Here is a 72,089-nt window from a genome sequence, read left to right on the forward strand (position 1 = left end):
TTTTGACTGCTTGCTGCAGTGGAAGAGGGACTTATGTTTCCCAAGATAAGTGTGAAGAGAGGGATATATCTTTGGATGCAAAGGAAGCAAGTCAGAGCTTCTTAGAAAAGCCACTCCTGGGTGTGCGCGTGGAAGCAAGTCCCACCCCCGGCAGGGCTTGGCTGTTGGATGTCCTGCAGCCTCTTTCCTCCCTGGGAGGGCTTGTTCTGGCGCGTTGGGATCTGCTGAGTTAGGAGCTGAGCTGTGCTGCTGCTGCTGCACAGTGTGATTAAGAGCTTTATTGATTTTTCGAGCCCATGACCACATTGGTGGGGACAGAGTACGACAGAGGAGAATGGCAGGAAGCCAAGTGGAAAGAGGGTTTATGAAATGAGCTCTCAATGAAGAAAACTGTGGGAAAGAATGCGATGGAAGCAGATTTGGGGCCAGTAGATGTGGGAAAGCAGAGCAACTCAAAAACGCTCTTCAGACTCGCGCTGAAACAAAGCACTTTGCCAAAACACAGGAAGAGGATCCCGTCTGTGAGAAAGACTCAGCTCTGTTTATATAAAACAGAACATTCCTCTCTGCAAAAGCATCCTTGACAACGATTACCCTTCATTCGGTACCAGGCACTGTGTTGGGTCCTGGGGCAAGAAATAAGAATCAGTCTAGAGAGGCGGACTGAAAAATACGCACAATCATTTGTAAAAATGTAAATATATCTGAAGGGAGCCATAAAAACATTTTGCCTAAACTTTGGGCCCAGAGCCAGACGGAATCAATAGAGGCGGAAGGGGGACAGGACTGTGTCCCAGCTGCTGCCTGCCTCATGTGCAAATCTGATGGACGTTCTCTGGAGCTTTCCTTCCCATCACTGTCCATTCTGGCAGGAAGACCCTGGTCACTTCCCATCCCACCCATTACGGGTCCAGAGGAGGCCTGCTTCAGTGATGGCAGCTGCGTGCAGGGATCCAGGTGTTCTCACAGTAGCAGGTGGAAAAGGGGCACTTGACGGTTTCGGTGTGCAGCGCAGGCTGGGAAAACCTCAGAGCACCAAGGGGATGGTTGGACATTCTCCTCTGATCCTAAAGTTAGGGGCAGGACACTTGTGACATGACTCCTCCTCCTGCCCCCACATACCCACTCACCATGAATTTATGTCTCTGTGGTTCCAACTGTGTGTTTTGAGGGGAGAATTCTTCCAACCTACCTTCTCCCTGCCTCAGCTCCCTTTGAATAAAGGAATAAATTCTTTTTTCTTCCTTTAGCTTTCAGCATCTTTTTTCCCCCTGAAAATAAACTGGAAACTGAGGAAGAAGGTGGGTATCTGGTGTGTTTTGGGCATCAGTGTAATATGTAAAGGAAGAGATGATATGTTAAAAAAGGAGCAAATAAGAATATCATGTAACTCAAAACCAGCGAGTGATCAAGCTCAGTACATGACGGCACATTTTGTTTTAATCAGAAATAAAATCCTGTTTCTGTGGTGCACGTTTGAAAATGATGCAACCTGAAGCGGCTCCTTCACCTTCCACTGTGGGAACACCTTGTCCGTGTAGCTTTGAGGACTGCACCTGGAGGATTTTAAGGAGGTTAAACTTAAGCCAGAAGGCTTCAGAGGGGTGTAGACTAAGCTGGGCGGGGGGGGGCTCAGAGTGGTCTCGCCTAAGCTGGAGGGACCTTATCCCAGTATAGCCTAAGCCTCTTATCTCCGGGAGGAGGAATTCAGGCTGGCAGGTGAGCAGTAGGAGAACGCAAGTCTTCTAACTCCTGGTCCAGGGCCCTTCTCTGTCTTTCCAAAACAGTCAGAAGGGGTTGAAATTCCCGGCAGGATATGGCACAAATGTCTGTAACATTGTTCTCTTTTTCACAGACGAAAACTGAATTTAAGAAGAAACTCATAATACTCGATAAAAAATACCTGGCATTTGAGCGCAGAGCCAAAAGCAGGGCGTGGTCTCTGGGGGGCTAGAAGTACTTTGAAATCCCCAAAGTCCCATTTCAGTTCAGTTCAGAAAACAAAATGGAACAACTTTCTTTTTCTCCCTCCCGTCCCCTCCCCCGTGCAGTAGCTGTTCTTGGCAGATGCCCAGAGCAGCACCGGGTAATTCCACGGTACATTGTGTACACTTGCATCCATTTAACCGGCTATTTACAGTCGCCCTTTACCGCCACCTGTAAGAGGCAACGCCATAATGACACTAAGTGGCTAGGCTGGGAACGGGGCGCCTCGTGATTTTCTCCACTTGAAGAGCCCGATTCCGTGGAGTGGTTGGCACTTGGAGAAACAGGGAGACAGCTGGGGACATCACACGTACAGGGCGGGAGGCGCGAGGAGGCGCGCCAGACGGAGGGTCCTTCCTCGTTAGCTCCACTCGGTGGCTCCTTTTCCATTACCACCACCGCGAGGAGGAACCTGCCGGGCCTTCCGCGCGGCTTGTTTCCTGCCTGAGAAAGAGCCCGCTGCCATTTGGATTTGCTGAATTTCTGAATCACCCGAGACGCCCGGCGGTCCCGAGGAGGGTGGGACGCGGCGCGCTGGGGTGGGAGCCGCACGCCGGCGGAATCGGGGCTGGAGGACACCCCCTTGAGTCTGGGATACCTGCTCGCGGATGTGATGCGGCGACGCGGGGACACCTGCGCTCCGGTGCGTGCCGCACTCGTGCAGCTCCGGGTGGCAAACGGGGTGAAGTGGAGGCGAGGGCAAGAGGAAGTTGAGGCGCCGGGGCGTCGGAGACGCTTCCTTACATTCCCTTTGCTCTTTGGAGGCTGTCCCGAGCGGGGCCGGCGGGCACTGCACGGCGGGCTTCCAAGTCGCCCCTGGCACAGTTGGAGGTCGGGAGTCCTAAGACCCCGGAGGACGGGTACCCCTTTGTCCCAAGTGCCCGCGGGAAGCCCGCGGCGCCCAGAACCGCGTGGCGCGCTCGGAGCGCACCGAGCGGCGAAGAAGCAAAAGATAAAGCCTGATGGGCCGGGGGCTGGTTGGCTGGCGCGCAGAGTCAGCGCGGGCCGGGAGCGCCTTTCGTTTTAAGGAGCCTTACTTCTGGGAAGGGACAGGGAACTGTCAATCAGCGAGGGAGGGAGCGCACCGGCGCTGGGTGATGTCAGCGGATCAGCTGCTCGATAACAAAGAGGGGGTATTACAGGAGAAAGTTGCAGCGGCGGCGGCGGCCACGGCGGCACCCCGGAGCCTCGGCGGCGAGGGGCAAGTGGGCGAAAGGAGGGGGGACGCTGCTGCCGCAGCAGCTGAAGGCCAAGGAATTGAAAGGGCTGTAGGGGGAGGCAGTGCGAGCCAGCCCCGACTGCTCCTCCTCTTCCTCCTCCTCCTCCAAACTCGCAGGGTTCAGCCCCAGCGCTCGCTCAGCCGCCGGGAGCACCCAGAGGGACGGGAGGCAGCGGCGCGGCCCCGAGCTGGGCAGGGACCCCAGCCGCCATGGATAGCGACGACGAAATGGTGGAGGAGGCGGTGGAAGGTACAAGCATTTCTCTGGGGCTGGGGAGGAGGCGCCGAGGGCTTGGAAGGCGGAAGGAGTGGCGGGCTGCGACCCGCGCGGCGCCGGGCCCCGCGGCCGCCACTGTCCCCTACGCGGGTGGCCCGTTGCCCGGCTCCGGCAGGGGCCAGTCCGCCGCGGCCACGCCGCCGGGAGCGCGCACTGCGCGGCGAGGCGCAGGCCGGGAACTGGGCTTCTCCGGGCTGGGGGGCCCCGGGAGGGCACGGCTGCTCCATCCCGCCTGGCCACCGCCTCCATCTGCTCTCGGAGTTGCGAAACCTGCCCCGCACTCTGGCCTTCCCCCTTTTGGGGATGGAAGGAGGGGGCTGCGCAGGAGGACATCCTCCTGAGACCCGCGGTCTCCGCGGAGCACCCCCCCCCACCCGCTTTTGGCAACCCCGAGCCCCTGTCCGGCAGCCAGCCCTTTCCTTCCGCTCACCGCTGCGACCTGCGGTGACCGCGGCCGCGTCCGGCTCGGTCCCCCGGCGCAGAGCACGGGGCCGAACCTGGCACGTGGCAGCAGCGGCCCGGGTGGCCGCTCCTCCGAAAAGATGAAATCATTGCAAGGCAATGGACGACGCTCCCGACCCGGGGCTTGAACGCGCGCCAACCGAGAGACGGGTGGCCCTCTCCTCTGCTGCCCCCGAGCGAACTCAGTCACACCGCCCCCTCCCCCTTCCTGCTTCCGAGCCGCCACGCGGTGCAGGCGCGCCGCAAGCCCGGGCCGAAATTGCTGGGTGACACTTAACTTTCTGAATTCCATGCAGTTGGCTGCGGGTGATATCACCGCCTTGGTGTCGTGTTTCTCCGCCCCTTCTCTTCTAGCGCCCCTCCCCCGACTTTTCTCGCCACTTTGTTTTGCTGAGTTTCTCCACCTCTTTTTTTTTTTTTTGCTAGTTCTAAAAAGCGAGGTGGAGACGTTATACAATCTCGTTGTTTGTATCATGGGATGTTATGATTTTGTAACAGTGAATCCTGGAAGATACTCTTTAGCGTGTTTATTTATTTGATTCTACCTCAGACAGTACGTCGTGATGTTTTGCAATGTTGTGTGGTATTGTTCCAGAATATTTTAAACTAAGCATCTAAGTAAATAATATTTAGCTTTTGGTTGAATCTGGTTTCCGTTTAATTTGTAGAAACAAATTCTCATGAATGGTAAAGAAAAACAAAGTGGCAACACTGTGCAAATGCATAAAGATACATAGTTATTGCTACTGTGGGAGAAGAAATCAATTTTTATATTTTCATAAAACATAATTGACTCCTTTTGTGGTACTCCTGGGGTCTTAGGATGAGATTAAGTGGAGGAATATTTCTGAATTCTCCAAAAGGTATCCTAATGTAAAGGTATATCTAATGTAACTATTAAAACATTTCTTTATCCAGCTTCAAAAAGGGTTTATTGTTCTTCTAATTTCACAGTGTTGTGAACTCATGGAACTATTTATTTATATTTAATAAGTATTTACTATTTACTTACTATTTAACAAGTAAAGCCAGTGTTGGGGTTTACTGAGACCCAAGACCATTATTTGAGTTGATCCATTGGAAGCCTTCTTAGTATTTAAGTTATTGACTTCTTGTGTCTTCATGTTATGAAAGATAAATGAAAAATGCTCTTCTCAAACTGTCAGGGCTTGCTTTCATTCTTCAAAGGTTACTTTTGCTTGTGAAAGTGTAATGCAAACCCTTGATCCTGGTCAGCGCTCCCCAGGTTAAACCATCTTCCCCTTTGAAGCTATCTAGAAACACAAGGCCGAATTGTCCTTGGTCCCCAGGCTCGTTGCAGAATGTGAACAAGCAACTTTAGAAAAATATCAATGTTGTTTTTGAGCTTGTTCAATGGATAGAAACAGAGACACCTTTTATGTAAACAAGGAAGGTTCTGTTGTATAGGGTGACCATATGCATTATTGCCCCAAATCAGAACATGCCAGAGAGTGAGAGGAGTCCCTATTAATACTTATGCTGGGACAACTGGCTTAAGCCTGAATGTTTGGGGCAGTCCGGGACACATGGTCCCTCAGTTGTACCTAACAGTCAACAGTTATAGTAACACAGAATCTTTAAGTCCTCAGAGGCAGCTAAGGCTCAGACTTGCACAGTGTCTGGAGTATGCATGAGTGCTCGTAATCAACTGCACCAGTGGGCTTTTCTCCCGCCTTTCTTGGCCTTTTTAGTGCCATCTGTAATAGTCTTTAGTTAACATCCAACACGTGCATGGGGACTGGTTTAAAACTAGCCTGAATATCTTGGTGTTTCAGTATCCACTAACCTACCTCTCTCCATAAACAAAGCCTCTGTTCTCAGTGGTTTCGTTGTCTTAGCTATTATTATCATTGCTGTAATTGTTTAGTTCTTATTTTGTACCGACTCTGTGCTAAATGTTTCACACATTCATTAGCCATTCAGTCTTATGAGGTGAGTACTAATATTATCCTGATTTTACAGAGGAAGGAACTGAGGCATAGAGAAGTTAAGAACTAATTTAAGGATACTCAGTGGGGTGGGAGATAGGCTTGGACCTCCAGAACTCCACTCCACCGAACCCAACTGTCTTCCTACATTTTTCTTATTTTTTATTTTTAATGAGTCAGTCAAATATATGAAATACTTGGTACCGGAATTTGAAAGCAACAGTTAAATATTATGTCAGTATCACTCTTTTTCAGTGGCAATTCTTTAGAGAGTTGGTTCTGATAGAGTTCAGTGACTTTCAGAAAAATGTATCTGGGGAAAGAATTTCACTCACAGCCTCTGCCACAGACATTCTTTTTCTTCCTCCTTAGAAATTTACTCTGGGGAAGAAATTGGTCTCTTTAGGACCTGGGTTTAAATGTCTTTTGTCACATCTTGTACGTTTTGGTTCTCTGTCAGGGTGGAACTGTAGCTTGAGTGAAGTTGGAAACTCAGAGTAGATGAATCCCCGAGGGGAGCTGGTGGTGGAGGGAGCGCTGTGTACGTGTGTTGGCTGCGCTCCTTTGGGAAGGCAGCAAGCCCTGGGCCTCAGAGGGCCTGGAAATTCCACCTGAGCTCCTGCTGCAGATTTTTAAAAGCTCTTTGAGGCTCATTGGTTCAGTGGGGAGTGGAGTTGAATTTCGGAACAGAAATATTTATTACTATATCTATTTCTTTGTCTACCCATAGGTACAAAATGAATACAATGTGGTTCCTCATATAATTTCAAATAAATATAGCCTATCTAAACAGATGAATTATGGTGGTTGAGAGGAAGTGAAAATTACTTCCAGCTTGGGGCAGGAGACAGGGAAAGATTTCCCAGAAGAGGTGGTTTGGAGCTGAGTTGGGAGGGGAGCTTCGTAAGTAATGAGGTAGAGATATGGAATTATGCCGGCACATTCAGAGACGAATCACTCGGTTCTCCTGTAACAGAGGGCCAGAAGGAAAAAAGGGGAGCGTCAGACAGGGAAAGGAGTGTGTGTCACAGGCCAAGAGTGTGGACTTCGTGCTGGGAGCCACGGGAGGCCATGGGGCTCTTTAGAGCTGGGAATGGCAGCATTCGAGCTCTGCTCTGGGAAGATGAAGGTGGAAGTGAGCAGGTGAGGCCATCACCTAGGAGGCTCTTTGCAATAGTTCAAATGTGTGGTTATGAGAACAGAAAAATCTGGAAAAGCCTGGGAACATACAGGAGACACTCAGGAAGAATACTCAAAAGGGGAAATATCAGAATCCCCAGAACTAAGGAGCCAGGATAAAAACAAGAATTTCAGTGTTTCACTGCCTCAACCCTCTCAGAATATCAAGGATATTTTTAATAGTCCCCCTGACATCTTATCCTGCCCGTCTCTAATAAGACCGCTCATGCTCTGTGCTTAGGAAAAACGCATGCTAAGTGTCCTGGTAGCACCCTCGCTGTGTGAGCCACACGTGAAAATTATGACCCTCACAAGTAATAATTGAGCTCTTGCAAAGAATTACTCTCAAAAGTCAAACTATGTTTTTAACAACCAGTGTAAACGCATCATCATGAGGACATGTTCTTTGCACTAAACAAAATAAGCTTCCCTTTTATTATTATTTTTTTAAGCAGTTCTGTTCTGCAAAAGCAAGAATGCATGTAAGGATCTCTTGTTCTGAGGGAAACACACACAGACACACACACACACACACCCCACTCACCCCACTCACCCCATTCTCAGATCTCCTGTGAGTAAGCCTGAGGCAGTAAGCAGCCGGGTGTCTGATCCAGAGGGAATTTCCTTTCCAAGATGGGCCGTCACTGCCCAGAATACAGGCCTGGCTCTCATCAGGTTAAGGAAAAAGCTCAGAGGTAACTCGAGGGGAAAAATATAACTTTCTATCTATTCAGTAGGTAATGATTTTTAGAACAAAGTGAAAAAGTAGACTTGTGAGACCGTTACATTTTTTTTCCTTTCTCTGACTTCTATAAATACTTGAAATCATGCTGCAGACAGATAAACGGCACATGAGCTGGGACAGCATTATCAACACAGAGCAGTCATTCAAGTGACTTGTCCTTTGGGCCTGGTGTCCAACCTCTGTTTAGTGGGAACTGGCCTGGAAGGCTGTTGGCTGACTTGGCACATTTTGCAGATTGGCCCCAGTCAGAGCAAGGAGGACTAGCGTTTCTCTTTGAGTTAGGTAACACTTGGAAAGCATAGGAATTTGCAACCAGGATATGCTGTTGAAAGTCCTGGTGGTTCTATGAGAATTATTTTAACTACGAAGTTTCTTCCACTTCTCTCCCTGGGAGCTGGGCACACCTACCTCCTTAGGGGCACCTTCTTCCACCATCAGCAGGGAACAATGGGAGTCCTGCCAGTTCACCCTTATCTAGAGAGAAATGGAATTGGAAGATTTGAGGAAGGAGCTTTCACCATTTGTTAGCACATTCAGAGTGGTTAATGTGTTTCTTGGAGAAGTTGCAAAGTATTGGCTTCCTCTTCTGTAAGATTGCAACTTGGGAGATTGTTGTGATGTTTAATTTAGACAACAGGAGAGCACAGAACCCAGCGCCAGATGCATAGTAGGTGTGCAAAGTTTTTTCTTCTCTGTATACCAGTATCAACCTCCATCGAATTGACTGTTACTGACAAGACAAATATTACATAATCTTATTGTCCAAATGGCATTTGATCAAGAGTTGTACCAGAAGCTCTTCCAGCACTAATGTTGAAAAGAGATGTGAGAGCATGGCAACTCAATCTCTTCTCTTCCCTATAGTTCTTTCTTTGGGAAGTCTCTTTGTTATTGTTATTGTTTTGGTTGTGGCTACTATTTTAGATATCAAGTTCTACTGCTGGGACAGCCTCTCCAGGCTGTTAAATATTCAGGGTGGAAATCTTGAATGATCACACCCTTAATATCTAGCTCCAGTTAATTGAGCCTGTTAATCGATCCCATCCTGTTAATTGATCACCTAGTCCTCCTTTTGGAAGAAAAGAAAACAAACAAGCCAACCAGGGGGTCCTGCTGCGGTCTGAGAGAAGGAGATTTTAGTGTTTTCTCACCACAAGCAACCTAACACCTTTGAAATGGCTGGGAAATGTCATATGTCAAAGCAGCTCCTGCACACACGATGTCACCAGAGAAACAGCCGTCATTCAGCAGCTCCTCTGTTCCTCTGTCGCCCTACAGACTAAGAAAGTGATGGGACCGCTCTTCACCGGCCTGTTGAGAGAGGCATTGAAACAAGAATCCTTCATGGGGTGGGGTTCATATTTTTGCTTTCATCTCAGTTGGGATCAGCACTGTCCCTCAAGTGCTTTTAGTGTGTTAGAGGACACTTCCCACTTTCTCTAATATCTAAATTCCATTGCTGAGGGTGTACTTGCAGTGTTTTATTCAGAAAAAGGAGAGGACTATTGTGACTTAGGGAAGGTGGAAATGAATTGGCATTGGGTTTTTTTCCCTTAGTGTTCATGTTAGTCATAATATTTCTCTTGATCTAAAATAGAATAACAAGTTTTATCAAACACTAACTTTTTAAAGTCTGAAATATGTGAACTCATTCCTGAGGGAAAGCATTTTCAACACATTAGTAAATACTTCAATATAAGGCTAAAAGGATTATTCTGATATTTATACCTAAATCAAAAGTAGAATGCTAAGTTCATAGGAATGTTAATAGCTAAATGTAATTTGATCCCAACGATATTTCCTAAAAGCTTTTAGCTATACACTGAGTGGTTTTTTTTTTTTTTTTATGAAGAGAAAAAAAGTAGGTTTAACTTATTTCATTGAGAGAAATGTCATCCGTAGATATTTGGAAAATAATTGTCCAAATTATTTCATTTGACTCAAGTGTCATTGAATTGTGTCAGGTACAGTTGATTTTTGAGCGAGAAGAAAGCAATTATGGCCTAGTTCTCTCCTAACCATTAATTTCCTGGCCCTTGGTAGAAAAAATTTGTATTAAGAGGAAAGGAATTTTACTGATTGTGATTTATTTAAGTAGCCACAATTTATTGTAATATTTTCTAGGTAACTCATTCTACACAGAGTCAGATGTAGCAATGAAACAGTGTTTTTGTTCATTGTTGTTTTATGTTCATGTAATCAATAATACAAATAGAGAGCTTTTTTGTTCTTTATAGGAGTGCTTACTTGCCATCTCTTCCAGGGAATGGTATTTTATCACTTTAAAAGAAATCATTTTAGGAGACTAAAGCATTCATTGTGGTGATATGGTCTGTGTTTTCTTTTATGTCTGTGAGCCATCTGGAAGCCACATTGAAGTGTTTAATGTCCCTGCACTGCACACAGTGTTTAATGCTTTTATACCTTTTCATCCATGACCCAGGTCGTTAACCCAGGAAAAAGCCAGTAGATTATCTACTGCCTTCCTTTTCACCCACCTGTGCAGAATCAGCTCACCAGATTGATCAGGGAGACACCAGTGAGGTGATTTCTGGGTTTTGTGAAATATGCAGACAGTAATAAAAAGCCTAAACATTGACTGTAAACATAAATATTAGAAGATACCAGTCTGTGACCCAGGAAGAGCCAGCAATTTAAAGATCACAGAATAATACCTGCTGCTGGTGTTCAAAGTCGCTGCTTAAATGGCCATGTGGATACTTCCAGCTACATTTAAAACACCAGCCCTCTGAACACGGTGGTAGAGGGTATATGACAAGGTTATCACTAAACATTCAAAGCTGAAAGATTTTGTAAGATAAAGTTCAAGGCTAAGCTCAAGTTCAAGCTTAGAAGGACTCTGAGTCCATATATTAGTACGATGAGGCATATGAATATTAGGGCAGTTTTAGAGACCTGACTACGTCCCTTATTGTTTGAGTGTAACAGATAGCAGTGGGGTTTTCAGAAGTTACCTTGCTAGCAGTCCTCCACATCACACTACAGAGTGATATTGTATCATATTATCTTGTATACTTAGTTCTAGAATTAGGTAAGTTATTAAAAAAACAATGTATCTGGCAATAGACTATAAAACGGTGCTATCTCCACCAGATTTCTGTTAAGCATGAGAGTTTGGGGGCCTTAATTCCAAATATGAGAGGTACCATTTGGGAAAGTACTTGGTAAATTGAAATATGCACTGCAGATGTTATTACTGATAATAACTCTCAGTGCCCAGTTAAATGCAAGCTTATTTTTGGTTCATATTCTGAAATGTCTCTAAGTGCCTCTGTTGTGGACCTGTCCATTCACAAAGTGTGAGTAACAGTGAGGTTGATACTGCTGATGCAGGCAAGGCGAGGTGAGAAACCTTTGCATTCACTCTCCGCTCTGGCAGGGAAGGGTGCGTTGGCTGCTCAGGGGAATTACTGGCAGCATCTGAGCGCTGACGCATCAGTGGGGGAGCGTTGAAGATGTTAAAATTTGCCTTGGGTTCCCTTTCTCCAGGGCACCTGGATGATGATGGATTACCTCACGGGTTCTGCACAGTCACCTACTCCTCCACGGACAGATTCGAGGGGAACTTTGTTCACGGAGAAAAGAACGGACGGGGGAAGTTCTTCTTCTTTGATGGCAGGTAGCACTCACAGTTTTGTTTTGTTTTATTTGGGGGTTGGGGGCAGATTACCAAATTACTTTATTTGAAGAAATGATACAAATGAAAGAATATAAGTGGATGTTTTAGTACAACTTATAGAAAAGGTCAAAGTAACCCCAAAGTGCATGCACTGCTTTGGGGACAAGGGAAGTCACCCCTGTGGTTATGGGGAAGCCAGCCGAAGGCTTAGCTCCATCATGATTGCCTCTTAAGGTGGGCTTGTCAAAGAGCACTCTGTCATGCCACATTCGGGGCCCCTCGTCTTGTACAATTTGGTTAGGTGGTCGCCCAGCCCTTTGATGGAGTTCACCTGCTCATTCAGGTAATGCATCTCATTGCATTGCAATGTGAATCACACAAGGGGAATTTTTTTTTATCAGGGGCCAGTTTGTGCAGTTCCAGGAGTAACTGATTAACGCTTTTTTTCCACTGTAACGCACACTCCATTGCATCTAGCCCGTTCGCCCAGTCGTCACGGTCTGTCTTCTTGATATCCTGAAGGAAGATTCGGCCACCTCGTTGGTTCTGCAGCTTCATAATTTTCTCAGCATGTTGTTCTTTCCTCATGAGATTGGTTAAGAAAATATTTAGCAAAGTTGTTCAAAGTCACATTATCACAGTCCAAGCGCTAAGACATGGACTGGTAGACGGAAGAGGTGTACAGCTCCAGACTCACGGCGTTCTAAATGCTTGTCTTTGGGATAACTGGTCTGTGTGTGAGATACCTTAATGCTGATGTCAAAACTAGTGTTTTCTATCTTCTATCTCTAGTTAAAATATTTTTCACAGCAGGGTTCTTTTTACTTTGCTTTCACCTCCTGTGTGAGGAGGCTATACAGCAGAAGCTCCTTACTCTCTTGAGATAGCTGGAAATGACTATAGGACCTTTCTCTTTCAAGAAGAGATGGGGTTGCATGGGCCCGGCTTTTCCACAATGACTTTACACCATGTCCACTTCAGGAATGAGAGTGGCCATGTGAATTTTTCAACCATCTACAGGAATTCAGAGCCGTGGAAGGGTCAGCTCTTTTCAGACCACTTCACTGGGTAATACAGAAGTGGATTTAGCTAAAGCAGGTTATAGGATTCTATGGAATGTAGCACCACTTACGAAGCTCGCGACATTGGTAGCAAGCTGAAGCTTCCTAAACCTTGGAATTCCTTTGGGAAGGAAAATGTCTAAGCTGGCAGTTGAATGGTGATCACAGGGATTGGCTTGTGACACAGAATCCCTTTTCTGTAGGTGGAGTGAGTTGTTTTTAAAGATATTAACTGTTCCCCAGGCCCTCAATGATCTGACATAATGAGGGGCGAGGAAAGCAATAAAAACACATCACAGAACTTTTGTAAAGTTTCCTTCTAGTTATGGATTCCAACCTTCTCTTTCCCATTGCCCCCAGCCCCATACCCCACCTTTTTCAGCAGAGATTTGCTTGCAAAATGTACATTTTAAGTGGTCAGATATTTTACTTCCTTTCTTTTGCTCTGCTGGGAATACCCGGTGAATGCCTGAGTCCCGTGGTGGCCTCTTTCAAGATTTGGTGTCAGTGCTTTCTTCTCTCCTGAACCTTTTAACCTGTCCAGAGGGACACTTCCTGCCTCATTCCCAATGCAGTTCACTCAGAGCTCTTTTCTGGAAGGTGTTACTTTTTACCTTATACTGCAATTATTCTTTTATTCATTCAACAAATATATATTATGTAAATGTCTTGTTTCCCCTACAGGACAGAGGTTTCCTTGAGGGCACAGTCTATGCCTATTTCATCTTCTATGCTTCATAGCACTTTCTCTTAATTTGGTACTAAAAAAAGAAAAAGGAAAAAAAACTCTTGCTGAATGAATATGGGAGCTGAAAGAGAGAGTAGAATTCACCCAGAATACCCGCGCACCCACACCCCCCACACACTCATGCTTTAAATCTGGTAGTTTGATGATCACACCCAGTAAGTGATTGACTATGGGAAAACAGTCCAACAGGTTTGATTGAACTTAGTGTTGGTTACTTGCTTGCTTCACAGACCTGATACCCAGAGCTTCTGAACCAGTGTGCCAAGAATGAGCTGCATGTTAACTCTGAGACACTGACACCCTCAGCCCTAGGGTGCTGAGTGGGGCCTGACACTTGCTGAGCACCTCCCTCCTTCTGTCAAACTGGTCAATCCTGGCTCCAAGCAGCTTCATCCAGTTACCCCAGTGTGTCATACAAATGCAGTAATTTGCACGTGTTCGTGACATGAGAAAGCCGAAGCTCTAGGTCAGGCTGAAGCACTAAGCCAATAGCTATCTATGGGATAGAAATAAATTGATAGACTTTTTAAAAAGTCTTTTCGAGGCTCCAATTCACTAGGATTTATACCTACCTTTCAAACACCTATAGAGTCTTGGTTCAAATAGTAGACCCAAAAAATGATGGTATTAGTGAGGACCTTGAGAGGTTACCTTTGTTCAACTTCTTCAGATGACCTTGAGGGTAGAAGGTCAGTATCACAGCTTTTATGACATGTGATGAAGCCATGTGGCGACAAGTTCTTGTCACCATCTATCTTAACCCTAATACTGATCATGTTATGAGACATCTGCTAAAAGAATTTGCTGTAAAAATTAGTGAGATAGTCTTAGGACTGAAAAAAAGGCCATGGAATCTCTTAGCTCTTTCTAAGGGGGATGCAAGATTTGGTCATGAAGAAGTCAGTTGTTTCCACATGAAGAATACACCTTAATTTGCATTTAAATTAGTTTAAATTACATTTAAATTAATTTGCATTTAAATTAAGAATGCCTTAATTTGCATTTACCTATTAATTTTTCTCTCTATTACCACTCCCAATTTTTAGGGTCTCATGTGTTAGGTAAAATAAAGTGGGAACTCTATGCCTTTACTGACAGTCAGGAGGCTTCAGTCTGGAAAAATTTCCCCAAAAAAGGGTGAAATCAAGGTTTTGAAATAACAGGTGAGGAAACAAAAAGTTTCTGTTCGAGTTTAAGAAAGTTGTTCAAACCTGTAGTGCTGGCTTGTGCTCCCATCAGAGGGTTTGTTTGCAATTGTGGGAACCTGTGTTTGGAAAATCATAAAGTGTATTGACAGAAAATTTGGCCTGATACCTTCTAATCTTATGTAAAACCTGAACCCAAGTGTGTGTGTTTTTTTTAAAACTACTTTATTGAGGTATGATTCACACACAAACACCTGAAGTATTTAGTGTATACAATCTGGTGAGTTTGGAATTAAGGATATGTCCATCACCATAATCTATGCCATTAACTGGGTGTGTGATTTATGGTAAGGTTTCAAACAAATATGAATTTATATCAAGAAAATTCTAGGGGCTGGCCCCGTGGCATAGTGGTTAAGTTCAGCACATTCGCCTTTGGTGGCCCAGGTTTGCAGGTTTGGATCCCAAGCATGGACCTACACCACTTGTCAGCCATGCTGTGGTGGTGACCCACATGCAAAGTGGAGGAAGATTGGCATGGATGTTATTAGCTCAGGGCTAATATTCCTCAACAACAACAAAAAGAAGATAATACAAATGGCCAATAAGCATGAGAAAAGATGCTCGACATCACTGATCATTAGGGAAACTCAAATCAAAACTACAATGAGATACCACCTCACACTCATTAGGAAGGCTACTGTAAAAAAAGAAAAATCTAGAATCAATTTTTCCCTTATCACAGAGCATGATAAACCTGAATACAAATTTTAAATGTTCAGATCACCAGGAAAAATGGCCCTGTTAAATTTTTTAACCAAGTTCCTGGATAAAAGCAGAATATTTTATTTTATTTTTAAATTTCATATGTGGCAAATGCTTGGTAGAATAAAAAACTTCAAGAAATACAGAAATGTGAAAAGTGAATGTGCTCTATTTTTTTTTACTGTTACCGCCATGTCACGGAGGTAACCACTGTTGACAGAGAATTTAAGCATCTTAATTAAGTATATTCAAGGTAAAATAAGGAAATTGCTATCTATTTCTAAATCTCTGGATTCAGTTTCAACAGCCAATATGTACATTGTTCACCTTTTTACTAGTGTCTCAACTTCAGAATATTTGCTAGTTTTTAGACCTTAACAGTTAGTCTTTCCTTCTTTATACGACAAAATGTAGAATAGAAGAGCTAAGCTACTACAACCAGCTTGTTAAGTCGGAAACCTAAAGTCAGACCACTCACTCTTTACCAGATAGTTTTATCTCACAAATGAAGAATGAATGCAGAAATTGACCTTATTTTGAAAATTGTTGTTTCAAGCAGCTGTTTTCCATTTTCCTCCCTTTTTTAAAGGAAAGAAGAAAATTGTCTTAAGATTAGAGAATTGGGACTTCTTAACACCTGCTCTAGTCCTGAGATAAAGGCATTTGTGTATTAAGGAAAAAGGCATCTTGATGCTTTGTTGGTGTGGCTCTGCAGTCGATCGGCATCAGTGGATTCACTGGAATACTGTGGGGTATTATGAAAACTTTTAGCATGCAAAAATACTTTGATACACACGACTCTAATTTTTATACTAATCCCCAATTATGGATATTTATTTTAATGTATCTTTTCCTTAATTGTTCTCATTTCAACCAAGATTTATGGATGTAAGGACAATTTAGCAGGACTTCTTGAAATCCTAGAATGGTAGCAAGAAAGAGGTGTTTCAATGCAGATTTTCTTTGGGCTCTGTAATATTAGGGAATCACGTGGTTTTTAGCCTGATTATGAGATAGAGATGAGTTACTTCATTCAGTTTTCTTTTTTTATACTATTGTTCCTTCTCCTTGACATGCCAATTAGATTGCAAAGTGTTATTTACTACTACGTGACTTCATTCTCCTGTGCCCAAGTCGTTTTCTGAGGTTGATTTGCTATATTAATATGTCCGGCTTAGAGAGCTCCTTGTAAGTTCTCACTGGCCAAATAACCTAAGTGAGGCTGCCCGTGGAGGAGCTCCTGAGAAAGGCTGACATTTCCCAGGTGACGGGTCCATGCAGAATCTCTTGTGTTTGGGTTTTTTTTTCTTTTTTGAGGAAGATTAGCCCTGAGCTAACTGCTGCGAATCCTCCTCTTTTCGCTGAGGAAGCCTGGCCCTGAGCTAACATCCGTGCCCATCTTCCTCTACTTTACATGTGGGATGCCTACCATAGCATGGCTTTTGCCAAGTGGTGCCATGTCTGCACCCAGGATCCAAACTGGCTAACCCTGGGATCCGAACTGCCAAACCCAGGGCCGCCAAGAAGCAGAACGTGCAAGCCTAACTGCTGCACCACAAGGCTGGCCCCTTGTGTTTGGTTTTTAGAAAGTGCTTGGTCACATTTCAGAGAAATTGGAGTTGGAATGGACTTCTGAAGTCATATATTCCAACCTCCCACACAACGCAAAAGTCCCTTCTATGTTCCTGACAGTCATCCAGCTTTCATTGGAACCAGGCTCAACAAATATATTCATCTGTATTCTAATGAACGGTTCTGATTAAAGCAAAAATTTTTGTGGCATACAAGAACAAAGGGAGTGGAAAAGAAATGGATAACTTTGGGTACTTATCATTTGTTCAACACTGGACACGTTGCCTTCATAGCAATCTGTGAAGTAGCTTTTATCTTTTTCTTCTTCTTCTCTCTCTCTCTTTTTTTTTTTTTTTTTTTTAAAGCAGAAGCCTGATCAGGTAGGGCCAGAAGGATAAAGTTTTTTGCTTTGTTTTTTTGCTAGGAAAGCCCTGAGCCAGTCTGTTGCCAGTCTTCTTTTTTTTTTTTCCCCTCCCTAAAGCCCCAGTACATAGTTGTATATTCTAGTTGTAGGTCCTTCTAGTTCTTCTATGTGAGCCACCACCACAGCATGGCTACTGACAGATGAGTGGTGTGGTTCTGTGCCCGAGAACCAAACCCTGGCTGCTGAAACAGAGTGCACCAAACTTTAACCACTAAGCCATCAGGGCGGGCTCTGAAGTAGGTTTTATAATTCTATTTTACATAGGAAGAAACTAAGGCAAAGAGTGGTTAAATAACTTGCCCAAGGTCACCTACTTAGTAAGGGTTGGAGCTGACAGTCAAGCCAAGGTGAGTTCAATTAGAGCCACCTCTCTTTTTACCACATCTACTACCCTCCTCTAACTAGAAACAAAGAAATACCTGTGGTCTTGACTGCCTTTCTTCCATGCTTTAATTTTACTTGAAGTCACTCATTGGCTGTAATTGTGAAAAGTTCAAAGAGGTCTTGGGGTGAGTTCAGTTACTTTCTTGTAGGAGCTTGAACAACTTGGTAGGAGCTTGGCAGATTGATGGGAGTTTTTGCTAAGGAATCAACTCAGAGGACCCTGTTCTAGACAGTTGCCCTCTTCCTCTTTTGTAAAATGGAGATAATTATACCTGCTTCTCTGAGTTGTGAAGACTGAATGAGAAAACCTGTAAAGACCTTGTAGAGTGGAGGGTACCAAGTAGGCGCTCATGGGGAAGCATGGATTTTTTTTCTATTGCTCTGTATATGCAGTTTTTTCCCAGCTTTATTGAGATATTATTGACATAGAACATATGTAAGTTTAAGGTGTACAATGCAATGATTTGATATATGTATATATTGAGAAATGATTACCACAATAAAGTTAGTTAACACCTCCATCCCCTCACATAATTACAATCTTTGTGTATGTGCTGATAACATCTAAGATCTCCTCTCTTAATAATTTTCAAGTATAGAATACAGTATTATCAATTGTAGTCACCATACTGTACATTAGATGCCCAGAACTTACTCATCTTACAGCTGGAAGTTTGTACCCTTTGACTAGTATCTCTCCATTTCCCCCACACCCTAGCCCCTGGAAACCACTCTACCTTCTATTCTACTCTTTCTTTCTCTGAGTTGGACTTTTTTAGATTCCACATATAAGTGAAGACATACAGTACTTGTCTTCCTCGGTCTGACTTATTTCACTTAGCATAATGCCCTCAGTATCAAGGATGGGTGATGATGATGATGATCTTTTATCATTATTATTTTTACTGTTATTATTAAATGGCTAGCAGAGTTTTCTTAGGTTTCTTTTTAGAGAGCAAAACTAAATTTCATTAATTGCTCCTCAAATATTTTACTGTCTTGAGCCTTTATAATAATCAGATCCTACAGACTTATAGACCTTCTATCAAAGGGTAAAAACTTTGAAGATACACAGCACAATATCTTACATGGAAGCATTATAGTGCTCCATCCAGCTTGCCTATCACACCTTGGAAGAAGTAGAAGCTTCTGGTTGGAAATAAATAGCCCTAGCAGACGGTTTGGATTTGTTGTTAATGTTCTTCTTCTTCTTTTCTTAGTTTTTAATATTTTAAGAGATAATATATATTGTCATATAAAATAATTTCTGAAACAATGTTTTAATGCTGAGTCACAATTTAATTTGGTTAGAAATGGGAATTTAAAGTAGAATTACGAATTATTTTAAATATCCCTCTTGGTTCTTGTTTTACTATACCTGGCGAAAGGAAGGGAACAGAGTTTATGCCTCATGAGGTGGAAAGCTCCAAAGCTTGTAGACCCCAAGGAAAAGCCAAAGCTGGCAATCTCCTAAGAACACGCTTGTGTGTTCAGATATTAAAGAGATTTTTTTTAATGAAAATACACTACTATTTGAATAGAATGCAGATGTATCAGTCTTGGTAAACAATTATAAAAATTCTCTCTTTCTTTGTAAGTTAGATTTCCTCATTTAATTTATTACTGGAAGTTAAAGTATAAGAGCTTTGATAAAACAGATAAAAATGGTCCATGTGTATATGCAGAGAAAGAAATTTAATTAAAATTGATGTTTTAGTTTCCTCTACATTTTCCAGTTATTTGATTCAGATACTGTTGCCAGAAAAATCAAACAATTGAAATACCTTTTTTTATTTTTCATTTCTTAACATACTAAAGAATCTGCCAAGATGTTGAAAAGGACTTTAAAAAAGTATGAGTCCAGAACATTGTGTATAGTGTGATCCTATTTTTGTTAAAACAACAACAAAAGGTGAGAAAATGCATAATATAAATGGAAAAAAGTCTTAAATGATGTGTGCCAAATTGGATAGGAGTACTAGGAATTTCCACTTTCTACATCTTCATAGTGCTTGATTTGGTTTTTGTTTGTTTGTTTGTTTTACAATGAATGCATATTACTTTTTTCATTTAAAGAGGCATTTATTCTATCCTCCCCTCATTCAATAGATCACTTATAAATTATTCCAGACAGAGAGGAATCTTTCTTGCTTGTTTTTTCCAGTAGATTTACAGCAGTTTTGTAAATTTCTTTAACTGTGTATTGCAGTGTCTCATAGCTGTTTCTCTGATGCTGCTGTTTTAAACCCAGTTTCTCAGTAGAAAGCTCACCATCATATGCGTCAATACACATGCTTAATAATAATGGCAATTATTTATTCAAGCCATCACTATATGCCAGACCATCTTCTAAACATTTGATGTATATTAACCTGTTTAATCCTTGCAGAAACCCTATTGGGAGTCCACTTTACAAATGAAGAAAGAAGGTAGGGAGAGTTTCAGAAACTTTGCTAACGTGCAGACTGTATGCACATTTACCTCAGGGGCAGAGCACTCCCTGCGCTGGAGCAACGTTGTTAACACTATTTCCCTCTCCATCTTCTCTTCTCAAAGCAAAATTATCCCAGTTCCCATTTCCATTCTTTCATTTAGGAAATGCCACTTGAAGATATCCTACGTTTGTATGTCAGAGGAGGGATACATTGATGGGTAATGCCTAATTTGTTCCCATAAAGGGCTTATAATCCCATTAGAGAAACAGGACACATAGGTTGACCATCGATAAAGACCTGGAAAGTCCAATAATAGCCCATGACTAGGCTCCTATGAGGGTAGATTTTGTGGGAAGTAGGGCTCCACATGCGGAGGATGCGTAGGCTCTGGTTAGGCCAGTGATGAGCAGATTTGCTCCATGGCACAACTCTCAGTCCAGTTTCAGCAAGAAAGATTGGGCAGCCGCTTCTATGTAGCTACTTCCCAAATATGACCAGATATTAACCCTTTAGTGGCTACAAAATAGTGCCATCTTCTCATAATTTATTTCTTTTTTGAATAGAAAAATGCCAGAGGTTTGAGAATATTCATTACTATCGCAAGGTTATTTTTGTTTTGAATGAAAAAGAAAGAAAATGTGACACACAACTTTTTCCCCTGAATTTGTCCTCAGGGATTTAAAAAGTTTGATTACATATGCTTTAAGGGAAAAAGCAAGGAAAATGTAGCACGAAAGCTAAGATAGATGGAGGTGTGCTTGGGGCCAGTGAATAAACTAATGTGAGCAGAGGATTCTAGAGTAGGAGTCAGCGAACTTTTTCTGTATAGAGTGAGATAGTAAATATTTTAGGCTTTTGGGGCCGCATACGGTCTCTGTCGCAAGTATGCCACTCTGCTGTTGTAATTTGAAAGCAGCCATAGAGGATACGGAAAGGAATGTGCGTGGCTATGTTCCAGTAAAACTGTATTTACAGAAACAGGCAGGAGGCCACAGTTTACCAACCTCCCCTAGAGGAGGAAAAAGAAAGAAGGGTAACACCTTTAACACCAGACCGGAAAGCTTTTATCTTCTTTCCTCAGTGCCAGAGGTTTTCAAAGTCTGTCATTTTTATTGCCCTGGAAAACCCAGTTCGTGTGATAACATGCCCCTTTTGTCAGCAGATTCCAGCGAAGCTACCATAAAAATTTGCCGAGAGAGCTAAGCTGTTTCGTCAGGCAGGTGCTGAAAAATAATGCAGCACGTTTTGCTCTCCAGTGCCTTAAGAATTTGCTTTGATGTATCTTAGATCAGTTGGGCTAAGGGGAAATAGTTTGTTCTTAGTATTATGATACTAACAAGGATGGGCTCTATTGTAAGGGAGAGTGGAACAAGCTACTGGATATGCTTAGCAGGGAATATGTACAATTCTATATTATTGTTTAACTGGTTCACAAGTCCCGTGTCTTGTAAATTTGATCATAAACCTGAGAAATATTGGCAAATTCAACTGTCAGGGGATAATTCTACCCAAACACACACAGTCACCCTTTGCAAACTCTCGAGAATCCAAAGTCATTATGTTGCCAGGTTCAGCAAATAAAAATTCGGGGCACCCAGTTAAAATGGCATTTCAGATGAACAACGAAAAAATATTTTAGTATAACTGTGTCCCATTCAATATTTGGGACACAGTTATACTAAAAATTTGTTGTTTATCTGAAATTCAAAGTTAACCAAGCATCCTGTATTTTATCTGGCAATCCTAAAAATGAAGATCGAAGATTAAATAGTTTTTTGCACTATATTGCATCATGATCTCAGTTGATTAGTTATCCTTCATCAAGGTTGTTCTTTTTTTTTTTTATTGTGCATCTAATGTGAGTCTAATGACAGTTGAATCTCATTAATTCCAACCTCGCAGATTTAGAATTTTGATTATTTATGCAAGGGCTATGCTAAAGTGCACTTTATTCTCTTCATGAATTTACTAAACCTATTTGTCACTGAGAGTACAAACAAAACTGAAAGAGAACTATTTATCTCCTTGGGAGACTACAAATAGTGTAATTACAATGTAATCAAAGGCTATCGTTATTTAGACTGTACTTTTCATTTAATAATTGCAGATCATTCTGTCATTCATTAAAGAAAGACAAGACTTGACCAGGCAGCGTCAGGTGCAGCCGTCTCAGTCCCCATGGTGCCATTTGTGTTCCACCTGTCCCCAGTATGCAGTGTGAGCTTCCAGTCTCTCCCATTTGATTGTGTTTGTTTTCTTCGTCTTGCTTTCTCAAACCTCGCACAATGCCTGCTCCTTCGAAGGCACCCCATAAATGTTTGTTAGTTAAATTAATGAATGAATGCCATCTGCACACCTTAAAGGAATCAAACTGTCTTTGTTGCTAAACATTTTACCTTTTAAACTTAAAAAATTGAACTGGTCTTCCCCTTATGCCAAATTTCAGTACATAAAGGGAGTTTCTGGTAAATTTAGTTTGATTGCACAATGGCCTTTGTGAGGCTAACACTGAAAACATGTTATGGAAATTCCAAAAGTGTTTTATGAGGAGAGAGAGATAGAGAGGTACTTGTAAAGTCAGCATGAGCACCGCTGTGAGCTTCCTTCTGTTCTAGGACTGTGGCTCACAAACTTTATCAGGCTGCTAATGATATTAGCAAGGTGTCGCCTGCACTCTTCCTTATTTGCCCCTATTTGCCATAATCATGTACACACACACACACACACACACGCGCGCACACACTTAAATAAATCCCCACATATCTTCCAAAGAGATGGAAGGGGATTCTTTTGATATGATACCAATTATGGCTGTCACCAATAAATGATACATTAATAACTTAAAACCAATCTGTAGACATTTACCCATTCTATACCACATTTGTATTATTAGAAACCACTACACACAAGCCATCTGAAAGACCCTTGAGAACTATCAGTGAATTCTGGACCACTCTTGAGGGAAATGAAGCATAAGTGGTTTATATATGGAAAGGGTAACACGAGCGTTTCTATTGCCCAGTATTGGTCAACATCTAGCCTTGGAAACATATTCCGATGAGGCTTGTTCTCAGTTTCTGCTGTGGCTTCTTCCTTCTCTCTTTCCTCCAGCAGAGAAAAAGGATTAATAGGTACCAAGAGATGAGGAATTCAGTCTCCATCCTTGTTCCTAATCCTACCCGTGTCTTGGGAGTATTTTTCCTGGCGATCTAGGAGCATTCAGAAGGATGCACGGATGCAGGTCAGCGTTGCAGCAGAGCTGGGCATGCAGTTCCTTGATGGTCATTTTCTTCAGGAGACTTGAGTCGTGATCTGACTCTGCCCTTTTGTCCCCCTTCTCTCACAGCACTCTGGAGGGATATTACGTGGACGATGCCCTGCAGGGCCAGGGAGTTTACACGTATGAGGACGGGGGCGTTCTCCAGGGCACGTATGTAGACGGAGAGCTGAATGGACCAGCCCAGGAATACGACACAGATGGGAGACTGATCTTCAAGGGGCAATATAAAGACAACATTCGGCATGGCGTGTGCTGGATATATTACCCAGTAAGCCTTGTGACTTCATGGTGCTGGAAAGTAACATGTTTTAAGAAGATGCTTTGACTTTTCACAATAAAGAGTAAAATGTATTCCCTGTGTTAGAAAATGTGAAGCTATGAAACTTGAGGGTCACGGTAGCTAAAGGCAGCAGTTTATGAGGTGTGCTATCTCGCTGCTGTTCCTCATTGACTTAGATTGTTGGTCCTTCCATCTACTACGAATTCCTTTTCAGTGTTGTTTTGAAAAGGAATGATTAATCGTGAATAAAACAAAGTGGGACAAATTGATTTTATTGTACCACTCATAAAGACAAAAATATATTGCTTTTTAAAAATATTCCTTTGGTATATAGAAAGACACGGTGGAATATTTTGTTGTTGCAATTAATCCTATTCTGCTTCTCATACATAAGAACAAATCCAGCAATTTCCCATCTTTTTGGACTTACTACACCATTGTTACTTCATTTTACAGTACCACTCCCTACGTTATAATGTGCTTCGTGGTTTATATCCCTTAAATTAGGGTGATTAAAATTAACTTGCCTTTGAGTATTTGATAGCATTTTATGATATTTCTGTAGTTTATTAGAGCAAAAAGATGTGGCGAAATCCATGGTTGGGAGTTAATGCTCTAATTTTTGTTTGCATTTCAAATATCCCATCTGTTGTTAGTGAATTTCCAGAAAATGTTTCAGAAAATAGACCTGAGAAAATATTTTATCTGATATTTTATGTTGTCCAGAGCTTAAGTCAAAATACATTTTTTCTTGCTCTGAATCTTGTGTTATGATTAAAAAGTATTAACAAAAACAAAGAATCTATTACATGTATAATGAGAAAAGTAGTCCCAGCTAAATCTACTTACATATTATTATTCTTCAAAAATTAGTTAATCTCTAGGAACAGGGCATAAGGAAAAAACATTGTAAAACATTTTTTTAATCATTACTAAAGCATATGTACATCCTCTTGGTAGGCTCTGCAATAGATCAGAAGTCCTTTCGGTTACTGCCCACAAGGCAAGCAGGAAGAGGGGAGTGGTGGAGGTCCCTACCAGTTAGGAAGACAGAAGCTTTCATTGCTTCATGAGTGGGCATGTTGAGCATCTTGCTGCCCAGTGCTGGGGACCCGCCGATATGACAGTGAATGTTTTTTTTTTTTTTAAAGATTGGCACTTGAGCTAACACCTGTTGCCAATCTTTTTTTTTTTTCCTTCTTATTCCCAAAACCCCCAGTACATAGTTGTATATTCTAGTTGTGAGTGCCTCTGGTTGTGCCACAGTGAATCTTGAAGTCAGGGAAAGTGGAACTCTCTGCGTGAGGGTGAGTGTAGGAAAGAGGCAAAATATGGATTACCAGATTCTCCCGCTACCTATCATTTTACTTTTGACTATAAGCAAAGTCCCTAGAGGAGATCAAAGATGGACTAAGATGAGTGGATCCACCTCACTCAATATAGTTGCATTTTGAAACCTAAATATGCAGCTACATTTTAGTCATTAGCCTTAATTATCTTATTAAATACCAAGAGAAGACTCTGCCTTAGGAAGGAAGCACTGGGAAGTTATAAGCTTTCAAAATTAACTTGTTTGATAAGTCTTGCTTTATATAAGGTATCTGTTGGCAGTTGAGGGGGCTCATTTCACCCAGCTGCTCTCTGGATTCAAAATCAACCGAGAAATAGACATAGGTGTCAGGGGTCAAGATGTCGGTTTTATAATGGCAGTATTGGATAGGAGATGTGGTGTGGGCTTCTACTCCTTTCCCTCTGAACTGAACAGATGGACCAGCTGCAGACAGAGCAGCTAGAAAGCTGCAGGTTTCCTCTGGGGGAGTAGGGCCTGCCTGGGGCACTTCCCCAAGGAGAGGACAGGAATGGAGAGGGGACAGGTACAGCCTGTGGCACTGCCAGTTTCCAGGACCCAGGAGAGGGTAAGCAAAAATGCAGCAGGACACATGGGAACAGCAGGCTCTCTTCTGTTAGCTGCCACCCAGTAGAGAGATGAAAGTCAGTGGGTGTCAGACCCTGCCTCTTGCTAATCAGATGAATGGTTCCTCCTCTCACCAAGAGGAGCCACTGAGCAGAGGCGAGAAACCAGCAGCTTCTTCCCCAACACTCCCTGACACAGCAGACAAGGAAGTTTTTGTGACATGGGGTCAAAGCAGGAACAAAGACAGGAAAAAATAATGATTCTCCCTACAGTATTTATTAGCTCACTCTAAGGACAGTTTATTTCTTTCGAAATTTTACCTTGGAACAGTGATGTAAAGTTTTTAACTAAAAATTTATAACTCCTTTTGGAAATGAAGAATCTCTGCTTTATCATTCTAACACATAAATTCACTTGTCCCCAAAACCAGAAGTTTAAAGTATTTAGGGGCAAAATGTGAAACCCTAGAAAGACAGAATAAATATCAGTGTTGATGGTTTGTATTAGTTACGACATGTAAGAAGCACAAATGCTCCCACCGCCGTCAGTTCAATAATCGCTGAAAGCCTGAAGGCAGATCTTGCCGAAAGTATCACCCCCATTTATGCTGGGTTATTAAGAATCAACTCAGGGTAGAGAAAGAGCAATAATATATCCCTGATGCACTTTCTATCCATGAAAAAGGCTTCCAAGTATTCTTCTTTCTTGGAAGTGCTGTGATTCATTTTTTAATTTATAACCTTTTTTCTCCAAAGAACCATTAGACTACGATGAACTGGAGAAATCATGTACCTGATGTTATTTTTTCCTGCTGTCTCTCAGCAAGCAGCTTTTGGGATCACTCAGAAGTCATCCTACATCACTGACTTTGAGTAGCTGCTCCTAGAACCTTCGAGCTGGGGAAATAACCAAGCTTTTGGAAGATGTCTTGGCATTAGTATTGTAATATCAAACCCACAAAGGTCTTATATTTTCAAGTTATACCATAAGAACCTTCTGGATGGGGAAAAAAAAGAAAACATCTCTTGCACCCTAGATTAGATTATTTTTTGCGTATGTATTAAATTATTTTTTGGTATCTCAGTTCAATTCAAAACATATTTATGGATCACCTACTGTGTCCTTAGCACTCACCAGGGATTCTCTGTTATTCTATGTTAGCCTCTGCCCTAAAGCATTTAATGACCCTTAGGAATGAAGTAAATGACAGAGCTAAACAGGAAGCACAGCTGGCCCCTCTCCTGGAAGGAGGCAGGAGGGAGCCGTCAATAAAGAAAAGTGAAAAGGAAGAAGTGATGGGAAGGGAGTAGAATTTAGTGGGTCTTTTTCCACTTCTCCTTCTAACTCCAAAAAAAGTGATGGTATCGGATTCTCAGAAAGACAGTGTCGAGAAGTCCTTTGGTTTATCTCTTAGAAAATGCAGACAACTCTCTTTACTCGTGTATACTAAATTAATTCTTAAGTACATTTGAACTAGAGATTTTCTTAATAGACCAGAAATCCAAAATTCAACATTGAGATGTGAGAGCATATGATTAGTAGACTGTCTCGCTACACATCTTCATCACATTTCATACTGGCCCAAAGTAACACTCAGTTATATTTTCTTTAAATGTAAACTTTTACATTTTTAAATTTGTAGCTAATATTTAAATTTGTAACTAATATTATAAATATAACATATTTGTTTCTTAGATAGCAAACCAAAATAGAGTAACTTGTCCGGGATTTTAAAGTGCGCCTCAGCCTCTGACTCTCTAAATCAGGCTTATATGTCCCCTATACATATAACTTGTAGCAGTTTATCTGTATGGGGCTGGATGCGGAGATGTGCATCATGTTTTTCTCACCCGTGTGAAAAGCTCTGAGTTCTGGGGCCGGCCCTGTGGCCAAGTGGTTAAGTTCACACGCTCTGCTTTGGCGGCCCAGGGTTTCGCTGGTTCAGATCCTGGGCGTAGACCTAGCACCACTCATCAAGCCATGCTGAGGTGGTGCCCCACATGCCACAACTAGAAGGACCCACAACTAAAATATAAAATGTACTGGGGGACTTTGGAGAGACGAAGGAAAAATTTAAAAACCTTAAAAAAAAAGCTCTGAATTCTTAAACTTATGATCCATATCAGTGCTATTAACAATGGGAGTGCACAGGAGAAATTTCTTGAACTCGTGTCATACAGATAAATACTATATATAATATTTTCTGGTTTTTGGCTTCTCCCATCAGGATGGAGGCAGCCTTGTAGGAGAAGTAAACGAAGATGGGGAGATGACTGGAGAGAAGATAGCCTATGTGTACCCTGATGAGAGGACTGCTCTTTATGGAAAATTCATTGATGGAGAGATGATAGAAGGAAAACTGGCTACTCTTATGTCCACTGAAGAAGGAAGGCCTCACTTTGAACTGATGCCTGGAAGTAAGTTGAATCTGCTACAGATGGGTTGCTGTATTCCCAAACCAGGTTGTTAGGGCTTATTTGAGAGAAGTTAATTTCTTTGTCTGGTCTACTTTGATGGTGTATTAATCAGCTTTGCTACATAACAGACATCTCAACACCTCAGTGGTTTACAACAGCAAAAACTGGTCTGCTGACCAGATGTGCTCCAGCTGGTCTAGGCTGGGTTAGGCTGGACTTGAGGCTTCTAGTCAGGTTTGAGTCTGCTCTATCTGTCTTAATTCTGGAGTCCAGTCTGAAGGGACAGTAGCAACCTGCGTCAAGATTTCCTCAGGTGGGTCACAGGAGGCTACAGCATGAGCAGACACCTATGATGTCTCTTAAACCCTCAGCTTGAAACTGGCACAGTGTCACTTTCACCCACTTTTTGTTGGTCAAAGCAAGTCACACAGCCAAGCCAAACATCAGTGAGATGGAAATATACACCATGCATTTCAGTGGCAGATGCTGAAAAGCCACATGACAAGGGCATAGCTATGTAATTCTAATACAGGGAAGGAATGAAGCAATGACAGTAGTAATTCAATCAATTTCAAACATTATGTCTCAGAAAAAAACTGAACTACAGTTTCATGATATTCAAGAATCAAATTAGGTAGATCTCCAGGTTGGTACCAATGGTAAAGCTGATTCAGCCTGAGCTCTGATTGGGAAGGATAAATGCATGTTGACATCCCTGCCCTCGTCAGAGCCTAGCATCTTCATGGAGTACACACTCCATACATGAGTGAGCCCATTGGAGTCCATATTAGAAAAAATCCTATTTCCTTTTAGAAGTACAGTATGGCACACTAAATATTTTCTTTTATCATAAAATTATTTATTGGAGGAAACCTGGAAAACATACAAGGAAAAAAAAGTCAAGATTTTATATTTTGAGTGGCACAGGATGAGAAAGCTGTTTGAATTGACTGAGTCCTTGAAAACAATATATGCATGTATTTCCAACCCAAGTTAAGTTATAAGGAGAAAAAAGTAGAAAAGATAATAAATCTAGGCATTAATAGACCTAACTAATATCAGGCTATTTGTGATCTGAAGGAGACTTTCCAAAGGGTAGTTGCCCAAAAACAGGAAATCTAGTGCTTTACATTTAGGTCCAACTTGGGTTGTTTTAAATGTCTCCGTTTTTGTTTTTTTAAGTTAAAAATTGAGGCAGTCTAAAAGCAATGTGGGATTCGAGATTGGATCCTGGAACAGAAAAAAAAGACATTAGCGGAAAAACTGGTGAAATCTGAATGAAGTCTAGAGTTTGGTTAAAAGCAGTGTAGCTATGTTGGTTTCTTAAATTTGAGAAATGTAGGAAGTTAACATTAGGAGAAACAGTGAGGGGTACTGGGAACTCTCTGTTCTATCTTTGTAACTTGCCTGTAAACTTAAAATCATTCCAAAATGAAAAGTTTTGTGTGTGTTTTTAAAAGTGGAACAGTAATCTTTGAACTTCAAATTCTAACATCTGTGCTCTTCACTTACGTTCTAAAGGGAGACAGTGTTATAATGTTTAGAAAAGAGGAGACTGGGCCAGGGAAGGATCCCAATTAGTGATGCAAATTTTAAAACTTCAGAAGTGGCAGCATTTATAGTGGCAACAGCCTTGAACTTAAGAGTCACCTAATTTGAGTCTCACCTCCAACACTGACTGTATTATGGTCTTGGGCAAGTTATTTATCCTTGCAGAACCTGTGTCTTCATTATAAAATACGGATATTGGCACCTACTGTAAAACATATAATGAAAGTCATTGTTGCGGTGACATTCTTCTTTGTATAAGTAAGAAACACATTTTGGGAAGTAAAAGTGATCATTCTCAGGGGAATGATTGTTTTCCTTAGAACTCCAGGATACAACTAACAAACACCTTCTTCAAACTAACTTAAGGCAAAAAAAAAAAAAAAAAAAAAAAGGAGGATTTATTGGCAAGCTTCTGGCAGGCCTGCTATTTTAAGGATGTGTTGAACAACTTGGATCTCAAAAGGGTCAGGAACCGTGGCTGATTTGGGTGACTCGGAAGAGCCGGTGCACAGATCTTTACTGTTCTCTCCTCCGCTCCCTCTTCAGTTACAATTATTGATCAGGTCCCACAGGGTCGTGTGGCCATCCGGTCCTGTGGTTGGGGGAGGAGCAGGGAAAGGAATGCGAATATTTCACGTGCTCCAGCCCTGCCCCTCGCTGACCTCTCCCGCCACACTCTCCATATGCTTTTATAACCACAAACTGCTTCCAGTTCTCCACTGACTTCACGCTGATTTTCTCATTCGTCTCCGGCTGGAATTTCTTTTCTCCTCATCTCTTCACCTCTCCACAGAGGAATTCCTTTCCCTGGCTAATTCCTATTCCATCTTGAAGGCTTGGCTCACCTCTTAGAATTAATGTTTGTTGAGTGAATGAACGAATTCTAGTCAAAGGTTATAGTATAAACTATAGAGGAAAGGAGGAGAAGTAAAGGATGCCTTCTGTTTGCCTGGAGCATGGGCCTGTTCAGGGAGTGGAGGAAGCGACAGTATGCGCTGAGGAGAGGGGCATCAGCTCCTTGAAAGCAGGAAGAGATGTTACTGCTATATCTGCACAGTCCCTAACAGAGTGCCTTACATGTAGTCGACAGCTAGTACATTTGCGATGAAAGTTTTAGCCTCACGAAAGGAGATGGAAGTTCATAGGAGAATATCTACACAGGAGAACGTGTATTCCACAGAAAAGTTTGGTTTAAAAGTGTGTTCTTTTTCAAACTAACTTCCTTTAATGGATTGTGTGTTGGTCCGTTACCGGTGTGCTCTCAGATGCGTTCCTCAGCCTCTCCCTGCCCTGCTTTTACTGCAGGGGGCTTCTGCCCCTTGCAGGCTGCACTTTCCAGGCTCTGTGCATCTGGCTTCTGTTGGGTTTGGCCACAGGGAGGCACTGGCCCAGGACACGGAGAAGGAAGGGCACCCTAAGAAGCCCTCCCTCTCTGTGTCCAGCGTGTCTCTAGCAGCGGCCTGTCTCCTGATGCCATCTCCCACCAGCAAGGTCCCCCATGGTTCTGCTTCCCTGAGCTACCCCAGCTCTAGAGCTCCAAGAACATCACCTCTGCCTTTGTCCCTCTGGCTTAGGGTTCTGACTTCTTGCTCTCGCGGCTTCTGGGCTCCTCACTGCCCTGATTGGCTTCTCAGCTCTTCCATTCTCTGTGTAACCAATTCCCTAAATTAAATTCTCTCTCTTTGAAATACTCAAATACTCTGTTTCACAGTTAGACACTGACTGATCTGGATTGTTTTCTCACCTTTCGTTTGAGACATTAATTTGGGTTTTGATTGTATGAAGAAACAGAAAGAGAACCTGGTAACCATTGGTAACCACTAAGGAATTGCTTAATGGAATATTTGTGATGCCTTAGTGCCTAAAATAATTTACTTTGCAGGAGTGAGCCCTCCAGTTCCAAAACTTGTCTCTTCACTTATTAGCTTTCAGAGCATCATATGTCTTCATTGTGCTCTGGAAGGATTCTCTAAGGCTAATCCTTTGCAGAAAGCCAATGTTAATTCTAGGACGGTCGTGTACCTTAGTTTCTGGAATAAATTACTAATTGGCTTCTGAACCGCCTCAATAGAAGTAAGATGACTTTGTTAATGCTTTATCAAAAGCAGTTCTGTTCTCCTTAATTCTGGTGAGGCTGAATATTTATTTTTAGTAAGGGAGACAACTGCCAGGGCTGGGCGGTTGGATTCTACAGGCTGTGTCTAGGATGAAGAAAACCACGAGAAAATTTTAAAACCATTATCCAATCTGATCTGACCAGAGAGATGTCAAAATTTCATGACAAAGCATTTTCTTGATTAAAAATTTTAATTACACAAGCATCTTTTAAACCATTTGAATAAAGAAAATTCAAAAGCAAAAATGGGATTTTAAGAGATGCTTCTGGTGGCTATTCATTAAGATTTGAAAATAAAACTCAAGAGCAAATCTAAAAACTCTCCATTTATATTGAAGAATTTCATTCTAGTTGGTATAACTTGAAGAACATTTTTTGTCTTTTAATTCTTTCTGGTCCCTTAGGTAGAAAGAAATGTTTTAAATGCCCTTCCCTAACTCTGAACGTGGACTGAGGTCTCCATTTGCTTTTCAGGTGCCGTGTACCACTTTGATAAGTCGACTTCATCTTGCATCTCTACCAATGCTCTTCTTCCAGATCCTTATGAATCCGAGAGGTAATTTTTTCCTTGTGGTTTTAAGGGCACTGTTTATGTGACGTTAAATAACCCTAGTGGTGGGAACGAATGCTCTTCTGTGGCTCTCTGCTCAGGCCAAGTTCCTGAGCAGAAAAAAATATTTGTATATTTTGAGGAAGAGTGTTATCATTCTTGTATAGAATCTGGCCCTGTAAGAGAGTTCCTCCATCCATAAAGCACAGAACAGCCCGTGGGTCAGTCCTCAAATGAAAGCTCTACGTAGAGAGCAGTCGGGCCAGGCAGCCAGCCATGCCCTGTCCAGGTGTCCCCTTTCTTCGGGCTCTGGTGCCACCATCTGTGCTGCAGCCACGTGCTGGCCCCTAGAGGAGCATTTCACACTCTTTGAAGCTCTAGCCTAGGCAGGGACCAGAATGCCCCCTTTTCTACTTAGCTCAGCTGAGGGGGTCTGGAACATAAGATAATTTCTTTATTCACTGAGCGGGGACAGGAATGAAACAAAGAAAATATAAGAAACATAAACACATTCCAGTTTATAAATTACAAGTCTCTGATTCTGTAGGCTCACTCCCAGCGTGTCAAGTCCTGTTCCCTTTCATCTAAACTCTCGCTCTTGATTCTCAGTTTGGCTTTCTCTGGTACCCGGCTTGGGATTCTCATTTCCTAGCAACTGGCTTGTTGATGAGGAAGAGTGCCCTATGCAGTTGGTTTTCTCTTTGCCTCACTCTTTGTAAGCATGACTTCCATTCAGTTTCTGTTTTGTTCCTGTCTGAGAATAGGCCTCTTGCCTGGTTGAACTGACAGGGCTGACACCACAACATCACTATGAATGAATGGCCTCTTTCTTGACATGAGGCTGTGGCCCATCTGCAGAGGGAAGGGTTTGGTTTCTTGCCAGCCCCAAAACACAGCAGTACCATAACCATATGTATCCATCTTTTTTTTGTTACTGTCCTTGTCATGATGCTGCATAATGATACCCTTAAACCTGTCAGTGATTTACAAAAGCAAACATTTTATTTTATGCTGATTGGCTGAGGTTCAGCCACTTTTGACTGGGCTCAACTCAGCTCAGCCGGACTAGGCTGGACTCCAGGTTTCAAGTTGAGTTCAGGTCTGTTTCACACGTTTTTATTCCAAGACTCAGGCTAAAGGAGCAACAGCCCCTTGGGGCATCTTCTTCTTGCGGAGATGAATGGAAACCCAAGGAGGCTGGCAGAAACTCGCCATGCTTCTTTACACCTGAGAGGTAGCATGCAGTCACTCCTGCCAATGTTCTAGTAGCAAAGCAGATCATACAGCCAAGCCCAAAGTCAGTCGGGCAGGGATATATCCTCTGCACACTCTGAAGGAAGCACCACGAGGTCACATGGCCAAGTGGCAAGATGTATAATTCTATCACAGGGAGAGAGTAGAGTTGGAAGCAATAATTCAGTCTTCCAGTCCATTAAATAAGCATAAGATCTATGTAACAAAAGTTACAGATGATCATTTACACCAGAGTCATTACATCAGAGTGTCAGAAGAACTGAAATTGCTGTCGATGGAGCATGTACTCTTGTCTTAAATTCAATTTCATAATCATGACTGCCGTTTTTTTTTATAAACCAGTGGTTGGCAAACTTTTTCTGTAAAGGGTCACATAGTAAATATTTTCGGCTTTGTAGGTCTCTATTGCAACTACTCAACTCTGCCTTTGTAATGCTAATGCAGTAATAGACAATACCAAACAAATAGGTGTGGCAGTGTTCCAATAAAGCTTTATTTACAAAAATGAGCAGCAGCCAGATTTGGCCCTCCAGCTGTAGTTAGCTGACCCATTATAAACTCCTTTGTTGGAAAGTGCTTATGGGATATATTTTATTAACTGTTTGTCACTCTTTCATGTAAGAGATTAATCTTGGGGCTTAATTAAAACCGTCTTTTCCTCCTATTTGGCACTGATAAACTTGGGTATAGCTTTAGCTCTGGAAAGTATTTTACTTGTCCAGTAAGACAGTGAAATTGTCATTAACTAAAAACATAACATTTTTTTTAAAAACCTTATCTCAAGCACTGAGTTACTTTGTGAATATAAAATAATAACCCTCTTGTTAGAGAACACTTTTAAACACCACTCTAAAGGAGACATTAAATACGAGTTCTTCAATTTCGAATGCCAAAATCTTGTGGTTTAACTTTTTTTTCTTCCTTCCTCGTTGGATTATTATGTACTAACATTTTGGATTCAGTAGCCACAATGATATTTTGGTGGTTGACATAAAGAGTGACATGTCAGACTAAAAAAAATTATTATTTGACCCTTTTTTCTGTTTAGGGTTTATGTTGCTGAATCTCTCATCTCCAGTGCTGGAGAAGGACTGTTTTCAAAGGTAGCAGTGGGACCTAATACTGTTATGTCTTTTTATAATGGAGTCCGAATTACACACCAAGAGGTGAGTAGAGTCAAAGTGGAAAATCAACCGGATTGGTTAAAGGGCTTTGTTTTAAACACTCTTAATTTTCTCATTAGTCCCTTTACTTTAATATTCACTAGAAATATCATGGATCAAACAGCTAGGTTTTTGGTAAAATTGCTTGGACATGTCTTATAACAGGCTTTGGACTGCTGTAGCAAAAGTATTGTAGACAGGGTGGCTTATAAACAACAAAAATTTACTCACAATTCTGCAGGCGGGGAAGACCATGATTAAGGTGTCAGCAGATCTGGTGTCTGGTGAAGCCCACTTCCTGGTTCATAGACAACGCTCTTTTCACTGCAACCTCACATGGCAAGAAGGATGACAGAGCTCTCTGGGGCCTCTGTTATAAGGGCACTAATCCCATTCATGAGGGCTCTGCATGCCCTCATGACCAAGCACCTCCCAGAGGCCCCACTTCCAACTACCATGACACTGGGGATGAGGTTTCAACATGTCAATTTTGGGGAGACACAGACATTCAGTCTATAGCAGATATTTTCCTCCTTATGTGGAGCCTTAATATGATTTTTTTTTTTAAGTTCCACAGCTATTTTATAGAAAGTGGGATTGTGCTGTCAATGACACAGTAGTTGCTTTGTAATGGACTACACCTAGTGTCTGAAAAATTGAGATCCAATTGGGCTGTCCGTAATTAATTTATGATCTTGGGCAGGGTGCTTTATAGGAAGGCGCCCTAGCTCTGTTTGTGCAAAAGCTGTACAGTAGTCTACATCTTGCCAGGAAATGTTCTATTGCCAAAAAAATTAAAAATAAAAAGTTAGAGTTGAATCACCTCTTGTCTTTAAGACACAATCTTTGATACGTTTCCCAGATTTCATGTGTTTTGTTTTTGTTTCTTCGCTTCACAGTTAACTTCCTTAAGTGTCTGCTTAATGGCAAAAAGTTCGATGCTCTGAGCACAGCGAGAGCTCTCTATCCTGGTCTCATTGCATCAAGAGCATGGGACTGAAGCTTATCGCTCATATTCCACCTTCATGTCTTCACTTTTTTACTTATTCCTGTAGAATAATAAAGAGGCAAATGCCATGAAATAATCGAGTTATTGCACATTCAGAGCACTTTGCACAGGCAAAGATGTCAGTGCACCCAAACTGAGGTGTGGTCTGGCACACAGTGTCCCCTTGTGATGGCCAGACCTCTGTATCAACAGTCCAGAAAGTCCAAGGAATTCAGCGTATGAAAGGTGGCTCAGGACATTGACATATAGTTTATTTGTTCAAACATTTTACAGATAAGGAAACTGAAGCCCAGAGAGGTTAAGCCATTTGCCCAAGGCCACAAATAACTAGCAGAGTTCAAGCAGGTTCCAAATAGCAGAATCTGGCTCTGTGCTGAAACTCACTATGTTGTACTGTGTAAATGAGTGAGACACCCTCCTTGCCCTCATGAAATTTAGATTCTGTTGGGGAGATAAGACAAATACACAACTAGTGACAACATAAGGTAGATGGTACCTAGGGCTGTTTATCTGTGTCCCATGACAGGTCTGGGATATTAAGATCCATGAGGATTTTTTTCCGCTTACATCACTGCTGTATCCCCTGCACCTAGAACAGTGCCTGGCATGTCATAGCTTTCAGTGAATATCTGTTGAGTGAATATCAGATGCAAATAAAAGCATAACTGTAATTTAGAAATGAGAGAGATGGTATATCTCTGAGAGTCAATAGTTTTGTATCAATATTTGATCCTATTTACTCCAAAAGGCTGTTCTGGTATCGACAGATCCTGGGGTGTGTTGGCTGGGAGTGGATTGGAAAGGGGGAAGCCTGTTGGTTGTGCTGCAGATAGGGAGTCCTGTTGTAGATAAGAAAGCATATAGGTAATCAGTGATGTTATCTGCTGGTCACGTTGGTTGCCCTCCTGTAGCAAAGGTGTAGGAATTTCCTAGAGCACAGTGTTTTGCATTCCTTTATTTCTTGTTCCATTTGATGTTATTACTTTTGTTTTTCTTTTGCCTCCTCCTTCTCACTACAGGGGTTAAAGGGATTTAGGGGCTGATCAAAGAAAAAGATATGACCACAAGAGGCAGCGGCTCACAACAGGCTTTATGGGTGTTGGGTAGCGCTTGGACAGTGTTGTATGAGAGGGGATGTCCTCCCAGCATTAGACCATTCAGAGGCTTATGGCTCAAGGGCCACCATCCAGAGAGGAGGAGGGCAGGGAACTCCTGGGAAAGAGAGGGATCAGAGAGGGGGCTTACATGTCTAGGTGACGTGCAGCATGGTGAGGAGTCTGGGACAGAGAGCTCCAAACAACAGCTATAGTCTGGGGTCTTTATGGTCCTGGGTTTATCTTATCTATTGCTAGCAGACGTGGTGTGAGGTTTTGTGAGGTCTGCCATGAAAGCAGACTCTAAATGGCTAAAGCTCTGCCTTGTTTGTTATTTAAAAAGCAATTGGATGAGTAAAAATTTGAGTTTGGTGCTGTGGGCTTTTGAGGTACCAGGTCTCAGTGTGCAGTGAAGAAATAAACAACCTAGGAGCCAATACATAGAAGCCATCTTTGGCTCATTTATATAACACTCACCTACTTTTAATTCAAGGTATCTGGTTATATTTCTGTATGTCTTTGTAAGGGACTTGAAATCCTTTTTTTCATATAAGATGGGGAAAATCAAGAAATAGTATGTTGAGCTGCCTGATGCTGCCCACAGATGCCTTTTGTCCCATCAGTGTGCAGAGGGATGCCTTAGGCTCTTTTCACGTGTGTGGCACTCAAACCATGAAGTTTAGGGATAAAGGAGTTAATATCCCTGATGTCCTTTGGACTCTTGGGAGACGCGTCGTCTCTAAGGTCCACTTTCTTGTTTTCCACAGGTTGACAGCAGGGACTGGGCCCTGAATGGGAACACTCTCTCCCTCGATGAAGAAACGGTCATTGATGTGCCTGAGCCCTTCAACCACGTATCCAAGTACTGTGCCTCCTTGGGACACAAGGCAAATCACTCCTTCACTCCAAACTGCATCTACGATATGTAAGTGTCATACCGAGCCGCTGGGCAGATCTCTGCCTCAGGGCCCTGAGACCGAGGAGAAGTCCCCTCCCTCAGAATGACCCAGGTCCTCTGCGGGGGGCCTCTCGGTTGTGACTTGAAATTCAGAATCTAAACAGCCCCACTCTGGCCCTGGCAGGCTAGGACGTGGAAAAGTGCTTCAAAGAGTAGAAATGTTATAGAAACACTATACTTAGTGGTGGCTGTTTTATTGCAGCTTTTTGTTGTTCAATTGCCTCATTCTGGAAAGTTAAGGATAGTGTTATTTGAAATAATAGTAAAAATTGAACTTACTCTGCACAATGGAGATTAGGGAACCCTCTGATGATATGAAAGGAAGGAGGAAAATAAAATGCTAAGTCTAGAGCATGAGGTCTTAGTGTGGGAGAAGACCTGCAAAATCAACGAGTCCCTGTTATTTGACAATAAAGAGGAATGAAATACTGACATTCCACAACATGGATGAGCCTTGAAAATTGGACTAAGTGCAAGAAGCTAGTCACCAAAGAACACACAATGTATGATTCCGTTTATATGAACTGTCTGCTATAGTTAAATTCATGCAGACAGAATGTAGATCAGTGGTTGCCTAGAGCTAGGGGGAGTGGGGTAAATGGGGGTTGATGGTTAATGAATATGGGGTTTCTTTTGAAGGTGACAGAAGTTTATAAAATCAGATAGTGGTGATGGTTGCACAACTGAAAACCACTGAATTGCACCCTTAAATTGGATGAATTTTATGATATGTGAATTATATCTCAGCAAAGCTGCTATTTTTTAAAAAATCAAATAATCTTGCCACTCTCTTGGGGTTTGGGCCTCTCCTTACAAGTGCTCATTGAATGTCTTTTTGGAAATTTCCATTGAATAGGAGCTTACTGTTATCCACAAAGGTGGCTATCTGGACAGACTGAAATAGATATTATGGAATTAGCTTTTGGACTCTGATGATTAGAAAGTTCTTTCTATTGAGCCCAAATGGGTTTCCTTGTAACATCCAGCCCTTGGCCCTACTTATCTCCCTTTATTTCTTGTGCACTGTGTCAATCTCTCTTCCACGGAGGAGCCTTACAAATATTTTAGTAGTTTTCATGTGACCCCTAAATTTTCTCTTCCCGTAGTCAAGCATCCCCAACTATTCCTTAAAGGATACAGGTGGGATTCTTTATACTATCGGCATTGCTCTCCTTAGCTCAGCCTGAGAATGCTAGTTCTTCCTGGGAGCCTGAGAGCTGTGTGCAACCTCTTCTGCTCAGCTATAGCTCGCAGTCCCTCAGTCCTCTAGGGTGTTAACATAAGCAGGACCAGATCATGTGCATTTAGTCTGTAGGAAAACTGCCAGGATTTGAATGTCCCTTCTTGCATCCCTGAGATGGCTTAAAAAATTGTTCTGGCAGTGACTTGCTCTCCTTGGCAGCCAATAGCAAGTACTGAAGCTACAACTTCTGTTTAAAGGGCGGGTAGAAATGGCAAGGGACATGTGTCATGTGAAATGAAACTGACACTGTTATTAATTCCATGGCTTTCGTGGCCACTGTGAATGAGGCCAAAGCATAGTTCCAAGCTGCAAACAGCTTAAAAACAACACTTTAAAGCAGCGGTAACTAACAATAATAAATGCTACATAGACTATTCTTTTAAAACAAATGAGTTCTGTGATTTCATTGCAAGGATGTGATTTTTCTCACCAAAAAGAAGAGAGCACAGGAGACAAGAGAAGGAACCAATTGTGCAAAATCAAGTCCTTGTACTCTTCAGGGTTTTTTCCCCAAGCCCAATGTGACCAATTAGTTATTTGGGGTAATGGGAAGACTACCTGAATAATAATCAAATATAAAATTTAGATACCAATTCATGGCATTCGTTTGTTCCTAAAATCATTGGTGTTGTTATGCACACTTTCAAATAAACAAAACAACACTTCTGCAAGCTGTTTTAACTATAGTACAAAATGCCAAATGGACAAATAGACAAGAGTTACTTTCCCAGCTGTAAATATAGGTGACATGTTGACAAGGGTCCCAAACCATTTGGTGCAGAGGTTTGGTTTGACAGCTGATCGTGCGGTTAACATTTGCTGAGCTCTTACTCCAGGTCACTGCTGTGCTTCTCATGCATTATCTTATTCAGTTTTCCCAGTAACTCCGTGAGGCAGCGAGTCTGACTCTCCCAGGTCACAGACAGGAAGCGCAGGTCTCTCAGTCAAAGGGCTCTTCACCGGGTACCTTAGTGCCAGCTTGAAGAATCAGCCCTGAAATGGAGTTCTTTCTTTTCAGGCTGCCCATCTTCTGCTCTCTGAAAATAATGAGAATGAGCAGGAAAATGAAAATACGAGAGGATTATAAGAGAAGTCTTAGGCTTCTCACAGGATTTTTTCAGTGTCCCAGAAAATGAACGAGAGCTCCATTTCAGGAGAATTAATTTTAATGAAATATTTTAATTTAGAGACAAAGAATTGTGATTTTAGTAAGGAATTCCCAAATGCCTGGTCCAGGGATCTCCTCTGTTTTGGAGGACAGTGTGAGAATTCTGTGCACACGCATGCGCGCGCACATACACACACGTCATAACTAATATTAGTTGAGTCCTCACTTTGTGCCAGGCACTGTATGAAGTGCTTTATATATGTGATCCTATTTTGTCACCACAAAGACTCTTGTAGGATAAAGATTACTAGTACTATGATTTTGCAGATGGGGAAGGTGAGATTCTGACATACGGAGGTGAGTTTTCCAAGAGGAGGCAGTAAGAATGTCTGGACTCAGGACTCACACCAGTCTTCTGACCCCAAGTCAAGTGTACTTTCCAGGAAACATGACACCCAGTAAGGTGGACATGGAGGCCCCCTTGGAGTGAGGGAAAAGTTGTTCCTTTTTCCCCTACATAAAAGATGCCCCTAAACTGCAGAAATACTCCTTTCTCACCACCGGTGGAGGGAACCAGCTACATACTAACCAGCATACCCCACATGCCAATCTGACTTAGGGCCTGGAAACTTCTCCTTTGGTGTCTCGGTGCCCTTTGTTCAAAATGTGACTATAAATGACTGAGATTGACCAGGAGCATATAAAAATAAAGCTAAGTTCTTTCTGGCCATGCCTTGCGTCTTGGGATTCGGCAGCTGTTAGGGGAACCACGTCTATTACTTACTTATTCCCTGAATAGCTTAGCTCCTGCAGGGAGCTGTGCCGGTGAAGTGGGTTGGGAGCCTTTGGCAGAGGAACACAGTCATAGCGTTAGCCAGCCTCTTGTTCCGAGAGGAGTTGTTACATGATGAGATGCTGCTCCCTTCACAGAAGGCATCACAGGGAAATATTAAAGAATCAGGTGGGTAGAGAGGTCTGGACTTCTCTCTTAGAAAGAAATCTTCGTCTACTTTTATGCTAGAAAATAATACTTCCTCTATACACATAGAGTGGAATACAGAGTTTTCGCTTTTGAAAATCCACAGGGCTATTTCTTAGAACTCCAAAAGTGCTCTGGAAAAGCCTTTCGCCACCTGAGGTCCAGCCAGGTAATCTGATGCTACAGACCAGGTGAGCTGAAATGCTGATAGGCTGCTCAGGATCCTATTTCTCATTAAGGGTAGATTGTTGTTGACCACGATCGTTGGTTTATAAATACAGAGTGCCAGATATGCTCAAAAAGGAAGATAGAACAGTGCTTTTAAAACTTTAATGTGCATATGAACCACCTTGGGGTGTTGTTAAAATGCAGATTCCAATTCAGCAGGTCTGAGTGGGGCTGAGATTCTCCACATCACTAGCACGCTCCCAGGTGAAGTGGATGCTGGCTGATCTGTGCACCACACCGTGAGGACCTCTCAGTGGTGTCCAGGGAGGAGCACATGGGTGATTCCTGCATCAGCACCCCCTAGCCTTTGCTTCTAACCTCCTGGTCTGGCCCGGGATTGACTGTTCGCCTCTTGATGTCTAGGTTTGTCCACCCCCGTTTTGGGCCCATCAAATGCATCCGCACCCTGCGAGCTGTGGAGGCCGATGAGGAGCTCACCGTTGCCTATGGCTATGACCACAGCCCCCCAGGGAAGAGTGGGCCTGAAGCTCCTGAGTGGTACCAGGTGGAGCTGAAGGCCTTCCAGGCCACCCAGCAGAAGTGAAAGGCCTGGCTCTGGGCTTCAGAGACCTGGAATAGAAACTTGGATCTATGCACTACGTTTATCTGACAACGGGACAACCAGGGACTGCTCATGCTGTGACATCACATCCTCTCACTCTGCGTTAGCAACGACTTTCTCGCATACTAACTAGGTTTGACTGTATTACTCATACCAGATTTAAAATTAGCTAGCCTTGCAACAAAGTCCTACTGAGAGGTATTGTCGAGCACTTGACATAAGACAGCGTGATGTTCTTGGGTGGTTCAAGTCTAAATCTGTACCACATCCAGAGATGCCAAATGATTAGACTGAAAAAGGGAAAGGGGTTTTTTTCAGTCGTTTTTAGTCAGTGGTTTTTCCTTGATTTTTTTCCTATGGCCGATGCAAACTGTGTTCTCACACTTGCATCCGTGCCGTGTGGAGGCTGGAGAATTACTACATTTTTATTCTCTAAATGTAGTATAATTTGCCTTTTAACCTTTGATCTGTATCTTGCAATAGAATGGCTTTGTTTTTTCCCTAGCAAACAGAATCCCATTTTTTGAGTCATTTCACCCCTCTGTCCTATTCTCTTAGATATCTTTCACAAGAGAAAACTTCCAAATGGATTTTGTGTCTGTGCCAGTGTGTAGGTCTCTCTGGCTCTTTCTCTCTCATTGTTTCATTATTATGTCCTAATATAAAGATCTGGCTCATAGTGCCGGGGTATTATTATAGAATTATTATTCTCGCATGTAAACAAAGATATCTTTGCTTTAAGATGTGAGAAGAAATGAATTTACTTTGTTTGCATTAAGTTATGGAAGAGTTGTAATATATACTTTAAGAAAGAAGAGAAGGAAATTAGTATTTCTAAGCAGTAACTGTGGCAATTTTGCAATATCTTTAATAGTGCTAGTAATTTTTTCTCCTTGGGTACACATTAAATGTACATAACATAGAGCAGTCTGGCTTGTGGCCCAGTGCATTGAATTCAAAAGTCAAATAGCAAACTTGAATTCTAACACAGAATTCAAACGTTGATTTGTTTTAATTGCTACTATTAAGAGAGACAAACTGGTCACTAGGTACAAATCAAACCTTAACGCTAAAACTCTTCATCGTTGTAATTTTAAAACACTTACCTGCTTCAAGGCATTGTGAATTAAGAATAACACCTGTATAGTTTAAAAGCAACTATATCAATAGCATTTCAGCCATTTTGCAAGCCATATGTGTAATCACAACTGCAGAAATAAGGAGAAAAACCCTGTTTTTTAGTTTAGCTAATTAGGTATGTAACATAACTGGGATTGCTCTGAATGAATTCTGAGAGTTTTGGGTTTTTGTAAGTGTCCTCACCACATGCCATAGCTGTGTCTTCTTTTGATGCCTCAACGAAGCAGCTGGGAGGTCTGGAGAGCAGCAGTTGCTCCGACCCGCAACTGTCAATGGTGGCACCTGTTGCCTGAGCCAGTTTGGTCTTGAAAGCTAAAGCCTTCCAAGCTGTAGCCAATAGCGAGCTCTGGCTGAGTAGAGAAGGCTTGCCGGGAGTGGGTGAAGAGTAAAGAAACAGACAGAAGGAAGTCTGCTATTTCTTGTCAGTTACACATTGCTCTTAGGAAGAATTTAACAGAAGTGCTTGGTCCAGGGCTGCTCACAACTTGCGTTTCAGGCAGCCCCTGGGCGTGGGATTCAGCCCTCAAGTCAGTGACAGAAGCAGCCCTTCCCTCTTTACAAGGCGAGGCTTCCAGCAGCTCCCCTCTGTCCAGCAGAGCCGAGCACGCTGCCCGTGCACGCGATGCATGTGGTGCAACTAGGTGGCAGTGGTTTCAGGGCAAAAAGCTGATGGTTCACACATGAGAAGTTGTCAGGGTTGCCAGAAAGATCTCCCACAAAGGGAACTGAATAGAGTTTTAGATTAAAAGGCACCAGGACAGGATTGCTTCTATTCTGTAGAAAGAGACCGTTCTGTAAACTGTGACAGATGGACAGAGTCCTGGGACTTGTCTTCTGATAGGTGCTTTAATTCAAATGCTCCCAAAGTGAGTGACTGTCTTCAGGAGAAAGATGGCTTTGATTAACCCCAGTCCGTGGGGTGGTGGAACCAGGTCAGGGAGTGAGGTCAGGGAAGGGATGGCGCAGATCGCACTCCGGTACAGCTCCGCTTTGAATGATTTCCATTCTGAGGGCGATATTGCCCTGGTGGAGGCTGCAGTGGGCTATAATTTCTGTCGTAATAGGCTACTCTGATTACCCCATTCAAATGGAATTTTTTTAAGAGTCCTAAGTAGTGGTTAACCAACTAATCCATTTTTCAATTAGATGTTGAATGATAACTCTGAGTTTAAAACCCAGCATCGTGTCTGTGACCTTCAGACAAGTCAGAGGAAACAATACACCCAAGTCGAGCATCTCTTTCTCCCTCCTCTGTTCCTATGTCTTCTGGCTCTTCTTTCTCCTGCCCTCTCTCGTTCCTCGTTCTCTCTTGTCTGTGAGAACACCTGGGCGCCTGTATGTAACAATACCCCCAGCTGATCTCTCCAGCTCAGTTACTGTCTCTCCCTCCGTGATGGGAGCCCCTCTCCTCTCTAGCTAGTCCCTCAGGCTGTGTGTGGCCTTCGGACCCTCTGTGTGTACCTCTCTCCACTAATCCTGTGTCCATGTCTGGCTCCGTCGCTCCTGCTTCTCCACCCCTCCAACCCCCACCCCCCCCCACGCACACACACTTCCAAATGTAAGGCTTCGTCACAGGGTGGAATCAGAGGGGAGCTTGAGACTCACTGTGTTCCGTAGGTAGGTAAAGAAGTCGAGGGGGTTGAGGTTCTGTAAGGAATTAACTGGTAAGGAAGTAAGGGTTTGTTCCTTCTTTGAGCCAAAGTCTTGGGGGGAAACCTCGGGATGTATTTTTCTACTGAGTCTTTACATCCACTGTGGTAGGAAATATGTCAGGAAGCTGCTGAAGCTGGTAGTCTCATCAGCATCATAATCGTGGCAGAAATCTGGAAGATTCCATGTGGTGGGGAAGAAAGAGAGAACTATGCTCTCCCCCAAAAATGGCGGGCGCCTGTGAGTGGGCATGATGCCATGGTCTGGAGGAGATTCACTCAGAGCTGTCTCAGTCCAACTCCTGCATGACTAGATCTTTCCTTAGCAGCTTTTCTATGACAAATATTATCTTGTGTTAGACTTAGAAATAGGAACTAATCAGTAGGAGTATGTCCCCAAATGGACATTTGGATGGACTAACAAAACAGCTGCAAGGACTGAATTTCTGACACAAAAGAATGATGAGATTAAAAGCAACAGGCGAGGAAGGCTTGAGTTTTGTAGAACCTATTCTTACTTTAACCTGCTTCATCCCTGGTCTACATGAGAAACGAGGAAGGAAATGCGTTTTTCAAGACCTCTTTGAACCTGTCTAGGGCCATAGTTAAAACTTATTTGTCCCCTGCGGGTTCTTCACACTTGAAAAACTATTTCCTTGTCACCAACAACCTGAAGGTGGAGGCCAAGAGTAACCATTTGCAGCATGTAATCGTAACTATTCAAATTGCAGCAACTGTGAACAGTGAATTAAAGGGTGGTCTTCTCAGTGAGACAGTATGAGGCACTTTAGTAACTCTCCTTTCATAAATAAAATCGTAAATCACTCACTGTCAAATACATTTAAGATCTCCCAAGAGGGTAGGGTTTTCTGATTTACTTTGTTTTAAAACGGTTGCCTCAAGTTTCTGTCTTCAGAGTAATGATGTAGAGTCCAGACATCTTTTGTTTTAGCAAAACAAGCAAAACTATGTTGCAAGACCGGTAGTTTGTATGTTTATTTGCCACAGATCAAAGGTTCACAAACTATATTAACTTTATGTCTACTTGAGGTACCTTGATAGATTGTTTTTTCTTTGATCTTTCCCTTCAGGAATTTGGAGCCTCGGGGTCACTTTTTATTTTAAAAATCCTAAATTTTAATAGTTTTATTTTGCCAAATGTGTGCATACCTATTCAAAGCAATGAAACTATTTCAAGCCATACAACCACAGGGGTCTAAACCCTTTTCACAAATTTTAATGTGTTTGTATGTACATAGATGTTTGTATGAAATATTTTCACGGTAGAATGAATATATTTAAATGAAGTTGAATTATTCCAGTGCTATTTAAACAAATTACAAAATTTTTGGTGAGAATTATCTGAGTCTATTGAGATACAATGCAGATCAATTTTGATTTTTTAAAAACCAAAAGCCTACAAATAACTCTGACTCATGGCAACTTCCCTGCGTGGTTGCATCTGACGTGGAGAGAGCTGTAGGTTTCCCCAGTGCCTCAGCCGCTTCCTGGTGTAAGTTAGGTGCTCGTGGAGGCTTGTCCACCTTTCAGTGACATCGCTCCAGGCCTGGGAGGGCCTGGGAGTGAATCAGAGGCATTAGAGGCACCGGTGCAGTTATCCGGAGCACAATTTCTTTGCAGGGCAGCAGAATCAGAAGCCAGACATGGCCGTGGGAACCTCGGAACTGGGTTTTCTGGCCACCATCAACCGCCACCCTTACTGCCTAGTCACACATGTCAGGGAGGCTGCCCTCAGTGGAGTTGGGGTGCAGACCCCAGGGTGGGACTTCACGGTTTTGCCAGCAGTCCCTGCCTCCTGACCTCCACCTCGCAGAGAGGAAGGAGCAGGGAGCAGCTGGCAAGGGGCCCATTTCTCAGCACAGTACATTTCCTGTCTCGGCTCTGGGAGACTATGCACCTAAGCACCAAACTTCCAGCCAGAGAGAGACGTCCTCGGATAACGCAAATCCTTGCTTCCTCTGTCTGTGACTTTACACACCGTGTTAGAAGTTGTTTTAATATCAAGACCAATCACATCCCTAGGACATACCTCCCAACTCTCCTGACTCTTACGTTATTAGAACACTCCTTCATAATGATATTCAACTTGAGTGGGTTTTTTTTTTTCCTGCTTTGGTCCTGGATATAATGAAACGATAAATATCATGACAAATTTTCACTGTGTATACTAGCAATATGTCCACACATGCCAATGTATCTTAACATATCGACTTGGCTAAATTTTGGGTTACTATAATTAATCTCGATTCATGTATTGAGAAACTACAGGGACTACATAATGCCTCCTTATCATAGTAGAAATTAGGTTCATGGTTCTGAGCTCCCTACTTCAAAAGGTTTTCCTCCTGGGTTTTCTATGTTCTTTTTCTATCCTGAAATGCATTCATTAGGTTGTGAGGTATGTTTAAGGATCGGAAGCCAGGGGTACACTTTCAGCATGTATTGCAACCAAAAGTTAACCCCATCACAGTTAACGAGCATCTTTGATTGGTCTTTTGTGGAATTTGAACTAAATCTATGAGCCTTATTCAATATCTATAATTCTATGATTTTTTTAAATTATGGGAAATTAATGAAAGATGTTTACATGAATAATGTTTGCCCTTACTGTGTTATGAATGAGTTTTTTGTAGTGTGTCTGGGTGCATGTGCAAGAGAGTTGGAAAAATGTTTCTGAAACAAAACTTGACAAATATTTGTAATGAAAAGTAAATTTAAAGATTGCTATAATTGCGCTATAGAAACAATGCAAGTATTAAACAAAATATACAATCATCTGTCATTGTCTTCCTTTGGTTGTCAAGGGCAGAAAGGCAGTAACGTTTCTCTTATGGTACGCCTACCTGTATATTTAAATGACAAAGCAAACTTTACATTTTAAGTTGTTTAAAAATGTGATTAACTATTTACCACTTTCAATACATGACAGTAAGACCTGAGGAGGGGTGTAGAAAGATTAGAAGCTTGCTGTATATTTGATGTGACTCCACATACACCCAAGAATCCAGAAAAATTAGCAACATCAACCAAAAATGTCTGATTGCCTATATCAATATTCAGTGTATTGAATGCAAATAAGATGATCAGGCGAAATATCTGAAGGATGGGAAACTTCAGCTCATGGTTTAGAGGAATTCTAGGAACTTTGTTAGATGTTAGAGATTTTGGTGAACAGAGGAACCCAGGGTCACCTTATTCTTGCCCAAATCACGTCGACATTCCCACACTCTCCCCTGCAACATTCCCAAAGGACGAAAGCCAATGACACGGGGTAAAAATAGCCTCGCTATTAGCTGGGCCTTCTGCCCAGGACCCCAAGGCTCTAGTAAGTTGGGCTGTGCTATGTGAGGAACAGTGAGGCGTCAAACTGAAGCAAGCCATGAGATCTCCTGCTTTACTCAACTTCCCTTGGTTGCTTGATCCCAGATCTTATCACACTTCTTCCACTGAAGGAAGGAAATGGAAACCAGTGAGATGACGAAGTCCAAACTGGTGCTGGATCAGCTTTACCACTTGGATGAAGATACATCCAAACGCTGGATCTTTAAGGCAGAATTTTACCCACTGACATCCAATTTATTTTATTTTATTTTTTTGGTGAGGAAGATTGGCCCTGAGCTAACATCTATGCCAATCTTTCTCTATTTTGTACATGGAATGCTGCCACAGCATGGCTTGATGAGTGGTGTGTAGATACTGCGCCCGGGATCCAAACCCACAAATCCTGGGCTGCCGAAGCAGAGCACACAAACTTAACCACTATGCCACTGGGCTGGCCCCAACACCCAATATTAATATTCTTCCTCCCTGTGGGGGAGACGGGTGTGAGATTGAAATTTTAATACAAACTGGTGTAAATCTAAGAAGTTAAACTCTCAAAAGTGAAGGATCAGGAAACTTCTCCTGAGTTAAGATTGGTGGACTCAAGGATTGTAGCATAAGTTAATGTGAGGAAGATTGAAACCAAGTTACTTTAGTCTCAGTAATCGTCACACATATACTTCTTATAAGATATCTGCCTTTATATTTTAATGTTTCAGACTGCAGCCTCCTAGTTCACAGCGGACTTGAAATTACTTCAGCAGTCAAGTCTAGAATTAGATAACAGTCATTCAGGAGGATTTTATGCTGTCGTAGACGTTTAGTTTCAACTCAGCATCTGACTGATTTGGGGTTGTTCAATAAGAAAGTTCTGCCCCAAAAGTATTCTAGAAAACAACTGTTGCCTTTCACATAAAAAGTTAAAGCTAACTTCTCTGCAACATATTGGTATGTGTTTTTCTTAAAGTTTTGTTTCTTTGTGAAAACCAAAGCCAAAGTTTTGAATTTAGAACTTCGCTTCTTGTAGTGTACTCAGAAAAAATTTAATGAATCTATCTAGATTGCTACCAAATTTTTACTTCTGCAAGTATCAGAATGCTTTCAGCTTCAAGAAACATAAAAACACAACTCAATACAGCTTAAACAATAAAAAAGATTTACTCTCTCACATAATAAGTGTTGAGTGACCAAAGAGTTGGTTAATTCAGCAACTCAACCAGGTTCTTTCTGTCTTTCTGTTCTGCAATTCTCAGCTTGTCAGGTTTGCCCTCAGGGGCTGGCTCACCTCACAGTTACGAAACAGCTGCCGCAATTCCAGACATCACAGCCAGATTTGGCAGCATCCAGTCGGTGAAAAGGAAAGTCTCTTTTGTGGTCTCTACCACTGAGGAAACCTAGACCAATCACTTGCAAGGGCCACGGGGACACCATGATTATCTGAGGGAAGCATATAGCTGTGTGGAGAAGGGTGGATGGCCTGAACAAAGCTGGGGTTCTCTCAGCAAGGAAGAAAGGAGAAATGACAGTTGGACTGACCACCCACAGTGTCTGCCTCAGCTACATCATGGGTTTTGTCTTCTTTTCTTCAGAGAAGAAAGAAAATTAGTCTCTTCAAATAAATAAATGGATTTTTGCAAATTAATTCAAATCAATTTAAAGAATTCTCTAGTGGCAGGTTGGGAGAGGTTCTACAAAGATACAGTCATGTAGAGCTTGTAAGGCAGTTTTAAATGTTTTAGATTGTGCATTTATATCTCAACAGCCATGTGATATAGGTACTCTTACCACCCCATTTTACAGAGGAGAAACTGAGGCATAGTGATGTCAAGTAACTTGCAGGTGTGTAACTCCATCACAGAACTAACTAGGAAGCCAGGTGGCTGGGCTCCAGGCTGCTCTCTGAACCACATTTATAGGAGTTCCTTTCTCCTCCTGCCCTTCCCTCCTTCATGTTCTCTACATGTTAAGGCCAACTGTTAATATCCTAAGTCTTCCTTTCCCTTGATCATTCTCTTAGCCAACCAATCAGCTGATCTCCAGAACACGCTCCCTCCTGGGTCCAATCCATGCGATACCCAGCCGCTTCCTGTACTTTTCTTCTCATCACTCTCTGCCCCAACTCAGAACTTCCACACCCTCTGCCTGGATTTCAGTTGGAGCCTCTCCATCCATCTTATTTCTCATTTCTCGCCTCCACCACAGGAAGCTTCCTCAGTGATGGGGTTTCACTGTTCCTGCCTCTCTGTGGTGGCGCCCGGGGGTTCATGCGGTGGAAGGGACTTGGGTGCTGGAGTCAGACTGTTTTTAATCAGCTTTGCTGCTGTCCAGGTGACACTGGTCTTTAGGTTGCACTCTAGCAAATGTGGGTGAAGACTGCTGCCATGGGTGCGCTGGGGTTGAAGACTTCGCACGTCCTGCTCTCTCCCTCTTCCTCCCTCCTTGCCAGCTCACGCCTCCCCTCTCAGGCCTCGCATGGCTTTCCCCAGATCCACATGGCTCCCTGCCTCACCTCCTTCAAGTCTTTCCTGAAATGAGGCCTCCTTGGCCACCTCACTTAAATTGCAACCCCCTCCTCTCCCAGCATTCCCAAACCACTCTACCCTCCTCTCTTTTCCTCCATAACATGTACCACCTTCTAACTTGCTATATATTTAGTTATCTATTATGTCTGTCTGTCTCCTCCCTCTAGAGTGTCAGCTCCAGGTGGACATGGATTTTAGTCTATTTCATTCACTGATGGATCCTGAACATCTGGCACATAGTAGGCACTCAATAAATTGAATGAATGAATGGGAGTCAGTAGATTGCAATAGTTAAGAGAACTCTGGTAATCACCTTAGGTTGAAATCCCAGCTCTGCGGTTTCCCAACTGTGTGACAAAACTTCTTTATGCTTCAGTTTTCTTACTTGTAAAATTACACTAATAATGATACCTGAGAATAAACAAAAAAAAAAGATCTGATGCATAGAGCAGACTCACTAACTGTTCCTTCTGCTTCGAAATGCCACCTTTCCAGGCTTAGACAAAACCTGCCTCCTTCCGAGAAGTCCGTGATGAACACGCCCTGCCCTGGGAAGCTGGCCTGACTCTTCAGGTCCTGCCCTCACTGGTCCCCTTCCTCTGACCCCGTGGATGTCGACAGGCCCCACCAGGCTGTACACTGCATATTCTCAGCTGCATAATGAGTAGAACATCTAGCTGGCCTCCCCCTTAGATGGCAGGCTTTAGGGGACCAAGAAGTGTGTCTTACTGGATGCATATAAAGCATTCTCTAAATATTTGATGTGAGAAGGACTGAGCTATCGTGTTCTCACTTTCTCAGTTTGTTCATTCATTTGACACATATTTCTTAAGCTTTACCACCTGGCAGTCACTCTTCAAGGACGTTAACAAATCAGCATTGAACAAGAACAAAGTCCCCACCTTGTGGAGCTTACATTTTCTTGGGGACAGTGGTCATAAACAAGCAAGGGAATACTTTTCGTGTCAGGTAAGTGCTATGGGACAAGGGAGGGGTGTAAAGAGTGTTGGAGGGGGTACAGGGGAAAGATTGAGGAGACCCCACTAAACAAGGGGGAGCAAAAATCGTGGGGCCCTGGGGGAAGTTTCCAGTCCCAGGAGGGGCTGCAAGGAGCCAAACCCTGAGGTTGGAGTGTGCGTGGAATGTCCGAGAACAGCAGGGAGGCCAGGGCAGCTGTCAAGGAGAGAGGACCGGGTGATGTGCGCAGAAGGACAGCAGAAAATCCAATTCTACAGGGGTCCCTAAAGCCATTTTAAGGACTTTGTGTGTAACTTGAAGTTTGATGGAAAGTCAACCAACGATGCAAAATATTTTTGTTTGGTTTTAAAAACAAACCAGCTTTGTCCAACTTAGTTTACTGCAGGTTCCAAAAACACTTTTGAAATTGTAATTGCTATTACCCCTGTCTTTGGAGGGCTCTGAAGAGAAGAGTGGTAAGACTGCCTTCCTTGTGTAACTGGATCAGTCTAGCTGTTAAGAGGTGGAGAATTGACTGGACTCGGGGTGGGGGACCCAAGTGGAAGCAGAAAGTACAAGATGATGGTGGATGGGACAAAAGGGGCGATGGTGATGAGACATAGTTGAATTTTGGATGTACCATAAAGACAGAGACAATAGAATTTGCTGAGAGGTAGGATTAGATATTTTAAAACATAGGTTTTATTATTATGCAGGTATGGTGAGGCCACCAGATCAATAGACAAGTGCCACTGAAAAGATAGTTCATTACTCACAGTGCCCAAGAGGAAGGGGCACACCACCCATGTGGGGACCACACAGGGAAGCACCATGGTCAGTAAGTAGGCAGAGGGAGTAGGGGAAAATATGGGCAAGAGCCTTTATTGTGGTTTCTGGGGGGAGGAATGGGCGAGGCAAGGCAGGAAGGTTTAGGATTGGCTAGTTTGAATAATTTCAATAGCCTCTAGGGTGTAGGGGCTGCCTTTGGTTGTCTGATACCTGGCCCTGGGGTGATAATGGCCCAAAGTACAGACGGTCCCCGACTTACGATTTTTTTACTTTACAATGGTGCAAAAGCGATATGCATTCAGTAGAAACCATACGTCGAATTTTGATCTTTTCCTGGGTTAGCGATATGTGGTACAACACTCGTGATGCTGGCAGCAGCAGCGAGCCACATCTCCCAGTCAGCCACATGATCATGAGGGTAAACAACTGATACACTTACAACCATCTGTACCCATAAACCATTCTGTCTTTCACTTTCAGTACCGTATTCAATAAATTACATGAAATAGTCAACACTTTGTTACAAAATGGACTTTGTGTTAGATGGTTTTGCCCACTTTAGGCTAACGTAACTTCTGAGTACATGTAAGGTAGGCTAGGCTAAGCTATATTGTTTGGTAGGTTAGGTGTGTTAAATGCATTTTCAGCTTACGATATTTTCAACCTACAATGGGTTTGTTGGGAGGTAACCCCATCGTAAGACAGGAAGATCTGTATAAGAGCCCGTATAGAGAAACTAGTTGCACTGTGAGTTCTGGATTGGTTGGTTTGCAAATGAAAAACACAAGTTGTTTGCTATCTCTAGGAATTGGTAGCCCAGGGTCAGCAGGGCCTCAGATGTTAAAGCATCAGAATAAAAAGACACGCTTAATTCATTAAAAAGAAAGGAGTCAAGGCCAGCTCTAATTTTCGGTCTGAGCAGCTAAAAAAACAGAGTAATTCCTTGTAAAATAATTTCTGTCACCATGGCTAATACTTATAATGGTCTTACCCTAAATCACTTGCACTCTTCCAGGTTTTATTTCTAGTTCCCAAACAACCCGTTAATTTCTTCATGGTCCAGCTCCCTCTTGTGGTGAGGATTTGTTCTCACACTGTTTCTGACAGAAAGCTAGAAAACGAAAAGTGAAAGGATGATTCAATATGTTTTAAAAACAAACATGAAAACTGGGTGGATGTTTATTCCTATCATCAGGTTGAACTTTGAGTAGCCAAATGAAGATGTCACTTCCAGGGCTTTTTAATTTTTTAAACAAGCCCAAATTTCCAAAGGGCTATAGCACTTTTGGAGCCTGCAGTAAACGAAGTTGAACAAAGCTTGTTTATCTGTTAAAACAAAAAAGAGCATTTTTATGTCATATAGCTCTTTAAAATCTCTATCTGGCTAGAGCACAGTTTTCTGCAAAACACGGGGTATGAGTTCATCAGTCCTAAATTAATCTGATCTTGTACTTCCCTGACCTACCAGGTTTTGTTTGTTTTAATGAGTCAACCATGGTGTGGTGAAAGAATCATGGATCACGAGGAAGTTACCATCTAGTTAACCATACACACAAACTATACAGAGTTAAATGGAAATGTGGAGATATTTTCACCAACAAGCAGCTCCTTAGTTTCTTCTAGACTCTGGAATCTAGCTCTTGGCTGAGGCAGAGCAATACAGTTTCTGCAAAACAAGGAAAGCTTAAGTAGCTTGAAATAAAAAACGGAGTCATGGTCAAGCTTACCATGTGAGTAGGATTTACACTGGGAGAAGTTGTGTCGATCCCATTCCTACTGAGACTGGTCCCTAGAAGGAAAATAATTTATCCCAATAAAATAGAGATATTAGAGAAATCTCTCGAAACTTCGTTACATAGTAGAGCTATTCAAAATAGAGCACTCAGTCTGCATGTGTTTGTGTGCTTGTGTGTGTGTGTGTGTGTACAAGACTTATCCAAGTCTTATGCAGGTAAGACTTACAGCACCCATAGCTGTGCCAAAAGCAAATGACTTCAGAGCAGCCAACAGCTATTTCAAAGCTCAGGCACTTCGCTCTATAGAACTACCCTGACACCGTGAAACATCACATCCCAGCCTCAGAGCCTCAAGGCCAATGAGATGTGAGAGCCAGAAAGAGAGAGGGGAGAGAGAAGAATTAGAAAAATGCAGTTGGTTTTCTAAAAGTCTCTTTTCCAGTTTTTCGGCACCGTCGCTTGAAACCTATATGCCTTAACAATCTCTGACGTTCTTGGCCGGTGCTTCTCCTTCGGCGGCCAGAATCACCCAGGCATTTGTTAACTATGCAGATTTTTGGACCCGGTTCCCAGAGATCCTGCATGTGGATAACACTCCCCCTGCAGAACACAAAAAACCTGGCATTTCTGCTCTACTGAGCAGTCTAGTGAGTGATCCTCAAAATGATATACCTGAGTAATTAAGAAAAGAGAAAAATAAGTGGAATGTACTCTGCCTAATGATAACGATAATTGTTGTCAGAACACAGCTTCCCCAAGAACTCAAAACTCGCTCTCTGGGAGTGGCCTTAAGATCAGAGCAGAGATAGCTAGAGTCACCAGAGAAAGGAAAAAATGGTTCTCAAACCAGCAGGACTTGATCTGATAAAACATCTTTAAAAACAATCAAGAGGCTTAGAATTTTCTTCAAATTCCAATACAGGAGGTGAGGGAAGTGGATAGGGATGTAAATAAAAACCAGAGTGGCCGTGTGTGGATAATGATTAAAGCTGGGTGATGGGTACACGGGGGCTCACTATCTTATACTGTATGTTTTTATGGGTTTCAAAATCTCCATAATAAACAGCTCTAAAAAAAAAAGAAAATTTTAAAAAGAAAAAGATATTAACTACAAACATATCAAAAAACAAGTGTCACAGAGGCAAACGTTACTTGTCCTAATTCTGTCCAAGTAATTGCCTTCCTTGAGTTTCCTGGGCCCATTGGTCAACTAATCGCTATTGTGAAATGCCTCTATCAGATAACGTTAAGCCTTATGTGTACATAAGTGAAAATTCCCGTTCCTCTGATTCCTTGCCCACTAAGCAATCCTCTGATTGTCAATCTGCCCTGAGGGAGAAAATATTCTGATCATGCTAGCACAGCTCCTGAGTTCACGTGACAGTCGTAGTCTTCATTATTGGTGATCAAACTAGGATTCTGGTTTTGATTCTGTTCTTATGAGCTTGGTTAATGACTGTGTTTTGAAAGGCAGAGCTATTCATAATGCGCTGACAAAACATCCAGGTTCTGAGCCTATAAAGACCAGGAAAAGCACTAAGCAAAGGAAAATTTCCCAAGATAATGAATGTCTACTGATGGAACCTTTAGGAAGAAGCCAGCCAGGTGAATAAGCACCCCATCCAGCTGGTGGCTGCTCTCCTTGACCTACTGAATGTTTACTATAGAGCAGGCATTGTACTAGGTACTTTCCATTAGGCATCTCACTCCATTTTCACAGGAGAAAGCATCATGGTTTGTAATTATACACATATCTACGGACGTAATGTACCTATGTTGAATATTTACTGCATATGATCTATAATGTCATATTCTGGCTACAGTGCCGTGTGAATCTATGTATGCAATGATTATTAAAGATTATTTTTCCAAGTAGAATTTCATTGGCATTCTTCATCTCGTTACAAAGAATTGTAAAGAGTTTACTGTTTAAGATAATATTACTGGTAAATCCACCCAACGAGTCACTTGTAAACCCATATTGTCACAATCCACTGAAAGTGATACAAATAGCAAGAATGCTGCTGTTAACCTCTCCACAGTGTAGACTAGAATCAGGATACATGAATTCCACACATGTAAGGCATGTGCCTCTCTGACTTCCAGTGTCAATTCATGTATTGACAATTGCAATGCTGAACTTCTATGTCCATATCTATCTCATCTATATTCATACAAACACAAAATTCTAATGTCCTTCCCACACTCCAATGGATTGTCTTCCACATCCCCTAGGGTGCATGCTCTCCACCTTAGCATATTGTTTGGTGGAACAAAAGACACTATTGTTATTTTGTTTTTTATTCTCATTCTTTTTAGAAGGCTTCTTTCCATTCCAAAGTCTGGTCAACAGCCTGGCATCCCCCCAGTGCCCGTTCAGCTGTGATAATTGCTCAGCTACCCTGGACGTTGAACACAGAGTTGAAGAATGGTTCACCAGTAGACACACCAGGACACTTGTGAATGGGATCATCCTTTTGCTGGGCCCAAAATAATGAAAGGTAGTGAGAAGAGCACATTCTATTTGAAGTAAAAAAATGGGACTCAAGCTTTATGAGCTTTGTGCTCTTTAGTGCTATTTCCCCTTTATAAATGATCTCAATAGAAATTGTCCCACCTATTTCACAGGCTTGTTTTAAGAATAATGCAGATGCTCCCAGGGCAGATACTGGATTGGCTTTCATGAGTCATTTTCCCTTTGCCCTTCCTATGTCATTGCAGCAGCTAGGGCTGACCACCTGACCCCGTTCTGGCCAATGAGGTGTCAGGGGGAGGGGAGTCACTGAGTAGAGCCTCCAAGAAAGCTATGTAAAAGAAAGACATTCTGTCTTCATCTCTCACTCTCCAATCCACTTTTCACACAGCAACCAAAGTGATTTTTTAAGAGAGTAAAGCGGATCATGCCATTACCCTGTTGAAACCCTTCAATGGCTTTCCACTGCAGTTAGAATAAGATCCAACTATTTACAATGGCCTGGCTCCCTCTCCCTCTCCAGTATCACTCAATCCATTCTCCCCCACTCACTGTGCTCCAGCCAGACCTTCTGTTCCTCAGACTTGCCAAGCATTTTCCTGGCTCCAGGCCTTTACACCTGCTGATTCCTCTGCCCAGTGCTCTCCTCCAGCTCTTTGCATGGCTTGCTCTCTCTCAACTGTCAGCTCTTAACTCATATGGCCAGTATTAGAGATGCCTTCCCTGACCATTCCATCTTAGAAGGCCCCCTCCATTTACCCTCAGCCTCATCACCCAATTTGTCTCATTGTCATCCCTTATCCCAATCCACAGTTATTTTGTATATTTGTTTACTTGTTACTTGTTTGTCTTCTATCACTAGAATATAAGCATCACTGGGGTACAGCCCTAGTCTGTCTTGTTTATTGCTATATCCATAGCCCCTTACACGGTGCCTGAAACATACAAGACACCCATTCAATATTTGCTGTATAAATGAATGGGTCTTCCCTATGGATCCCCATCTTCTATTCATCACTTCTTCATCAAAGGAAATGAGAGGCTAAACAAGAGTTCATAGTGGAAATAACAAGTGCTTAACACAGGACACATATGATGGTTGGATGACTTCCAGGCAGGGATAATCAGGGGAGCCAACTTGGCAGCAAAAATAAAATAAAATAAAGGAGCAATTGTGATTGGCTGAGAACAGAATGCAGTGGCAAATGCTGTGTCACCCTCATGGCCCAACAGCTATTTGGATTGCCATGGCTATAGATGCCTCAGGGCATCTTGGGAGAAGACATTTGGAAGGGAAGATGACTCAGCCAGTCAAGGTGAAATGCCTGCTTCCTGCAAACTCGGCATCACATGCCAGGGGTGAGGTGGCTCTCACCGTCCATTTAAATTCCCATTTCTCTTTACTTCCTCTCCTCACAGGCCTCCTTTGTTCAAACTAACTGCTCTGATTCATCTCCTTAGGGTTCCCTATGTTGGATAAATTTCAACCCAAAGATAAGGCAGCAAAGATTTCTGGGAAAAGCAGGGCCTGCCAAGTTAGACAAGCCTTGCTCAAGCCCTCTCTAGCAATATTATTTTAGAACTGTTACTTAACTTCTCTAAGAGAAGCAATAATACCTACCTCAGAAGGGTTTTTGTGAAGATTAAATGAGATGATATATAAAGCACCTGGCCCAGTATGGACCTGAGTAATAAAGTCATAACTTTAAAACAGACAGGGTGGGCTGGGAGGGAATTTAATGAGGAAAAGGTGGGGGAAGGTGTGATATTGTGATTTATAACAAGAAATAAATATTTGGTCTTCATCCATAGTTCTGGCTGATAGCTCCCAAAACCCTTGGAATTTCTTAAGTGATAAGAGCAAAGGGAGCAACTTTTGTTATAATATTTGGTCTTTTGTCCTCAGTTCCTAAAACAGTTTCAGAGCAATAAAGGTGAAATTGGTGTCTTGGTGTTAGTAAGAAGCTCCGTTCAACCATACCTCATTATGTCAGTGAGGTCACTTTTGGAAAGCCCCTAAGTAACCTGAGGATGGCAGCCGGTTGCCAGCAGAACCAACCACGTGATGAGAGGGTTGGAACTTTCAGCCCCCACCCCTGACCTCCAGGGAGGAGAGCAGGGCTGGAGATGGAGTTCAATCACCAACGGCCAATGTCTTAGTCAATCACGTCTATGTAATGAAGCCTCCGTAAAAATCCCTGAACTACAGGGTTTGGAGAGCTTCAAGTTTGGTGAACCAGAACATATCCAGGTGCCTGGAGGGTGACCCACCCCAAACTCCACAGGGACAGAAGCTCTTGTTTTCTGGACCCTTCCTGACCTTGTCCTATGTATCTCTTCATTTGCATCCTTAAAATCCTTTGTAATAAATTGGTAATCTAGTGAGTAAACTGATTTTCCTGAGTTCTGTGAGTCACTCTAGCAAAGGAGGGGGTCGTGGGAATCTTTGATTTATAGCCAGTGAGTTAGAAGCACAGATGACAACCTGGACTTATTGGCATCTGAAGTGAGGGCAGGCTTGTGGGACTGAGTCCTTAACCTGTGGGATCTGACACTATCTCCAGGTAGATAGCGTCAGAATTGAGTTAAAATTGTGGGATAACCCAGTTAGTATCTACTGAGAATTGGAGAATTGCTTGATGGTGTTGGAGAATGCCCATCGGAAAACGTATCTACGAAAAACCTACAGATCTCATATTTAACAGTGAAATGTGAAAAGTATTCTTTTTAAGATCAAGAACAAGATAAGTCTGTCAGCTGTCACCACTCCTATTTAATATTGTGTCGGTCATCTTAGCCAGTGCAATAAAACATGATAAAGGTAAAAAAAATGTATAGAAACTGGAAATAATGAAAAAAGTTCTTCTCATTTTCAGGTGATTGATTATTTATGTAGAATGCAAAAAAAATCTACAGGTAAATAGAGTTAATAAACGTTTCACTTGGTTCCTAGATAAAATTAATATACAAAAATCAATCATATTTCCATACATCTGCAACAAGCAATTAGAAGATGAAAATTTGTAAAGCTACCTTTAAAAATGAACAAAAAAATAAAGTTCTTAGAGATTAATCAAATTAAGACCTTTAAGGAGGAAATTATAAAGTTTTATTGAAAGACATTAAAGAAAACCTAAATAAATGGAAAGATTTAGCATATTCTTGAGCAGAAAGACTCAACATTGTTAAGATAGCAATTCTCCTAAATTTATTGATAAATTCAAAATATACCAGTTAAAATCCCTATGGGGTTTCCATAGAATTCGAGAAGTTGAATCAGGACATGTACCTGTAGTATCAATCATTGTTAGTACCGTGGAAATGATGCCCACTTCTAGTGACCATATGTACAGCAGAGTGGAACACTGTCCAGCGTTTTCCGCTGCTATTCATAGGGTTTTCATGGCCTAATTTTTTCATAAGTGGCTGGCCACGTCCTTGTCCCCAGTCTGTCTTAGTCTGAAGCTCTGCTGAAACCTATCCACCATGGATGACCCTGCTGGTATTTGAAATACTGGTGGTATAGCTTTCAGCATCACAGTACATGCAGCTGCCACAGTGTGACAACCAACAGATAGATGTCATACTGTTCCCGACCAGGAGACAAACCTGGGCCAAGGTGCTAAGAGTGTCAGATCTTAACCACTAGACCACCAGGGCTGGCTAGTATCAGTCTAGGAACAGACAAATAGACCAACAGAATAAAATAGCCCAGAAACAAACCCACGCACATATGGTGCCTTTATTGATAGTAGAACGGTCCCTACAGGTCAATGGGGAAAGGGTGGGCTACTTAATAAATTGTGTCGGAACAATTAGATATTCATATGGAAAAAAATACAAACTTGATCCTCATCTCAGATTATATGAAAATCAATTCTAGGTGGATTAAAGACTTCAATCTGAAAAACACAACCATAAACCATTTAGAATAACATAGATGGAGCATCTCCTTTTACTTGAGGGTATGAAAAATTTTCTTAAATGAGACAAAAACACACACCATCAATAAAATGATTGATAATTCGGCTATATTAAAATTAATAACACCTGTTCCTTGAAAAACACCATAAAAAGAGTGAAAAGATAATCCATAGACAGGGAGAAGGTATTTGCCTCGCATATAATGGGCAAAGGAGTCATCTCCAGAACATATTAAGAACTCTTGCAAGTCAATAAGAAAAAGACAACCCAATAGAACAATTGGCAAAAGACTAGACAAGAATTTCACAGAAAATGCACACTTAGCAAATAAATATATAAAAAGTTGCTCATTAGTAAACAGGAAAATTAAAATCATTAAAGTTCATTTTACTCTCGCTAGATTAACAAAAAAAAATTCAGTTGGACAGTATCATGTTGTTAAGTCCTGCCTCAGGGCCTTTGCATATGCCTTCTCCACTGTGTCTCGAATACTCTTTCTTCAAATCTTCCTATATCTTGTTCCTTGACTTCATTCAGATCTGGTTAAGATATAACTATTCCAAGAGGCTTTTCCCAACCATGCTATCTTAATAATGACCCTTCAGCCTCCATCATTCTTTATCTTCTTAACCTGTTTTATTATTGTCTTCATTTCACCACATTTATTCTTTCTCTCTCTATATATGTATGTATATGTATTTATAAGTACACACACATATATATGTTACCATTTTGCAGAACCATTTGAAAGCAGGCGGCTGACATGCTGAGTGATTTTCAAAAACACTTAAGGGAAGAGGATGACTTTGTAGGAAACAAATAAGACACTGACCGCAAAGATGTGGAAATGATTATGCATAATCAAGGCTACAATGAGCAGAATAAATGAGGCTAGTTCCTCCTCCTTTCCACCATACAGTTCTTATTATTTTGCAGAACCTTCTGAAAGCAGGTTGCTGACATCCCGACACTGCATCCCTAAATACTTCCATATGTATCTCCCAAGATTCTCCCACTTACCCCAATACCATTAACACAGCCAATCATTCCCCAACACCATCTAGCACGCAGTCTGTATCCAAATTTCCAAGCACTCTTGCTTTTGGAGGTCTCACTCCACATCATATCAAATATCTTAAAATGCACCCACAGTACTGGTTTTCTGAAAATTTTTTAAATGATTTAGCTACAAGTAAACCATTCCATTTCCAATCAATTTCTCAGCAAGCATGGTCCATGGCCCTCTTAAAGGGAAATAATCTAACCTATCAATTTTTTTCAAATATAATTACTATTTTTATGAATATCAACCTTTTATCAATTAATAACGTCAGCACGATTTTTAGTTCGTAGACATTTAATTAAATGTTTCTTAATTTTGTTTTATTTTCATATCTTGGGGTCAATCCTTATTTTTTTTCAGGTCTCAAAAATGTTCGAAGGTCTTCAGAAAGCTCCTTCATCCTACACTCGGGGCAGAAGCTGCCTAAGGGATCGAGAGAGCTGGCTGGGGCAGGAGACGGAGAGGTGACTCAGTGTGCACCTCCAAAATAGAAACCGTCTTAAGCCCAGAACCTCCCCCTCCCTGAGGCAGCTGCCATTGCTCAAGTTCCAAAAACTGGGCTGGAAGGAGAAGTCCTGAGGCTCAGAGGGGAAGAAAGGGCGAGAGAGAAAACCTTCTTTTAGAAGACATCAGTTTCCTGCCTGTGCAGCTGGCATTAATGGGTCATCTCTGAGGGAAATAGCCCTCAAGACAGTAACAAAATGTAATTTAAGCACTCCTCCGTGCTGGTCACAACTCCAGATTGGGGCACACAGTTTGGAAGAGTTTGGGGGCTTGTTGTTTGTTTCGTTTCTGCTGTGGAGGATACCTGAAATAGAGAGTACCTAATTTGAATTCAATTCATAAAGCCAGAAAAGATTCTGCCTGTAGGAAATTTGGGGATGATGGCTCCCATAAGACAAAATATAATAGAAAGTAGAGAAGTTTTTATTAGAAACTACTTTGTCAATTGCAGAAGAAGGAAATCCTACTTACGCTGCTAAGAGGATTTTGTTAGTATTAGTCAATTAATAATAACAATCTGAAGGCATAAAAGGGGGCAAGTATTATTATTGACCCCGTTTAGCAGATGGAGAAACTGAGGGTGAGAGAGTTGTAACATGTCTTGTAGGGGTCTTGCCGAGATTCAGCTAGCAGAACTGGACCTCGTTTGTCATTATGAAACAAGAGAAAATGATGAGGAATTCAGCATTGTAAGTTAATTATCTTTTGAAAGTTAAGAAATGCTGCTTTGTTTTGTTAAGCTTGGCAAAGGAGTTAAAAGCAGAGGGACTTCATTTTACTTTCATGTAACAAAACTCCCAGAAGATACATGTTCTCAGCAAAGTCTTTATGCAGCATTGCTATAGCATCATCGTGCTGGGCATGAATTGCTCATTTTCACGAAGCATGACTCAACCATCATATTAGGAATTTTTTTCCTCTTCAAAGCCCTTGGAGCCAAATTGTTGAGGAATCAAGAAGAATCACTTAAGGATGTGAGTGATTTTCAAATGGTGAACACTTTGGGAAAGAGGGTGATTGTAGAGGAAACAAATGACATTCAATACAAGATACTGACTGTGAAGATGTGGAGTCTGTTATGCATAATCAAGGCTACTATAAGCAGAATTAATGAAAGTAGTTCCTCCTCCTTCCCATGGTAATATTCTAGGCAGGAATGGAGCGAGGGGATGATGCTTAGCATGAATCCTCAAGCAGTGGCTCCTGCCTCCACCTCTTCCCACACAGGAAAGAGGTACGTAGTCACAAAGCCTCGAAGCTGAAGACACCGGAGCCATCTGCTAAGGCTGCTTTATGGACCGCTGACAGAGGTGTTTACGTCAGCAGTCTTCAAACTCTTTAGACCATAGACCCTTATCAGAAAGTGTGTGAGCCAGCACTTCTAATGCACATTCATTTGTTCATCTAAAATTATAATCACAAACCGTACTCATAACATTAAGTAAATTAAGAAACATACGCAAAATGGAAATTTAAAGGATGAGATGAAATAAAGAATATTTTTAAATAATTGTTTTATTTCCTTTCGCTTAGCCCTAGAAAGCCTTTTTATTCTCTCTCTCGCACACACACAGAGGCCTATTTTGCTGATAACATTTTTCGGTGAAAGTGGTGGGATTAAATATGCTTCATCATTTTGAAAATCTTGATTTGACACTTTGTGAGAAAGTAAGGTGAGGGTCTATTTCTAAATCTAGTTCCTGTTGATACTTGCATTTAATGACTGTCAAAGACAAAAAAAGAAAGACCTCACCAGGATTCTTGAGTCCAAATAGAAGAAGAACATCATCGACCGGGTTTATTGAACCCTGACGTCGAGTTTTCAGTTCTACCCACCAGCTGTGCAAAGGTTTCTACTGGAATTCATTTGTTATATTTCCATCTCCCCGTTTCGTTCTTGCAAACTAACTGCGTGTTGCATTTATATTTTTAACAAATAGATCCATAGTCTAATGTAAGTCTTAGTTTGGAAGATTTTTAAACAGAATGGAAAATTTCAGCTTTTAAAATGTTCAGATAGGAGAATGTTTATAAGTGACACAGACTTTAGAAACAAAAGCACATCAGACTGAAACATTCCTACACATCCCCCAGGAAGAAAGAGATTAAGTGTGCTTGTTTTTCTAGAAATAACTGTTAAGTATGAAATACATTCCAGACACTTGTATTATAGAAACGGTCAACAATTTGAACCATGTCTCTTTGTGAAAGCAAAATGTGCAGCACGTCTTTCAGTGTGATAAGTCTTTTAGGTACTCTGCCATGAGATAACCCGTGACTCATCCGAATGGCACAAAACATTTTCATGGTCACGCTTGTGATGGTTTTTTAAAAAGTCCACGAATTTTTCGACAGGCCTCCATGCACTGTTTGTTGGAGCTTATGTCTCCTCTCCTGAAAGTCGGGCAGGTTTTTGCAATGGCATTATAGATGAATAGAGTGGGACTTCTGAGCTAAGTTAGAAAAAGTCCTGGGCTTCTGAAGATTTCTCTTGGGCCACTTGCTCTGCGTGTCTTCAGCCGCTATATAAAAAGTCTGTCTACTTCATGGCCACCATGTGGAGATAACAGAGAGAGAGAGAGAGAAGTCAGAGGAGTGCCAGCTGCTCCAGCCCAGCTGTTTGAGAGTTCCCCTCCCAGCTTTAGAGAGACTCAGGCCAGAACTGCCCAGCAGAACCACTCCCACATTCCTGACCCAGCACAACAGTCAGAGGTAATAAATGACTGTTGTTTCATCTAAGTTTTGGGGAAATCCATTACGCAATAGTAGATACTGCACAAATATTAACCCACTTAATTCTCACAATAACTCTTTGACTTATTGTCAGCCCCCTTTTAAAAATGAGGGGACACTGAAGCATTGAGAAGTTTCACTGTTAGAACATCTGGGATTCTATGCCCACGTAGCTGGACCTCAGAGTCTATGTGTGGCACCCATGGCCTCTTGGAAAGAAGAGGACAAGTGCAAGGATCAAAGGCAGTGGAAGCGACAGATCCGGGTGGGAGACTAGATGTGGGAGATGAGGAAAATGGCAGGCTCGAATAGAACCTGGAGGTTTTGAGGAAACTCAGGAAGAAAAATAAGTTTAGGGAGGAGGATTATGAGTTTAGATTTGACATGTTTATTTGGGTGTGCCACTGGTACCTCAAAAGGAAGATGGCCCCCAGGAATTCAGGGGCAAAGTCAAAGCTCTGGAAGCGGGTTGGAGAATCAAGTGCCTTCTGAAGAAGAGATCACAAGGGGGAAGGGAGTTCAGCCAGAAGAGAAGAGGAAGAAAGGCAAAGGCTTAGAGAGTGCCTCCTTGTCTAGTTTATGATACACGTGACCTCATGTGATTAAGTTCCCAATGTTTTCAGAATTTAAAAATGTGTGCTATTTTTGGCGTTTGTGGATGTACAATGGAATTATGGACTCCAAGAAGTAGGTGACATTTACTAATCTCACATTTGCATAAAAAGTTTATGAAAATACAACTTACCAAATCAGTGAGGATCTCTTTAGTTCACACTTCAGAAATGGATGAAAATAGCGATATGCTGTATTTCCCAGTGAAAAGCGTTCACAGGCATAAGCTAGTATCACTTTCTGTGGTAGATGCTATGACTGGCTCACTCCATGCTTCTCCATCCTGCTCTATCATGCTTTCCTGTTGCAAAGCCTGGAATGTTAAAAACAGTAATTCCCAGACTTCTTTGCAGCTTGAGCTCTGGGCGTGGTCTAGATTCTGCCCAGCAGGCTTGCATTTGGGAAGGGAGGAAACGTGCAGTAATAGGGTGACGAGGAAAATGGCCCTTCTTGCCAGCCTGATGTTGGAAGCCTTCAGGTCTCCTAGGCAGCTCTGGGGACGTTTTGGTGTCAGGTCCTGAGTGTCACAGATGCTGAGGAGAGGTCATATGCAGTGGACCTTCTCCCACAATGCCTAGGCATTTCTCCTGGCCGATATTGTTCCTATCTTTGTAGCATCCAAATCTCGGCCCCAGATCTTCTGAGAGATTCTACAAGCTACCTAAAACCTTCTAAAGTATAATGTCCCTTTCATCTTAAACAGGCAAGAAGAGACCTCTAATTTATACCAATTCCATATTGGACTTTACACAAATATTCTTTTATATTCAGTAGTAAAATTTTATACCATTAATTTTATCACAGATTGACAGATTTTAATGATTTGAAGCTAGATATACTTTCCTGGGATAACTTAGACAAGGAAATAGTTAACCCCAAATAACATTGGCTTAAACAAGATACAAGTCTTCCACTTGACTCTCAGTAGTCTCGGCATAAGCAGTCCAGGGATACAAAGGTAGCTACACAGCGTCTGGGACCCACGGTCCTTCTATTTCGCTGCTCTGCCACTCCTAGGATGTTGCCTGGGAATGATGTCTCATGGTTCACACATTTTCCACTAAGTTCCTAAAAAGGTATGTCAGGTTTAGAGGATGATAGAATGGGACTAACTCAAGCTCTCCAAGGAAGTTCCTCCCCACGAAAGGCTAGTGCACCAGGGTAGTATGCGGCTGCCAAGTTGGCTCCCAGCCTACACAGGCACAGTTCCTAGAGTGGGCGAGTCTTTGTTCAAAAGGTTTTATCCCAATGTTCTCAAGTCGTCTTCACTCTTTCACTTGAAGTGTTCTTCCGGTTACGATTGAGTTCAGCAACATGTAACCAAGTCCTCCCAAAAGTGGGGATTATTTTTCTCACCAGAAATCATGAAGTAAACAGCCTGAGCTGGTATGGTGGCTATAGGATTCCATTCTCCAGACCATTTGTAATGACAAGACATCCATACCAACTCTAGCCTCCCACTCACATGCCAGACAGGAACAAAAATGAAGGAAGCAAACAGAGGAAAGGGCAGTCCTCTTTGCAGGAAAGCAAAATTCCCTGGAAATCCCTGGCGGGCATCTGCTTCCATCTCTTTGACCAGACTGTGGCATATGGCCATACCTGGCTGTAGAGGAGGCTAGGATTATTGAATGGGATACATGGCCATGTCAAACAAAATCAGTGTTCTATTAGTAAGGAGGAGGAAGCGGGGTGTTATGAGTTGAATTGTACCCCCCAAAAAAGATATGTTGGAGTCCTAACCCCAGTACCTCAGGATGTGATAGGGTCTTTACAGAGGTAATCAAGTTAAAATGAGGTCATCAGGGTGGACCTTAATCCATTATGACTGGTGTCCTTATAAAAAGATGAAACTTGGACACTGAGACAGACACGCACAGAAGGAGGATGATGTGAAGATGCAGGAAGACAGCCATCTACAAGTCAAGGAACACCTGAGGCCACAAAGCCAGGAAAGAGGCTTGAAACGGATTCTCTGTCGCAGCCCTCAGAGGGAACCAACTCTGCTGACACCTCGATTTCAGACTTCTAACCTCCAGAACGGTGAGACAATAAATTTCTGTTGTTTAAGCCACCCAGTTCGTGATATTTTGTTACGGCAGTCCCAGGACACTAACATAGAAGCAAAGACAAAAATTGGATAGGCGACTTGCAGTCTCTGATGCATGGGTTTTTAAAAAATACTTCCTTTTTAGAGCAATTTTATGTTCACAGCAAAATTGAGCAGAAAGTACAGAGAGTTCCCATATATCCCTTGCCCCAACATATGTATAACCTCCTCCATTATCAACATCCTCCGTCAGAGTAGTACATTTGTCACAATTAATGAACCTACATTGACAAATCATTATCATCTAAAGCCCATAGTTTACATTAGGGTTCACTCATGGTGTTGTACATTCTATGGGTTTGAGCAAATGTATACTGACATGTATCCATGGTTATAGTACCAGATCACTATAGTGAAACAGAGTTGTTTCACTGCCCTAAAAATCCTCCGTGCTCCCCTTGTTCATCCCTCCCCCTCAACTCCTGGCAGCCACTGACCTTTTTACTGTCTCCATAGTTTTGCCCTTTCCAGAATGTCAGATAGTTGGAATCTCCAGTATGTACCCTTTTCAGATTGGCTTCTTTCACTTAGTAATATGCATTTAAGGTACTCCATGTCTTTTCTGGCTTGATAGCTCATTTCTTTTTAGTGCTGAGAAATTCCATTTGGTTCTCTTTTATATTTCCCATTTCTCTCCTCATCATGTTCATGCTTTTCTTTCTTAAACATACAAATCATATTTAAAACTGCTGTAGCATCCATCTTTCTGAGTTCCATCATCTCTACCATTTCTGAGTCTTTTTTCCATTAGCTATTTTTTCTTCTGGTTATAGGTCACATTTTCCTGCTTCATTAAATGCCTGGTAATTTTTTATTAGATGCTGGACATTTTGAATTTTACATTGTTGAGTGTGGGATTTTTTTTGGATTCCTATAAATAGCATTGAACTTTCGTTCTGGCACAGATAAATTATTTGAAATTAGTTAGATTCTTTCAAGGCTTGCTTTTAAACTTTTTAGGGCAGGTCCTAAATTAGCCCCACTATTAAGATGATACCCTCTGAGGATTCTACCTGATGTCCTCCATATTACAAGGTCTTTTCACTCTGGTTGGTTGGAACACAAACTATTCTCAGTCCTGTGTGAACTCTGAATATTCTTTTTCTTTCCTTTCTAGTGCTTCTTGTCTGGGCCTTAGATAGATTCCTCTCACACATACACAAATCAATACTCAGCAAAAGATCTGGGGTGTTTCTGCAATTCTCTGATGCTCCCTCTCAGTACAGATCCCTCCTCTCCACAACTCTACCCTGCAAAGTCTAGCCACTTTGGCTTCCCTAAGCTCCAACCTTGGTCTTCCCAACTCAGCAACATTTCCAGGGTTCTGTTTAGCCTCTGCCTCCCTGCATGACAGCCTGGAAATTACCTCTCAAGCAATAAGCTTGTGCAATCATAAAACTCATCTTATTTCTTTTATTTTCTTTCTGGGATTGTAAGTCCTGTGTTGCCTTTCATCCAATGTCTAAACACTGTGTTTCATATATTTTGCCCAAAATTATAATTGTTTAAGACTGGAGTGAATCTGGTCTAATTTCTCCATCTTGACAAAATGTGTAGAATAGGTTTTTTTTCTGTCTAGTTTTTTGTGTGTATATATTTTTTTAATTGAGGTTATGATAGTTTACAACATTGTGAAATTTCAGTTGTACATTATTATTTGTCAGTCATCTTATAGATGCACCCCTTTACCTTTGTGCCCACCCCTCATGCCTGTTCCCTCTGGTAACCACTGATCCGTTCTTTTTGTCCATGTGTTGGTTTATCTTCCATACATGAGTGAAATCATACAGAGTTTGTCTTTATCTATATGGCTTATTTCACTTAACATAATACCCTCAAGGTCCATCCATGTTGTTGTGAATGGGACAATTTTATCATTTTTTATGGCTGAGTAGTATTCCATTGTATATATATACCACATCTTCTTTCTCCAGTCATCAGTCGATGGGCAGTTTGGTTGCTTCCATGTCTTGGCTGTTGTGAATAATGCTGCAATGAACATAGGGGTGCGTACGTCTCTTTGAATTGATGATTTCAAATTCTTTGGATAGATACCCAGTTGTGGGATGGCTAGGTCATATGGCATTTCTATTTTTAATTTTTTGAGAAATCGCCATACTGTTTTCCACAGTGGCTGCACCAGTTTGCATTCCCACGAGCAGTGTATGAGGGTTCCTTTTTCTCCACAACATCTCCAAAATTTGTTATTTTTTTGTCTTGGTTATTATAGCCATTCTAATGGGTGTAAGGTGATATCGTAGTGTAGTTTTGATTTGCATTTCCCTGAAGATCAGTGATGATGAGCATCTTTTCATCTTTTCATGTGCCTCTTGGCCATATATCTTCTTTGGAGAAATGTCTGTTCATATCCCCTGCCCATTTTTTCATCAAGTTGTTTTATTTTTTGTTGTTGAGTTGTGTGAGTTCTTTATATATTATGGAGATTAGCTCTTTGTCAGATATATGATTTGCAAATATTTTTTCCCAGTTGGTAAGTTGTTTTTTCATTTCAATCCTGTTTTCCCTTGCCTTGCAGAGGTTCTTTAGTCTGATGAAGTCCCATTTGTTTATTCCTTCTATTGTTTGCCTTGTCTGAGAAGACATGGTGTCCAAAAAGATCCTTTTAAGACTGATGTCAAAGAGCGTACTGCCTATATTTTCTTTTATAAGTCTCATAGTTTCGGGTTTTACCTTTAAGTCTTTGATCTATTTTGAGTTTATTTTTGTGAATAGCATAAGAGAATGGTCTACTTTCATTCTTTTACATGTGACTGTCCAGTTTTCCCAACACCGTTTGTTGAAGAGACTTCCTTTCTCCATTGTATGTTCTCAGCTCCTTTGTCAAAGATTAGCTGTCCGTAGATGTGTGGTTTTATTTCTGGGCTTTCAATTCTGTTCCATTGATTGGCGTGCCTGTTTTTGTGCCAGTACCATGCTGTTTTGATTACTATAGCCTTGCAGTATATTCTGAAGTCAGGGATTGCGATGCCTCCAGCTTTGCTTTTTTCTCAGGATTGCTTTAGCAATTCAGGATCTTTTGTTGTTCCATATGAATTTTAGGATTCTTTGTTCTATTTCTGTGAAGACTATCATTGGGACTCTGATTGGGATTGCATTGAATCTGTAGATTGCTTTAGGTAGTAAGGACATTTTAAGTATGTTTATTCTTCCAATCCATGTGCATGGAATGTCTTTCCACCTCTTTATGTCATCATCAATTTCTTTCAGGAAAGTCTTATAGTTTTCATTATATAGGTCTTTCACTTCCTTTGGTTAAATTTATTCCAACATATTTTATTCTTTTTGTTGCGATTGTGAAAGGGATTGTGTTCTTGAGTTCCTGTTAGTTTGTTATTAGAGTATAGAAATGCAACTGATTTATGTAAGTTGATTTTACACCCTGCATCTTTGCTGTAATTATTGATTATTTCTAGTAGCTTTCTGATGGATTTTTTAGGATTTTCTACATATAAAATGTCATCTGCAAACAGCAAGAGTTTCACTTCTTCATTGCCTATTTGGCTTCCTTTTATTTCTTTTTCTTGCCTAATTCCTCTGGCCAAAACCACAGTACAAAAAGTACTATGTTGAATAAGAGTGGTGAGAGTGGGCATCCTTGTTTTGTTCTTGTCCTCAGAGGGATGGTTTTTCCCCACTCAGTATGATGTTGGCTGTGGGTTTGTCATATATGGCCTTTATTATGTTGAGGTACTTTCCTTCTATACCCATTTTATTGAGCTTTTTTATCATAAACAGATGTTAGATCTTGTTGAATGCTTTCTCTGCGTCTATTGAGATGATCATGTGGTTTTCGTTCCTCATTTTGTTAATGTGGTGTGTCACATTGATTGACTTATGGATGTTGAATCATCCCTGTGTCCCTGGTATAAATTCCACTTAATCATGGTGTATGATCTTTTTAATATATTGCTGTATTTGGTTTGCCAATATTTTGTTGAGGATTTTTGCATCTATGTTCATCAGTGATATTGGCCTGTAATTTTCCTTCTTTGTGTTGTCCTTGTCTAGCTTTGGTATCAGGGTGATGTTGGCCTCATACAATGTGTTAGGAAGTGCTCCATCTGCCTCAATTTTCTGGAATAGTTTGAGAAGGATAGATATGAAATCTTCTTTGAGTGTTTGGTAGAATTCTCCAGAGAAGCTGCCTGGTCATGGACTTTTATTTTGGGGAAGATTTTTGATTACTGTTTCAATCTCTTTACTTGTGTCTGGTCTATTCAGATTCTCTATTTATTCTTGGTTCAGTTTCAGGAGGTTGTAAGAGTCGAAGAATTTATCCATTTCTTCTAGGTTGTCCAATTTGTTGGCAGATAGTTTTTCATAGTGTTCTCTTATAATCTTTTCTATTTCTGTGGTATCCATTGTAATTTCTCCTCTTTCATTCCTGATTTTATTTATTTGAGTCTTCTTTCTTTTTTTCTTAGTGAGCCTGGCTAAGGGTTTGCCAATTTTATTTCTTTTCTTTTCTTTTCTTTTTTCTTTTTTTTTTTTTGAGGAAGATTAGCCCTGAGCTAACTGCTGCCAATCTTCTTTTTGCTGAGGAAGACTGGCCCTGAGCTAACATCCATGCCCATCTTCCTCTACTTTTTATATGTGGGATGCCTACCATAGCATTGCATGCCAAGCGGTAATTTTGTTTATTTTCTTGAAGAACCAGCTCTTTGTTTCATTGATCCTTTCTACTGTCTTTTTTGTTTCAATTTCATTTGTTTCTGCTCTAATGTTTATTATTTCTCTCCTTCTACTGACTTGGGCTTTGTTTGTTCTTCTTTTTCTAATTCTGTTAGGTGTAGTTTGAGAGTGCTTATGTGAGATT

General features: G+C 41.8%; 1 protein-coding gene and 1 long non-coding RNA gene across 2 annotated transcripts; one reads left to right on the forward strand and one right to left on the reverse strand.

Moving 5' to 3' along the window:
- Positions 1–1,422: 1,422 nt before the first annotated feature.
- On the reverse strand, positions 1,423–3,048 carry LOC111772555 (uncharacterized). The gene is made up of 3 exons (XR_002806494.2): positions 2,585–3,048; positions 2,301–2,430; positions 1,423–1,556 (listed from the first exon to the last, which is right to left on the reverse strand). It is a non-coding gene; the product is annotated as an uncharacterized lncRNA (long non-coding RNA).
- On the forward strand, positions 2,150–47,283 carry SETD7 (SET domain containing 7, histone lysine methyltransferase). Its single transcript, XM_023636526.2, has 9 exons — positions 2,150–2,629; positions 3,323–3,455; positions 11,328–11,457; positions 23,338–23,539; positions 27,694–27,883; positions 32,025–32,106; positions 34,403–34,520; positions 37,388–37,545; positions 41,500–47,283. The coding sequence occupies exons 1-9, from the start codon at positions 2,600–2,602 to the stop codon at positions 41,678–41,680; spliced, it is 1,224 nt and encodes a 407-aa protein (XP_023492294.2). The 5' UTR covers positions 2,150–2,599; the 3' UTR covers positions 41,681–47,283.
- The last annotated feature ends 24,806 nt before the right edge of the window (positions 47,284–72,089 follow it).

The sequence above is a fragment of the Equus caballus genome, chromosome 2 (assembly GCF_041296265.1).
Source record: "Equus caballus isolate H_3958 breed thoroughbred chromosome 2, TB-T2T, whole genome shotgun sequence".
Classification (NCBI taxonomy): Eukaryota; Metazoa; Chordata; class Mammalia; order Perissodactyla; family Equidae; genus Equus; species Equus caballus.

Coding starts and splice junctions, on each gene's coding strand:
- SETD7 (XM_023636526.2), top strand. CDS start 2,600: ATGCGGCGACGCGGGGACACCTGCGCTCCG. Junction 3,456..11,327: donor GGTGGAGGAGGCGGTGGAAG/GTACAAGCATTT, acceptor CCCTTTCTCCAG/GGCACCTGGATGATGATGGA. Junction 11,458..23,337: donor TTCTTCTTCTTTGATGGCAG/GTAGCACTCACA, acceptor CTTCTCTCACAG/CACTCTGGAGGGATATTACG.